This window comes from Aphidius gifuensis, linkage group LG2, assembly GCF_014905175.1.
Source record: "Aphidius gifuensis isolate YNYX2018 linkage group LG2, ASM1490517v1, whole genome shotgun sequence".
Taxonomy (NCBI): Eukaryota; Metazoa; Arthropoda; class Insecta; order Hymenoptera; family Braconidae; genus Aphidius; species Aphidius gifuensis.
The window spans coordinates 23,105,011-23,166,482 of record NC_057789.1 but is presented as its reverse complement, the minus strand read 5'-3'; the positions used below and the strand labels follow the sequence as shown (position 1 = coordinate 23,166,482).

Sequence of the window (61,472 nt, the reverse complement as noted above, 5' to 3'; positions counted from 1 at the left end):
CATTAAAGAGTATAATTTTACTATCAGAGCTGAACGAGTTGATCGTGCATCATATGGCATTCATTATAAATTTTGAGATCCAAGTATTTGTATTATAGTCTATATCAGCAGAAATATTTTGATAATTTTGTCAAATGATCTATTTCTAATATAACTTTGATTAATAAATTAAACATCAAATGTCCGGAAGCCCGAGTGGAAATCTGTTCAAGCTAGCTTGACTTGGCTCCCAATCTTGATCAATGTTGCCTTAACTCAGGAAACCTGATCAAGTTTTGATCAAGATGCTTGACTAAGGCCGTCTTGATCAAGATAGGATCAAGAAAACTTTAACTTGTCCGTGATACAGCCGTCTTGACCCAAACTTGATCAAGAAAATTTTAACTCTTCTTGACTAAGGCCGTCTTGATCAAGATAGGATCAAGAAAACTTTAACTTGTCCGTGATACGGCTGTCTTGATCCAAACTTATCAAACGTGCCCGTTACTACGTCAATATATACTTCGTCGGTTCAATTCCCGGTTACCGTGTTTTAGAAACAAAAAAAAACTTCCGCGCCCGAAAATTATCTAACTCTTCCCCATGACATCACACTTAATAACACAATAATAAAAGAAATAATAATTTGTAAATAATTTTTTTTTTTTCAATTTTTCGATCAAGTTTTGATGAAATATCTTGATCAAGGCTTGATCAAGTATCTTGATCAAGAACGTAACGCTAAACGTGATCAAGATTTGATCAAGATACTTGATCAAGTTTTGATCAAAATATTTCATCAAGTATTGATCACGTTTAGCGTTACGTTCTTGATCAAGATTTGATCAAGCATCTTGATCAAGAATGGATTTGAAATCAATGTTGCCTGATCAAGTCTTGATCAAGACTTGATCTCAATTTCCACTCGGGAGACCGATGATGTTTGTCCTTTTTATATAAGGAAATTATCGAGTCAAAATAACAAAATTTAATAAAATAACTAGATAAATGAAAATATGAATTAATGAATGTTTAACTGTATGTATATACATTTATATTTGAACATTGGTGAATGAGCAATTTTTTTAGGCATAAGTGGTTGAACACGTTTCGAATTTGCTTCTTGTATCTTTATTTTTTTCAAACCAATAATTATTATGTTAATTAAAAAGATTAATAAATACATTAAATGGTTATTCAAAGCTGATGTAAATAAAAAAAAACATATAATTACATGGAAAAATAAAAATACATATTAATAGTCGTAGATCTTCCCACTCTGAGGTTTTTATGTCGATGAAATGTAAAAAATATATATTTTATTAGATTGCAACCGGTGACGAAACAATATTTTTAAACTACGCATGAGTTATACAAATGTGCGCCTAATGATATAGAAATATTAGTGTTTCTAGTCTTCTTGAATGTCGCACCACTCACTCACGAATTATTCTTTGATGCATACGCACTAGCTCTGTCATCACTAAAAATAATTAATTAATGACGTACACTTGGTTTTAAAAAAAAGTTTCATCACCTGTTGTAATCCAAGAAAATTATTTTCATAGTTTCAAAGAGTGCCTCTTACTAACCAGGTTTTGACTGGACTCACTCATCACTTTTACGATAAAGAAATCTATTGTCGTCACGTAAATAAATAGCGAAATTTTTTTAGCTATATTTTTATTACTGGGGTAAGTGAAAAATTATTCGATACTTTTAATTTCAAGTTTGTATAAATTTTAAACAACATCAATAGTATATTCGTAAATTGAAATATAAAATTAAAACTGTGTGTAGTCAATATCACTGTCACTATTAAAAAAAGGTGGCACTCCAAACGTTATCATTATGTTTCCGTTTATCATTATGACCACGTATCAATAATATATTCGTCAATTAAATAAAAATGAATGTGTTCTTCAATATCAATCTCATTTTAATGATCATGTGACGATCACAGCTTGATTGATATATGTAATTTTTTTTCTCGTGATATTGATGACTCAACCGATCACCTTTTAAATATGTCGATACTTCCAAACCTTGGTTTCTTATCGATAAATATAAAAGGTAAAAACTTAAAATATGTGTCACTAAAATTAAATTAGTAATTTTAGTAATTAAATAAATATTTTATATTATCGTGGATCTATAAAAAATGTTTTTATTTCATGTTCACAATATTTTAATATAAAAAAAATTGTTATGACCTTTTATATCAAGAAAAAAAAAAATAATGTTATTTTTGTCATTAATATAGCTGACACGGTTGATTTGTCCAACAAGTGAAACAATTTTTTTAATTTTAATCACTATTTAAATACTAATTTTTGAAAATTTCTATCGTTTAAAATAATAGGTGAATTTATTTTATAAACTTTAAGTTTTCTCTTTTTTCTTAATAACGAATATTGATTGCTAAAAATAAAATTTTCAAATATTTTATTATGTTTTAGTTATGGATACAAATATTTCAACTTCAAGTATTAAAAGCCATAATAAATACTTTTGTAACGAAGAGACACCTTATTATGATCCAGATATTTGTGAAGCACTGTGTAATAAAGCTGAAAAACATGAATTGAGTATTGGTGGTAGAGCATTGACTATTCTTCCAAGAAATTTATTCCATGGTCTTGAGAATCTCGAACTTGATGAATTAAAAATTAAATTTAAATTAAAATACCAGCTGTAACAATCTGACGACATTGTCCAAAGATATCTTCAATGGCCTTGATGATCTTCGTAGGTTACGGATAAGTTCTAACCAGCTAAAATATTTAGAGTCAAGTATTTTCTATGATTTGTTACAGCTTCAGGAACTTGATATCAGCAACAACAAACTGATGACTTTATCGAAAGATATATTTAATGGTCTACAAGATCTATGTGTCCTAAATTTAAATTCAAACCAACTGATTTATCTTGAGCCAGGTATTTTCGATGATTTATTGAACTTGAATGATCTTTATATCAAAGAAAACAATCTCACAACTTTATCGAAAGATATATTTAGTAGTTTAAAAGATCTTAGTTATCTCATTTTATACTCAAACAAACTGAAAAATCTTGAGTCAGGTTGTTTCAATGGTTTAACAGGGCTATATGAGCTTAACATCAGCAACAACAGTCTAACAACACTGTCCAATGGTGTATTCAACGATCTTAAATATCTTTGGAAACTACATTTGAATTTAAACCGACTACAGAATCTTGAGTCAGGTTGTTTCAACGGTTTAACAGAACTCTACGAGCTTGATATCAGACACAACAGTCTCATAACATTGTTTGAAGGTGTATTCAATGGTCTTGATAATCTGCGAATAATATATTTAGGCTCAAACCAACTTAAAAACCTTGATTCAGGTTGTTTCAATGGTTTATCACGACTTGAGGATCTTGATATGAGCAAGAACAGTCTGTTAACAATCTCCGAAGGTATTTTCAATGGTCCCGAAAATCTCAGGAATTTAGATTTAGATTCAAACCAAGTCACCAATCTTGAGGCTGGTTGTTTCAATGGTTTATTACAACTGAACAAGCTCGATATGAGTAACAATAGTCTGATAATATTGTCCAAAGACATTTTCAATGGTCTTAAAAATCTTCGGACAATATCTTTGTCTTCAAACAAACTAAAAAATCTTGAGTCAGGTTGTTTCAATGGTTTATCACAACTCGACGAGCTCGATATAAGCAACAATAGTCTGATAATGTTGTCGAAAGCCATTTTCAATGGTCTTAAAAATCTTCAGACACTATATTTGTATTCAAACCAACTACAAAATCTTGAGTCAGGTTTATTCAATGGTTTATCACAACTAAACCATCTTAATATTAGCAACAACAGTCTGGCAACATTGTCTAAAGATGTATTCAATGGTCTTGAAAATCTTCAAAACTTAGACTTAAATTCAAACACATTAAGCAAACTTGAGTCAGGTGTTTTCGATAATTTGTCGAAACTTGATATGCTTAATATGAGCAGAAATAATTTGACAACATTATCAACCAATATATTTAATGGTCTCGAAAATCTTTGTCACCTAGATATACAATCGAACAAACTGAATAATCTGGAGCCAGGTTGTTTCAATAATTTATCACGACTGGAGAAAATTGATATTAATGAAAACAATCTGACAATTTTATCGAAAAATATCTTTAGTTGTCTCAATCATCTTATAGAGTTGAACATACAATCTAATCAACTAAGAACTCTTAAGTTAGGTTGTTTCAATGGTTTATCACAACTCAAAAAAATGAATGTCAGTGAAAACAATTTGACAACTTTACAAAAAAAGATCTTTCGTGGCCTTAATAATCTTATTAATCTAAATCTAGAATCTAATCAACTGGCAAATCTTAAGTTAGGTTGCTTCAATGGTTTATTACGCCTTGAGGAAATGGATATCAGTTGCAACAATCTGACAACTTTACGAAAAAATATCTTCAGCGGTCTTAATAATCTTATAGCTAGACCTATATTGTATTCAACTAAAAAATCTTGAGTTAGGTTGTTTCAATGGTTTATCACGACTTCAAAAAATCAATATCAGTCAAAACATTCTGAAAACATTAAGAAAAAATATCTTTAGTAATCTTAATAATCTTGTAGAGCTGTACCTGGATATGAATGAACTGACAAATCTTGAGTTAGGTTGTTTTAATGGTTTATCCCGACTTGAGACAATGGATATGAGTAGAAATAATGTGACAAATTTATCAGAAAGTATTTTCAGTGGTCTCAATAATCTTATCGAGCTGTACTTATATTCTAATAAACTGACAAAACTTGAGTTTGGAATTTTCAATGGTTTATTACAACGTCCCGTATTATATATCGACAATAACAATGAGACAATTCCATTGAAAAAAATATTCAAAGGTCTTAAAAATCTTAGAAGACTGGAAATAAATTCAAACCAACTCGAAAATCTTGAGCCAGGTATATTTTACGGTCTGTCAAAACTAGAGATACTTAATATAGCGGATAACAAACTGACAACTTTATCAAAAGATATATTTATTGGTTTACAAAAGCTCTGGGCCCTTAATTTAACTTCCAATGGACTACAAAATCTTGAGCCAGGTATTTTCAATAATTTACCAAAACTCAAAGAACTTTATATCAATGAAAACAAATTGACAACTTTACCAAAAGATATATTTAATGATCTACAAGAACTCAGTTGGCTATATTTAAATTCGAATGTACTACAAAAGATTGAGTCAGGTGTTTTCAATGATTTATCACAACTTCATACACTTGACCTTAGCGAAAACAAATTGACAACTTTATCAAAAGATATATTCAATGGCGTACAAAATCTCTTTATTCTAAATTTGAAATCGAATGAGCTACAAAATTTTGAGTCAGGTATTTTTAATGATTTATCAGAACTTCATACACTTAATATTAGTGGAAACAAACTGAGAACTCTATCGAAAGATATATTCACTGGTCTACCAAATCTGGACACGCTAGATTTAAATTTGATTAGACTACATAACCTTGGGTTGGGTATTTTCAATGATTTATCAAAACTTGGGGAACTTGATATCAGCAAAAACAAATTGACCCGTTTATCGAAAGATCTATTTAACGGTCTACAAAATCTCCGTATCTTAAATTTAAATTCGAATGAACTACAGAACCTTGAGTCTGATATTTTTAATGATTTATCACAACTTGACGAACTTGATATCAGCAAAAACAAATTGACCAATTTATCAAAAGATATATTTAACGGTCTCTCAGAATCTTTATCATCTCGATTAAGATCTGAATTAACTTAACAATTTTGAGTTACACGTATTTATTATAGTCTACCAAATATTGAGAGACTTTTTATCAGCACAAATAATTCGACAATTTTATCAAATAATTTATTTATAATATAACTTTAGTTAATAAAATATTTAATATGTTTATTAATATTTATTCTTGAATAGAACTATTGGTGTTGAATTATTACCTCAATCCAACTTAATTTTTATATTATTTATTTATTGATATTTAATTTGTAAAAGCTATATATTCAATGAAACATATAAATTTTAACCAACTAAACGATCTCTAGTGAGTTTGTTTCAAACGTTTATCGAAACTTTTCAAGCATAATATCAGCAACAACAGTCTAACAACACTATTCGAAGGCGTATTTAATGGTCTTGAAAATCTTCAAATTTAATTTAATAATATAATTCAACCAATATAATATAATAGGTTACCCTAGCGAAAATGCCGATAGTCGGATTGTGAGATATCGTAAGATATAATAAATAAATTTTACATAAAAGAAATTGTTTTGTTTATTCTAATTGATATTTTATAAGTTTGGATTTATGCATTAACTGAATGTCATCATCTAGCTTTCTTCACACTTTTGTACAATTCCTAAAAAAAAAAAAGTATAATAAAGTTTTTTAATTCATAAGGTTAAATTTTAATATCTAAATTGAATAAATTTCGTCAACTTACTGGCAACAATATTTTTAATTGCTACAACTGATGGAGAATCAGGCATTTCAATTAAAGGACTTTTTCCATCATCACAACATCTTGCAAGTAATGGATCAAGTGGAATTGATCCAAAATATTCAATGTCCATGTCATTAGCCATTTTTTTTGCTCCACCAGTTAAAGCCGGAAAAATTTCAGCAGAAGCCTAAAAAATAAAATAATGATTGATTATTTAAATTCAATTATTTATCACTAATAACAAAATAATTTATTAAAATAATACAGCAACTTACTTTGCACTTTGGACAAACAAAAATGCTCATATTTTCAATTGCTCCTAAAATTGGAATGCCGGCTTTTTTACAAAAATCAATTCCTTTCCTTACATCAAGCAAGGCAACTTCTTGAGGTGTTGTTATGATAACTGCTCCTGTTATTCCTGCGTCTCTTAAATATGACGTAGCTGATAAATGTTCATCGGATGTACCTGGTGGTGTGTCCAGTACCATATAATCTAGATTTTCCCAGTCGACTTCAGTAAGAAAATTTTTTATCATACCTAGAGTTGAATAATAATTGTATATTTATTATTTGAAATGTTCGTTTTTTTTTTAAATAATTACCATTTTTCTTTGGGCCTCTCCAAATGACTGCATCACTTGGGCTTTTTAACAAGAAGCCAATTGACATGAGTGACAAATTGTCCTCTACATACTGAAGAAAAAAAATTTCAAATTAAAATTTCAATATTTATTTTAAGCGATTATTAGTAGTAGCAATTTAAGTAGCTAATTTAAATACTTACAACTGGAGACCATCCTGATCCACTTGGATGAACTTGTTCACCAAGAACACCTAGCACTCTTGGCTGTGATGGTCCACAAATATCAATATCTAATACTGCAACCTGTTTATTAAAATATAAAAAAAATATAATACAAAATTAATCAATAATATAATAATAATAATATTAAGAATATAAACAAATTTATAAAAAAAAACAGGTCATATTTTTTATAAATGTCTTTATGACAGTAAATATATTTAGGTTTACGTGATACAAATCAAGTCGTGTATCAAAGAGGCAATGTAACTTTAATGCGAAAAAATTGAATCAATGAAAAGAGCCTGGTACAAGCAGACACAATGAAAATACCTATAGAGTTTTTAAGATAATATGTTAGCACAGTATCGATAGACAAGAGGTATACATCTCATGTATATTGAGAATCACATTAGCAAAAGGGTAAGAAATTATTTGTTCTTAATTGTTATTGTTAATAAATTTAAATTAATTATAATCTATCATTTGATTGTTTATCAATAAATTATTTATCCTGATAATAAATAATAAAATTAAACTTACATTTCTATCTGGATTATCAGCTGCAAGTGTCCTCGATATAAGTGAAGTCATTGTACTTTTTCCAACTCCTCCCTTACCAGATAATATCAATATTTTGTATTTAACACATGAAAATTTTTCTTTAATAAGAGCTATTCCTGGATCTGGTTGGTTTGTTGCTCCTGATGAGCATATATTTTGATTTGGACATCCAGCACATGCTGATGCTTTTCCTGCTTTTTCACTCTGGGTACCAGGACAATCTATATAATTTGAAAATTTTGTTTTTCATTACGACAATCTAACATAACCTAGCTTTTTAATAATCACATTATTTAAATTATTTATAATATATTAAAACATATTGTCAACTGTTAAAAATTGATCCAACAAATAAAAACAATTGTAGTCTTTTTAAAAGTTATATTGTTGTATAAACATTAATATTACTTACGTTCTGGAGCTTGTTCAGGTACATCTGCCATGACGATTGACGATCTAATAACTAATCATAACAATGATAATATTTCCAGGGAGGAGAAAAAAAAAAGACTTGTTTAGACTTGTTCTTGACCTATGACAACAGACTTCATTTAAACTATTGATATTGAGTTCGCAAATTATCATGATAATTTATTCATCAATCTTTAGTTTATTTACATAAATTGACATTATATTGAATATTATGTTTTTTTTTTTCATTTAAATAACTAGCAAATTCGAGCTTGGAATGCAACAAGGTCGTTAATGCCATATTTAGAACCAACAATACCCCCTAGTTACTACGATTGTCATAAAAATCATCAACTAATGCCTTGGCGACCAAATATTGGCTATGAAAATGTTCAATTGGTTCCTATGTTAGTATTATTAAAGCTATAAAAGAAAATAAAAATGTATATTAAATATAAAAATATGTATTTTTAGATCGAAAAAATGTATTTTGAATTATTCAAAGGATCCAACAATTGGAATGTCAACAGAGCCCTTGAAATTTCCAATTCTTCTAACTGGTTATCAAAAAAATTTAAATCATGCATAAAAGTACTATGCATGAATTAATAATTAGTTTCTAAAGACGCGTTGTTTGAGCCTAATACGAAGTCTTTACTACAATTTTATCGAAAGTTATTGCTTTCCTAGTTTTCGAGTAGCTTTTGAAAAACGCTCTAACTTTCGAGAAAATCGTCCTAGATACTTTGTATAAGAATAAAAAGCATGTGTGGTAAAATCCTACAACTTTTAGTCGAAACTTTTTTCAAAAAAAATTATAGTTTTCATAAAATAGTAAAAAATAGAATTTTTGAAATATTTTTGTCTCTTTTGTTTCAAAAATAGAAAAAAATTGACTATTGGAATCAGGATAAACTCCTTGAGGGAGGGTTGGGTTTTAAAAACCACTTTTTATGAGCCTAATATGAAGTCATTCCGTTGATTCTAACAGAAGTTATAGCTTGCCTTAAAGATAAAAACCTAGACTGATAAAACTTGACTAGAGTCTACTTTCTAGTTTATAATTTAGATTCTAGTCAAGTTTAATAATGAGATAGACTCTGATGATTTAGAAGTGACTGTTTGTCAATGGATTAAGTGTCATCATGTTTAATTGGCTTGGTTTATATCTTTGTTTAAAAAATGAATATTATTGTACAATAAATGAAAAGTCACCAATAAATAAATGAAATAAATCAATTATATACAATGTTAAACATATATAATAAAATCTATACAGGACTATTCTATAGAGTTTATATAATAATATTTCTATAAAAACTATTCTATAGGAAAAATTTTATAAAACATTTCGTTTCGGATATTTTATAAAAATCATTCAAAATTCTATAGAAGAATATTTTTATAGAACAGCGTATTATTATGATTATGATATATACAAATCATTTTTTTTATAAAAATAATCTTATAAACCAATAAATCCTATAAAAAATTAATAAATTCTTTCTATAAAAATCAACCACAAATTTTATAGAATTTATTCTATAAAAAAAGCGCCAAATCTATATAAGAATTTGTATAAAAATTTTTATAAAAACGTTTTATAGAAATGTTTATAAAACTTTTTGCTACGTGATAAGTATGAATTCACACGTAAAAAAAAATATATTAAAAAATGTTGTTAAGGCTGAATGTCAAAATATTGAAAAAAAATTCCCTCTCACAGATTTTGATCAAAGTAGGCTTATTTTTTAAGTGAAATAAAGATCTATTTTATAAAATTTTTTTTGTAATTTTCTACCACGATTTAAGCGAGATAATTGGGGTCAAAGTTGACGCTTTTTACACACGCATAGGAAGCATCGGCACGTTTTCACTTCTATTGAAAAAACGCTCTCACAAAAAACCTTTATTTTACTACAGCTAATACTTCTTCAAATTACGAAAATAATAAAAAAAAAATCATCGATTTCTACCACGGATTTTGAAAGTTATTAATTATTTAAGATATTAAAACAGTCAAAAATACCGGGTAAAGCATTAAAATCTGCTGAAGTAGATTAATGTGTGTAAATACACTTATACTTTTAAAAGACGCGGCAGTAAAGTATAAAATTTTAGACATTAGGGGCGCTTATTATTTTTTAACTATGGTTATAAGGGTGCCCTTTTGCACGTGAAAGAGAATTCACACTTAAAAATTTACATTCAGCCTTAAGGCAGTATGTAAATCCCAAGGTAGGATAATTCTTTGGGTTCAAAGAGGCACCCTTGTAACTATAGCTTAAAAAAATAATAAGTGCCCTCTAATGTCTAAAATTTGTATACTTTACTGACGCGTCTTTAGAAGTATGAGTGAGGGCGCCTCATATTCACACATACTAATACTACTTCAGCAGATTTTCAATGCTTCGCCTGGTACTTTTTGACTGTTTTTGACCCTAAATTTTCGTCTTAACTAATTAATAACTTTTAAAATTCGTGGTAGAAATCGATGATTTTCTTAAAATTATTTTTGTTATTAAAAGAAGTATAAGCTGTAGTAAAATAAAGGTTTTCTGTGAGAGCGTTTTTCAATAGCGTGCCGATGCTTCCTATGCTTGTGTGTTAAAGTGTTAAATTGTTGTCAACTTTGAACCTAATTATCTCGGTCAAATCGTGGTAGAAAATTACAAAAAAAATTTGATAAAATAGATCTTTATTTCACTTAAAAAATAAGCCTTTTTTGATCAAAATCTGTGAGAGGGAATTTTTTTTCAATATTTTGACAAACTGCCTTAACGAAATCGTTTCCCGTTGAAAATTGAAAACTTTCAAAACTCTGGCAAATGCGCGTTTTTTAATTACGGAACCATATTTATCATTATTATTATTATACATAATATATTTTTTTTTAATATTTATTTGAATATAAATATTGTACACAATAATAACAATGATAACATTTGAACCTAACCTTAATATAACATGTATATATATTTTTAACTATACACATATACAGAGTGTCCCATTTTAATTTATCAATGGATTTTTTTCGAAAAATAAAACTTAAATTGTAAAATGTTGCAAGTAAACGTTGTAGGGTTTGGAGGGGGACGAAGAAAAAAAAAAAAAAAAAATTCGAAAAATCCAAAATGGCGGAGTTTCCGGTTCAAACATAGTTTTTTTAAATGGATACTGCATTTTTTTTTTGCACCAAAATGCTTTCTACATCGAAACTAACACTTTTTATTTGAAAAATTTTTCCGATAAAATCATTTTTTTTCGGGCCAATTTTATCTGTTTATGGATTTTCCTGAAAAAATATGGCTTTAATTAAAAAATGATATTTAGAAAAGTTGTAGCGCCCAGAAAGACGAAAACGAAAAAAAAAAAAAACTTCCGAAAATAATCAAAATGGCGGAGCATAAACAAAGTTTTAAAAAAAAAATCGATTTTTCCGGAAAATTTTATTTAGAAAAAGCGTTAGCCTTGATGTGAACAATTTTTTAAGAAAAAAAAATTACACCTAACCTCGAAAAAAAAAATGTTCATACCGGAAACTCTGCCATTTTTTAATTAAAATTTTTTTTTTTTTTTTTGTTTTTGTATTTTTGAGCGCTACAACTTTTCTAAATAACATTTTTTAATTAAAGCCATATTTTTTCAGGAAAATCCATGAACAGAGAAAATCGGGCCAAAAAAAAAAGTGATTTTATCGAAAAATTTTTCAAATAAAAAGTGTTAGTTTTGATGTAAAAAACATTTTGGTGCAAAAAAAAAATGCAGTATCCATTTTAAAAAACTATGTTTGAACCGGAAACTCTGCCATTTTGGATTTTTCGAATTTTTTTTTTTTTTTTTTCTTCGTCCCCCTCCAAACCCTACATCTTTTACTAGAAACATTTTACAATTTAAGCTTTATTTTTCGAAAAAAATCAATTGATAAATTAAAATAGGACACTCTGTATATATATTTGTTGTTTCTTTTCTAGTTGTAATTTAATTTCTAAAAATAATCTTAACAGTTATCTTATTTTTCTACTTAGATCAAAAACTTTTACTATTTTTATTTTTTTTAATTTTAATCTATTACTATTTTAAATGAAAGTTCGATAAAAAGAAATACCGACTTACCGATCGAAATACATTTTTTGATTAGCGCATGCGTACAAACTTTTTATTTAAAAGAAATCGTTGTAAATAATAAATCGGTAATTGCTTGGACACCCGATAACTTTTGAATAAATAAACACAAAAAAATTATGTTGCATTCGAAAAATTCTTTATAAAAATTGCTAAAGTTTTTAAAAACCCTTCATTCATTACAAAGTTCGCAATGACACCTATTATTATAAACAATCGTCTTACAATTGAAAATGGGTGTTTTTAATTCCCGTGTAGGAGACTACAACACGGCCATGTAACGGCCGATGCATGGCGAAATTTTGCCATTAATGGGCTGCCATTAATGGGCCACTCATACGCCGGGCCTGGCGCGTTACACCATTCTAATATTGGCTGCCATTATTGGCCCATTAACATTTGCCAAGATTGGCCCATTAACATTTGCCAAGATTGGCCCATTAAAATTTGCCAAGATTGTCCCATTAACATTTGCCAAGATTGGCCCACTACTTGCGAAATCAATTTTTTTATAAATAAAAATAAAAAAAATATTTTTTTTTTCAATTGCATATATAGATTATCGAGTCCAACTCTGTTTTTTTTTATAATAAATGTTTTTTTTTTCCTGCCTCTCGCGGGGCGCGAACTCTCGACCGAAAACCTAAACCTACACTAAACTTATGCTTTAACTAACTGAGCCACGAGCGCGATATATATATTTCGAAAGTTTTTTGTTCTCTTGTAGTAATTAAGTTCACTCGTAGACTTTGTAGACTTTTTTGAAGATGATTATTCAAATACAAATATATTTATTTATTCATTTAATTTTAATGCTCCATTGTTGAATTTTTTTTTTCTATTGTCTTCTTTTTTTTTTTGTCAAAAATTAGCTGATGGTTGGTAGCCATTAATGGCCAGCCATGAATTTGCCATGAATTGGCCGATGAACGGCAGCCATTAATGGCCAGCCATGAATTTGCCATGAATTGGCCGATGAACGGCAGCCATTAAATGGCCAGCCATGAATTTGCCATTAATTGGCCGATGAACGGTGGCCATTAATGGCCAGCCATGAATTTGCCATGAATTGGCCGATGAACGTCAGCCATTAAATGGCCAGCCATGAATTTGCCATGAATTGGCCGATGAACGGTAGCCATTGAATGGCCAGCCATGAATTTGCCATGAATTGGCCGATGAACAGTAGCCATTAAATGGCCAGCCATGAATTTGCCATGAATTGGCCGATGAACGGTAGCCATTGAATGGCCAGCCATGAATTTGCCATGAATTGGCCGATGAACAGTAGCCATTAAATGGCCAGCCATGAATTTGCCATGAATTGGCCGATGAACGGCAGCCATTGAATGGCCAGCCATGAATTTGCCATGAATTGGCCGATGAATGGTACCCATTAAATGGCCAGCCATTAATTTGCCAAGGATCGGCCAATGAACGGCAGCCATTAAATGGCCAGCCAATTAATGGCCAGACGTTGGCCAAGACAAGACTGCCAATCTTGGCAACACAATAATGGACCGATCGTTTGCCAAGTATATCCCATTAATGGCCCTTGCTTGGCTACCAATCATGGGCTGCCGTTTATCGGCCAGTGTATGGCCATGTTTCCATGCTTGGCGATTCCTACACGGGTTATTTCAAATATAGTCTTGGCTGTAGAGATTTTGCTGAGGAAAATTTTAAGACCAAATAGAACTCTGTAAGATAATTTTTAAAAAAGTTATGAAGTGTCTAAAAAAACACAAATTCTGATTTTCTGTTAATTAACAAATTTCTAGCAACAATAAAAAAAAAAAAAAAATCGTAATCTTGTAGAGTTTTAAAAAAAACCATCCTGGCAAAAAATTGCATCCATGATTTGTACTTAGTTTTCTTAATATTTCGAGTTTAAAATTTTTTCATTATCTATTTTTATCAACAATTATTTAACTAATAATCCAAATTTTTACTTTCATATATTTGGTTGTAGATCTTTTGAATACCTTTAATTTAAGCCTATTTCAAACTCTCTATCTTAAATAGTTTATAAGATATGAACATTATTTATTTTTTGCGAGTGATTTCAATACGTATGGCTTTGCCTCCGTAAAAAATGTATAGTGGAACCTAAAAGGATAATGAAAAGACAAAACTATATGGTTTGTTGTAGCATAACTTTTATTTGAATGTTATTTGGATGTTGAAATTGAACATAATCTTATTCAAAGTACAAAAGTATGTAAATAGAAAGTATTATATATATATATATTAATGCTATAAAGGGCAGGGTTTATTCTCTATAATATCATACGAAGTAGATTCATCGTAAGTTTGCTGTTTCATACTTTTTAAAATTGATTTTTTATGGTTTCCCGTTAGACTAAATTTATTATGTTCAAGATTGAGCAATGATAGCTGATTTAAATTGGTGAAAATGTTAGGCTCGGATTCAATGAGCTCGTTTGATTGTAAACACAAGAACACAAGGTTTTGATTTTTATTAAAAATGTCATATGGAAGGTCAGTTAAACTGTTATTACTGATGTCTAAGTGTTTGAGCTTGGACAAATTATTAAAAGTATTACTCTCAAGACGAGTCAGTTTGTTTGAATCTAATTTCAAATAAGTTAGAGATTTTAATTCATTAAATGCTTTTTGTGGAAGAGATGTTAAGCTATTATTACTGATATATAAAAATATGAGATTTGACATGATATCAAACGTGTTGGGCTCAAGACTTGTGAGTTTATTTGATGACAAACTCAACCAAGTTAGAGAATCCAATCCATAAAATACTTCTTGTCGAAGAGATGTTAATTTATTATTACTGATATATAACGTTTTTAGATTGAATAAATCATTGAAAGCATTATTCTCGAGACTTGTCAGTCTATTTGATTCTAAATTCAAATAAGTTAGAGATTCTAAGCCAGTAAATACTTTTTGTCGAAGAGATGTTAAACGATTATTTCTGATATCTAAAGTTTTTAGATTGAATAAATCATTGAAAGTATTATTCTCGAGACTTGACAGTCTATTTGATTCTAAATTCAAATAAGTAAGAGATTTCAATCCATTAAAAACTCCATGTGGAAGAAATGTTATACTATTATTACCGATATCTAAAAATATAAGACTAGACAAGGTTATGAACGTATCGGGTTCGAGACTTGTCAGTTTGTTCGATTTCAAATCCAAATAATGTAGAAATTTCAATCCATCAAATACTTCGTGTGGAAGAGTTGTTAAACCTCTGTTGGCCATATGAATACCCCAGGTTGAAGACTCATTACAAATACTCAATATGTAAAAGACTGAACTTGAATTACAAAAGTATGCTTTGTAATTTTGTGCTGAAACATAAATTCGCATTTATAAAAATTATAAAATAAAATTTAAAAAAGAATTTTACGGAGGCGAAGCCTTACGTATTGAAATCACTCGCAAAAAATAAATAATGTTCATATCTTCTAAACTATTTAAGATAGAGAGCTTGAAATAGGCTTAAATTAAAGGTATTGAAAAGATCTACAGCCAAGGATATGAAAAGAAAAATTTGAATTATTAGTTAAATAATTGTTGATAAAAATAGATAATGAAAAAATTTTAAACTCGAAATATTAAGAAAACTAAGTACAAATCATGGATGCAATTTTTTGCCAGGATGGTTTTTTTTTAAAACTCTACAAGATTACGATTTTTTTTTTTTTTTTTATTGTTGCTAGAAATTTGTTAATTAACAGAATATCAGAATTTTTTATATTTAAATAAATAAAGTTATTATTGACATTTGTTATTTGTAGGTAAAAAACTTGAAGTGAAAATAATGCCTGTTTGTTCTGGAACACATATCCAGATATGATATAAAAAAATTTGAAATCAAAAAAAAAATATTTAGCTAAAAGTGTAGAAATCGAAGTGATAATAATTTCTGTTTGTCCACAAACGAATTCAATCATAGCAATTACAACATAGGGTTTAAAAAAAAACATTAATTATCAATCAAAATTGAAAATAAATTAATAACTTACTTTGTGTTGTTGATTGGTCTTTGGTCATGTTATTTTTCGGTCCAATGCTGTTACCATTTTTTAAACCATCATCATTTGGCTGATCTGCAGACCATGTGTGCGGCCGTTGCAGTTTTCGTTGACCCTGAATCTATCACGAATTATCGTTTAAAAAGAAATGTATTTAAAATTTAGTTTGACTGAACTTTTATTAATTATTATACAGCGTTTACAATTTTCTCTAATTATCTATCACACACACGCACACACACATATATACGTGTATTTTTATTTCCAAATGTTACATTGAAATAAAAAAATATATATCGAAAGATTTAATAAATAAAAGTTATATAATGGCCATCAATGACCTAATGCATTACTACTCGACGTATATTTTTACTATTACTCGTATCGATTTAATAATCAAATAAAAATGTAATATTATTTTCTATAAAATAAATTTATTCCAAAATCATATATTATTCCATTCTTTTAATAAGATTATTTTTATTTTGATTGGAAAAAAAAAGAGATTCGACCGAAAAACAAAGGCCCCGAGGGGTAGCGTTGATGTGACATCGGATTGACTATCGGTATACAGTTAGCTTACGTTATCAGTGCCACGTTGTCATTGAAAATACAATATTGAAAGCATTATGTTGGTTTTTTTTTCATAAGTTTCTATTTGTCAAATGAATTGAATCATATATGATGAATAATTTATTTTAATACCCATTTATATTGAATTTTTATTGAGCTCGTGAAAATGTATACATATATGACTATTTGTCATTTTGTTATACTATGTAGTCCACAATTTTTATTTTCAAAATATACATGACTTATAAATTGATATATCAATTGACACTCAATTTTTTATGATCACATCCCTGAATAATTTTTACTCACCCCAATGGAACAAACAATTAGGATTGTACTAATTATGCCAATAATGGCTATGCAGCTAGATCTTTTCATTCTTGTAGTGATTAATTAATAATAGTCTACCCAGTACACTGGCCACGTCGTACATAAAATATCCAATAATGGAAATAATTTTCTTAGATTACAACATATGATGAAACTTTTTTCAAAGCCACGCATGCGTTATATTGTTATAATCACGTTTGTGGTATACAATTAAACACGTGTAATGGCACGAGCCACAATAATTTTCATTTCTTCAAAAATTTACGTTTTGATAAGGTAGAAATATTTTACTGACAAGAAATATTAGCTGTCGATAATATTTCAAGTTTTTGGAGGAAGATAATTAATTTTTCGACACCCATACGCATTAGCTCTGCCATCACTAAGAATGATATTCGTTATCATTATTTTTATTCATAGTTTCGAAGAGTGACTATCATTAACGAGGTCTTGATTAAACTCACTCGGGTGGCCATCACTTTTATGATAAAGATATTTATTGTCGTCACGTAAATATAGCCAGCTCAATATTTTTGGATATTATCATTACTGTGGTAAGTGAAAATTTATTGAATACGTTTAATTTTAATCTTTATAAATTTTAAAATAGACCAATAGTATATTTGTAAATTAAAATATGGATATTAAGTCCATTGCTTGATCATTCTGTAATTTTTTTTTCTCGTGGCATCAATGACTCAAGTGATCACTTTTTTAATAAATCGATACTTCCAACTTTGATTTTATATCAAATATAAAAGATCAAATTTAAAAATATATAGGTTATCATTATAAATAAATATTAATTGATATTAAATATAAAAAAGATATTCATCACGTTCAGAATATTTTCATGAAATAATATTATTTTATTGTCGGTTTTTTTTTCTTTTATCAACAAAAACATCATAATGTTTTTTTAATATACAAAATTTTTTAGGCAGTAATAGCTGACACAATAGTTTTGTAAACCGATGAGTCGACTAATGAGTCGACTTTGATCAAAAAAGATTTTATTAAAGATAAGCGTGTAACTATAAAAAACCATTTAATTTTTTTTTTAAAAAACAAAACAATATAATATTATTAGAAAAAAATAATCTCATAGATAAATTTCAATATGAATCAATTTTTTAAACTTATATTTTGTATACGTTCCAATAAATGAAATGATTTTTTTTTTTTTATTACTATTTTAATACGAATGTTTATGAAATTCTGATAAGTTGAAATAATAACTTTTACACGCGTATATACGCACTAGCTCTGGTATTACTAAGAATGATGACGAATATTAACTATTATTAATTTTTTATCTATTTTCTTTACTGGGGTAAAGAAAAATCATTTAATAATTTTATTTTTAATGACCTCACTGCATAGAGCAGCATAGAACGATAGCGAATGCCTCGAAATTGATTTAATTACCTTTGACTTTATTTTATTTTTCAGTTTTCAGCGGCCCTCTTAAACTTTGTACAGAAAGGTATTAAGCATATTTCAGCCACGGAATTCCGTTAACAGACGCCTAAATAACACAATTTCACAATACTGTCCAAGTGTCCGTACACACGAACGCAACATCAAATCAAAGCGTCGAATATAGAATTTTTTTGCAAAATATAAAAAACAGGTAAGCCGATACATTGTTATAAATATTATTCATCATATTAACTTGATTTTTTTATTTTTTGACAAAAAAAGACATGTCGACCATAATCAGAGAAAAAACTGAAACTCGCAAAACTGAGGTATTTTTATGGACAATTGAACATTTTTCTGAACTCCATTTCACCCAAGTAAAGAAAATTGTATCACCGCTATTTGAGTCAGAAACACGATTTGCTCCTGCCTGCATGGACAGCAGTGCGGGGCTTCAAACCTTTAGTTGGAATCTTGAATTTATTCCGAATTTTTTTGGTAATTCAGCATTTGGGTTTTATCCAATCAGGAAAGAAAAAATTGTAAGCGACACTAAGCCTTTTACACATACACCTACAGAAATTGCAGTAGTCAATGAAGATTTGGAAAATATTTTTACAATCAAACAAGATCAATTGAATGACTGTCGTGTTTCTCCACCTTTAAAGGGCGGTGGTTGGAGTTATTTTATCAACGTGGGACAGAACTTATTGAAGACTGCTCAACAACATCCTTCAAGATGGTTGCCAAATGATGCATTAACGATAAGAATTAAAATTGAAACGGTACAGAAAAATTTAGCACCACATACAATTGATGATGCACCCAAAGAAGAGCCTAAAAGCCAATTAATATCTGGTTTATTATCTTGTCTTGAAAATGAAAAGTTTAGTGATGTTATTCTTGAAGTAGATGGAAAAGAGATAAAAGCTCACAAGATGATGTTGTCTATCAAAAGTCCAGTTTTTTCAGCAATGTTTAATCATGAATCAATGAAAGAATCAAAAGATAATCGTGTCATAATTGAGGATACTGATGCTGATGTTATCAAACAAATGTTGGAGTATATTTACACTGAAAAAACACCATCAAATATTGATAACTGTGTTCATGATCTCGTTGGTGTTGCTCACAAGTATCAAATTGATGAATTATTAATAATGTGTGAAATTCATTTAATGGAAAAAATGACAGCTGAAAATGTTGTTGATACATTAATTATTGCCAATCTTTATGATGCTCAAAGATTAAAAAACAAAGCTGTTGAATTTGTTGAACAAAATGTATCAATTATTGAGTCAGCTGCTTTTAAAAATTTAGAAATTCAAAATGCTAATTTGGCATTTGAAATTCTTCGACAGTTAATATTAAACAAATGAATTTATTATCGAGACAATATATTTGTTGGTAAAAAAAAAAAAAAAAAACGAATTCATATAAGTAGTTTGTATAATTTTATTTCATTATATTATATCAATTATAATACATATAGTGTAACTTGGAATTGAAGGTTGTTTCTTTGTATTTTTATTATTATTCATAAATTTTCATAAACTTTTTTTATAATAAATTACAAAATACGCATGAAAAGTAATGTAGTAATGTAATTGTTGATAATTATTACAATAAACTTTATTATTACTTTATATTATCAGAGAATAACCATGTGGCTTATTCAACTGATTCATGATTGCAAGTTCCACTATTCATTATGTAACACAATAATATGTCTATAATAACAACAAAATCATGAATTTGAAAATAATATTTATTTTTCAAAAATAACTTACCAGCTAAACAAAGGATAATGAAAATAGTAAAATAATGAATCTATTGATGAAAATTTGCGTTTCAACATTTTTTTTTTTTATTATAATAGGCTTAGAAAAATATAAAGTAAGTTATCTCAAATAATGTTAATAAAATATATCAAACTGAAGGTTTTTTTGTTAAACAAAACACCAATGAATATTCTACATTTTATGACATAAGCAAGTGCTCAAGATTCAAGAACACCTACAAAAACTTCAGGATATTTTTTCTTGTAATCTTGAAATTTTTTATTTAACATAACAGCTTTCAAATTGTTTTTCGTAAATTCTAAACATTTTTCATTCAATTTTTTGAGATTATATCTATCAGAGCAAACAAGTATACTTGCAATACTATCAAAATTTATCGATTCGCAAATTACTTCTTCACAAATATTTTTAGGACAATCAACCTGATATTTTTCAGCAACAGCAAGTAGTTCCATATCATTTTGTTAACTTTTGGTGATTCACCAGTATAAATAAAATGTAAAAATTCTTCAAAAACATCTTCTTCAACATCTTCTATGACAACTTCATTTTTTTCATTTTCTTTGAATTTTTCATGACTGAACATTGCAGCAAAAACAGGACTGCGTACTGCAAGAATTCCTTTGATTGCACGAAATGATTTTTGACCCACTTTAATGGTAACATCAGCTGATTTTTCACTTAAAAAAAGTTTTTTCCAGTCGACACTCAGTTGTTTTCTTGCATCAATTGATGAAATTACATTAGATTTATTTGTTAGTTTTTTAGACATTGTTATTGTACAACAAATTTTAAGTTCATTATTCTGTACATATCCATTTTCGGGTTCAACAAAGTCTGAAGTTGAAATATATCCATCCCATTTAATCTTTTCTAGACGTTCACGGAAAATATATTCTTTAGTTATTTCATTTTTATTATTAATTGATATTTTACATTTTGTTTGTAATTGTGAAGTTTTATTGAACGATTGAAGTTGGAGCTTCACGGAAAAATGTGAATAATAACCGGATTGATCATCAGTTGGACAAAATGTCAAAATCCATTCATCGTCGAAACCAGAATAATGAGATGAAAAACTTGGTGATTTAATTTTGTCGCCATAAACTTCATTGCAGTTTTTAATTGTCCATTCATATGTAAATTCACAATTTTCCATACCAGTAACGGTGTCTTGGTTTGACTTTATAGTTGTTAGTTTAATGCTATCTGAATCAGCAACTATTGACATGATTGTGTTAATTAATATTCGTTTTTACTTTTCAGACTAACAAATTTTTTTTTTTTTTTTTTGGCACAATCGTATTTACGTATTTGTACAACTTAACTCAGACTTATTCACGATAAAAAAATGTGAGATTCTCATTATTTATAGGCAGTATAGTAGGCACTGATATGGGGCACAAATGCACAATGAGTTTTAGGTTTTAGGTATTATTTATGGGAAATTGGCGCGACGCTTCAGGGTGTTTTTTTTGTAAATTTTAAATGTTTCATTTGACAAGACAGCTCGTAACTTTTTTTTTATAAATTCTAAACACGTTTCATACATTTTTTTAAGATTATATCTATCAGAGCAAACAAGTATAATTGCAACATTTTCAATATTTATCGTTGAGCATATTATTCTCTCACAAATATTTTTAAGACAAACAACCTGATATTTTTCAGTAACAGCAAGTAATTCACTAATTCCATCGGCATTCGGTCAGCATTTGGTGATTCATCAGTATAAATATAATTAAGATAATTAATATGAAACCTCATGGCCCTCATGGTCGATGCAAGCAGATGGTTCAACATCGATAAACCTTTTGATAAATTAATCAATTAATCGAAATATTTATACAATCGATCGATATATTATATACGTCGATAATTAATAATAATAAAACTATTAACGTTTTTTTACTATATATAATAAGATTTTTTAATATGAACAAACACTGCATTTTAGAATTTAAAAATTATTAATATTTTTTATATAAATTTTATTCAATTTCTATATTTATTCTTGGCTTTACTCAGTTGTGGTTTTCCATTGAATGTTGAATTTTATAAGAATTATTTGGTTGGTTGCTTTTTAGGAATCGTAATTGTACAATAAACTTGAACTTCATCATTTTATATACATTCAATAAATGATTTAAACAAGGTTGGTTGTGAAATATAATTATCGTTTTTAATTTTATTTGGATATTTACCAAAATCATGTTCTAATTGTTCTTTAGTTTCATATCCATGATTAATTGATATTTTTGTGGGTATGTAAGTCTCACATTGGCATGTCTAACAACAAAAGATACTGAGCCAAAAATACAAGTATATTTACTACCACGAGGATGAGACGTTCTTTTAGCTCACACTCAATAAAATCTGCCAACTTTGAAGACTACACAGCAAATAAAATGATATACTGTAATGATAAATATACCAATGAAGTATTAGACTATAAAAGTAATGTAAATAATATGAAATAGTTTAATTTACCATTTACATTTTCAATAAATTGGTTCTTGTTGTTTTATACCAAAATAACGAAATATTAATCCAAAAAACGGTGTGAAACTATATCTTTATTGATAAGTGTGTAACGAACTGAGTGAAACATAATAAACATCAAAAACATGATCAAACCAGATCATGTCAAAAAGACAAAATGGGCAGTGAACTTCCACTAGAGTAAGAAAATTGACCGGGGTTCTAACGGCCGGAAAACCAAGATGATCACAAATAAAATTTGAAAAACTTAAATTCACGAATAAAACATAAAAATAAAAAAAGTTGTTACTAGTATTGAGCTCATGTTTTCATGATTTCTCAAATATTTTATATGTCGTCGTAGACGTTCATTATTATGGAAAAAAAAAAAAAAAATGTACACAATTTTTTTTTTCTCATTCAAGTAAATGGCATGATAAAATAATGTATACATATTTCTAAAAATAAAATCTGGAATAGCTACTTACTTCTTGCTACAAATTGCTTGTTGTATACATATTGCTTTCAAAACAGCATGATCTTTGTGAAAAAAAGGAGGAAAAATTTATTAGAAAGTGTTGTTTCATGTCCGTGGGCCACTAGGTGTATTTATATATTGATGCAGCAAGTATTGCACCACGAAATTTAAAACAAGTTCAAGATGAAATTCTATATACTTAATAAAATTATTTTAAGATAATCACAAGTTTTTTTTTTTAAATTTGTATATATAATAATTATTATAAATTTTGAATATTATCATAAATACCTGACAGTTGAATTTTATATCAAAATAATTAATTTAAAAATAGTATTTAATTTTCAAAATAAACTGAACTGAAGAAATTTATTTTTCAATATTTTTTTTCTATTACAATAGTGGTTTTGAAAAAATTAAGTAAGTTATTTGATAAAGTTAATAAAATAAATTAAACTTTAAAAAAATGGATATTTTTTATTTTATGACAACAGCAACTGCTGAAGAACACTTAAGAAAACTTCAGGATGTTTTTTTTGATCAACTTGAAATGTCTCATTTAACAAAACAGCTCGTAAATTTTTTTTCATAAATTTTAAACATTTGTCATTCAGTTTTTTAAGATTATATTTATCAGAACAAACAAGTATACTTGCAATATTATCAAAATTTATCGTTTCGTAAATTACTTCTTCACAAATATTTTTAAGACAATTAACCTGATATTTTTCAGCAACAGCAACTAGTTCCATTGGCATTTTGTTAGTTTTTGGTGATTCATCAGTATAAATAAAATGTAAAAATTCTTCAAAAACATCTTCTTCAACATCTTCTATGACAACTTCATCTTTTTCATTTTCTTTGAATTGTTCATGATCAAACATTGCAGCAAAAACAGGACTGCGTACTGCAAGAATTCCTTTAATTGCACGAAATGATTTTTGACCCACTTGAATAGTAACATCAGCTGATTTTTTATTTAACAAAAGTTTCTTCAAGTCTATACTCAACTGTTGTGTTCTATTAAATGTTGAAATAACATCAGACTTATTTGTTAGTTTTTTAGACATTATTATTGTACAACAAATTTTAAGTTCATCATTTTGTAAATATCCGTTCATTTGATTTAACAAGTCTGAACATAAAATATAATTGTTCCATGTAATTTGTTGTGGAAATTTACTAAAATTATATTCTTTAGTTATTTCGTTTCTATTATTAATTGATATTTTACATTTTGTTTGTAATTGTGAAGTATTATTGAATGATTGAAGCTGTAGATCAACAAATACATATGATGAAATTTCCCAATCAGTATAACTTGGATATATTTTCAAAATCCATTTATCGTTAAAATTAGAATAATGAGATGAAATACTTGGTGATATAATAATTACTTTTTCAGTCCGCTGACGAAAATTTTCAATTGTCCATTCATATGTAAATTCACAAGTTTCCATACGGTTTGACATTATAAGTTTAATGGAATCCTGGTTAGGTCCAGCAAGTACTGACATGATTGTGTTAATTAATATCCGTTTTTAGACTAATAAATTTCTTTTTGGGATAATCAAATTCGCGTATTTGTACAATTTAACTCAGGCTGATCCGTGATGAAAATGAGAGTATGAGACCGAGGCACAAGGCATTATAGCAGCGATAGCAGCCCTAGGCACAATGGGTTTTGACTTTTGACTGCTTTTGACTGGTTTTGACTTTTGAGTTTTGACTTTTGAGTATTATGGGAATCCCCTCATGGGACGCTTCATCATCATCGATAAACCTTTTAATAAAACAATCGATTAATCGAAAAATCTATACAACCGATCGATATATTATGTGCGTCGATAATTATTAATGATTATAATAAATAATAATAATGTAATAGGTACATTTATTATTATAAAATAAATTTTCTTGTTTTAAAAATAAACACAGCATTTTTACAAATGTTTCATGTTTTTAAAGCTTGGTTTTTTCTTTTGGTTCGACATTTTCGTACAAACATTCATACCAACTTTAAATCATAAAAATAATTTTGTAAGGCATGTCAAATTGTCAATTGACATTTGACAATATGACATAAATAATAAATTGACGTAAATGACAGTTATAGTATTAATATACATACGATTACGATATACAACTATGTTAAATATACGTATTACGATTAAAAAATACGATTAAATACAACTCTGGCAGTACGCACACAAACGCAGTTTACAACTTTTACAAGTCACAACAAAACACAACCAAACACTGCCAAACAGTCAAACAAAACGTCAAAACTCAAAGCAGAGCATCAAATAAAATTCTATTGCAAAATAAAAAAAAACAAGTGAGTTAATACATTGTTTTAATAACATTAATCATCATATTAATTTTTTTTGTTTTTTCGACAGGAAAGCATGTCAACGATAATCAAGCGAAAAACTGAAATTTATCCAACATTAGCTGACAGAATTGATATATTTTCATGGACAATTGAGAATTTTTCTTCAACTTGTCCAAAAAATGTAGGTGAAAAAATTGCATCACCACTATTTATGTCAGGAAATGACCCTGGTTGCAGTGAACTTGAGAAGTATTCGTGGTGTCTTAATTTTTATCCAAACTTCAATAATTCTTCAGCAGCATTTCAGCTTAGTTCGAGCAGATTGGACGGTAATTCAAGCTTTACTGAGCCTTCAACACATCCTACAGGAATTGCAATAGTCGATAAAGATTTTAAAGATATTTTTGAAATAAAACAACATCAATTAAGTGATAGTGCTTCTCCAGGTTCAATGGGCGGTGGTTGGAATTATTTTATAATCACTGAAACAGACTTATTGGAGCTTATTGAAAATAATCCTTCAAGATGGTTGTCAAATGATGCATTAACAATAATAATAAAAATTAAAACAGTACAGAAAAATTTAGCATCATATACTATTGATGATGCACCCAAAGAAGAGCCTAAAAGTCAATTAATATCTGGTTTATTATCTTGTCTTGAAAATGAAAAGTTTAGTGATGTTATTCTTGAAGTAGATGACGAAGAAATAAAAGCTCACAAGATGATGTTGTCTATCAAAAGTCCAGTATTTTCAGCAATGTTTGACCATGAATCAATGAAAGAATCAGAAGATAATCGTGTTATAATTGAAGATTTTGATGCTGATATTGTAAATCAAATGTTGGAGTATATTTATACTGAAAAACCACCATCAAATATTGATAACTGTGCCCATGATCTCCTTGGTGCTGCTCACAAGTATCAAATTGATGAATTATTTTTAATGTGTGAAATTAATATAATGGCAAAAATGACAGCTGAATCTGTTATTGATACATTATTTGTTGCCAATCTTTATGATGCTGAAAAATTAAAAAACAAAGCTATTGAATTCATTAAACAAAATCTATCAATTATTGATTCAGCTGATTTCAAAAATTTAGAACTTCTGAATGCTAAATTGGCATTTGAAGTCCTTCGACAGTTAATACCAAGATAAATAAATTATCAAGACAATATATATTTGTTGGTAAAAGAAGAAATTTTTTTCGATTATTACTATTATGAAAAATATTTTTATGTTCTTTTATAATAAATCTTTAGTGTTAATACTTCCAAATCAATTATTCCAATTTTGGAAAAGTATTACGCTTAATTTATAAAAAATAACTATCATAAAATTCAGAATATAAGTAAATACAGCTATCAACGTTTTTTTCTTTTTTTTTCTCCCTGGAACCAGTGAAGTTGTTTCCGCCAAAAAACAATTCTCGTCAGCAATAGGTGCTTTCTTTTGTGTACATGAGGGGCTGGATCAGCCATGTTTCAATTTTTATTTTTTAAGAATTATTTGTTCGATGCCACTGTTCTCTTATCATGTTTGCATAATATGATCATGCACATGCGCCTGTCATGCAAACTTGATGAGAGAACAGTGGCGTCGAACAAATAATTCTTAAAAAATAAAAATTGAAACTTGATAGCTATGTTGTTGCAAACTTTTTGCTGACTGCGCATTCAACTACGCATGCGTGAAAATAAACAGGAAAAAAAATAAATACACAAAAGAAAGCACCTAGTGTATTAAGACGCACTGAGCGTGCGCAATAAGTTGAGTTCAGCGGTGTCTCCACGCTATAGAAATGCTTGCAAGATCTTTCATCACTAGATAATTACTAGAATTTTGGTGGAAATCAGCCTTTAAAAGCCTTGCAAGACTATCGCAGCCAATGGGACATGTTCCATTTTTTCGTGCAAGAACTTGCATGAGATTTCTATAGCGTGGAGACACCGCTATATATCGAACTTGTAAACATGTCCGACCTAATTCTCATAAAATTAGTGATATATCCCCTTTTAACGTGATTTCTCTAGTAATTTTACGTTTTGCGCATGCTCAGATCGCTCAGAATTATGTCGGCTATGTTTATAAGCGAAAGTTAGCCATTAGAATTCAGAATATAATAAAACTGCACCCGTATTCAGAGGATGTTCTCATTAGGGCGTTTTTTTTCCGATGGTGGCGTTTGTGAAGCTTATCTATATGATATCTATATAAAAAAAATTTTGTCAAGCACCATCAGCGGAAAAAAAAGCCCTAATGAGAACAATTTTGCCCCGTGAATACGGGTGTTGGAAGCTGAATTGAGAAACGAATTTGGTGTATTCTTGAGACTACTGAAATATAATGTAACTTTTATATCGTTTATAGTAGTGCAGTACTGGTTTGTATTTACTATTTACTAGTTACTAGTTTATGAAATAAGCGTTTTTTTGTGGAAATGAATGACTCGTTCTAAATAGGAAGTTAAACAAATTTATTCAAAATATTGACCATCGCTTTCTACACATTTTAACCACCTTTCGGGCAATTTGTGGATACCGCGCCAGTAGAAACGTTTTTCTTTCGAAGCAAACCAATCAGATACCCAATTTTCGACTTCTTCGTAGGAATCGAAGTGCTCCTCTGCCAATGCGTGCCCCATAGATGAAAACAAATAGTATTCGGATGGGGACAAGTCTGGTGAATACGGCGGGTGGGGTAACAACTCCCAGCCAAGCGTTTTAATTGTTTCTTGAACCGGTTTTGCTTTGTGTGCAGGTGCATTGTCGTGTAACAAAATTACTTTGCCGTGTCTTCTGGCCGCGGCCCATTCTGGTCGTTTCTCGATCAATGCATCGTTCAAATCGATCATTTGTTGTTTGTAGCGAATGGTATTAACAGTTTCACCAGGTCTGAGAAGCTCATGATACACCACACTTTTCTGATCCCACCAAACACAAAGCATTGCCTTTTTGCCGAAACGATCCGGTGTTGCGGTCGAATTTGATGGTTGTCCCAGATTAATCCATGATTTTCTTCGTTTGTGATTCTTAAAATAAATCCATTTTTCATCGCCAGTGACGATCCGATGCAAGACTGATTTTCTTTCGTGTCTTTGTAACAAAATTTCACAAGTGCTTTTCCGGTTTTCCATTTGTCTTGCATTCAATTTATGTGGCACCCATTTTCCACACTTTTGGATCTGTCCCATAGCTTTCAAACGGTCACAAATTGTTTGTTGTGCAACATTTAACATTTCTGCCATTCGTTTTTGACTTAAAGTATCATCTTCATCGAATATTGCTTGCAGTTCAGCATCTTCAAACTTTTTTGGTGGTCTACCACGTTTTTCATTTATCACATTAAAATCATTATCCCGAAACCGTTGAAACCATCGTTTACAAGTTGCTTCTGATAGAGCATGATCACCATATGCCTCGACAAGCATTCGATGCGACTCTGCAGCACTTTTGTTCAAATGAAAACAGAAAATCAATGCTTTCCGCAAATCCCAGGGAAAAATCGTCAGATCAAATCAGATCAAATCAGATCTGACCAGATCAAGTCAGATAAGGATTATTGGACAATTTCAGATCTGACTTGATCTAACTTGATCTGGATAAAAATTTATTAATTTAATAAAAATAATTTCAAATTAGTAAATGCTCGATTGAAGAATTTGGCTTTTCTTCTTATACTTCCAATGAAATACAATTGAGAATTCTATATTTTTACGATAAATAATTGACATCACTCGGACTTGAACTCAATGCTTCTGGTGCGAAAATCCAGAGCCTTACCTACTTAACCACGGCAGTGATTATAAAACGTAAGAAAAATTTGTCTTCTTAAACATTCATTCGCCCGTGATCTAGTTTGATCTAAGAGCAGATCAAGTTTGATCTAGTCAAATCTGATTTGATCAAAATTGATCTGGTCAGATAAGATTTGATCAGGGCGCAGATCAAGTTTGATCTGGGTTCAGATCAAGTTTGATCTAGTTTGATCTAGTCAGATCTGAAACCAGATCAAATTTGATCTGACTAGATCAAATCTTATCTGAGCCAGATCAAAATCGCTCAAATTAGATCTGATTTGATCTGACGATTTTTTCCTGGGATCATCACTTTCTGGTACAAAATTTGACATTTTCAACACAATAAATAAATATAATGTTTTTTATTTAATGACTGGAAAGTCATCGGTTATGTTTGACAGTATGTCATACTAACCAAACGATAAAAAAAAAAAAGCCCGTTTGCAACAAATAATCGTTCTCGACACAATTTCATCCTAACGCTCATTTCATACCGGTATACGGACTTGATTCAAAAACTTCAATCAATAATTTCGAAAACGATTATTATCCTTCAATATCTATTAATTGATGAAGTATGAAAATCGAGTCGTTATTACTGTTCGTGCGCGTATGTTTATTTTTATGGGTGCTTTCTTTTGTGTATTTATTTTTTTTTTACTTTAATGCGCATGATCATGTATGTATATGCGCACGTATGTCATGCAAACTTGAAGAGAAAATAGGCGCTTTCTTATGGGTGTTTATTTTTTTTCCTGTTTATTTTTACGCATGCGCAGTTGAATGCGCAGTCAGCGGAAAGTCAGTTTGCAACAGCATAGGACATGAGGGGCTGGATCAGCCATGTTTCAATTTTTATTTTTTAAGAATTATTTGTTCGATGCCACTGTTTTCTTCTCATGTTTGTATAATATGCGCATGTGCATGATCATGCGTATGTCATGCAAAATTGAGGAGAGAGCAGTGGCATCGAAACAAATAATTCTTAAAAAATAAGAATTAAAACATGGCTGATCAACTCGCTGTCATTTCCGACTGCGCATTTAACTGCGCATGCGCGAAAATAAACAGGAAAAACAATAAACACCCAAAAGAAAGCACCTAGTGGCGTTGAATAAATAATTTATAAAAAATAAGAATTAAAACATGGCTGATCCAGCCCCTCTTGTCTTACGCTGTTGCAAACTGACTTTTTGCTGACTGCGCATTTAACTGCCCATGCGCGAAAATAAACAGGAAAAAAAAAATAAATACACAAAAGAAAACACCTTATGTCTCTTTTTCGTTTCAAGCATTTAAAGATATAAATGATGTTTCAGTAGTTTGACGATTCCACACTTTGTCATTCTTATGTTAGGAGTTCTTATTTATTTTCGATTAAAATCAAGATCTTCAAAGATCAAAATCTTAAATATGATTGCTTTCAAAGCTATTGAAATAGATTCACTTTGGCTGTGTTCTTTGGCCAGTTTTTTTTCACGCATTCTGACCGCGCAGTTGCGCAGAAGTAGAGGAATCAAGTAAAATTTTTAAAGTATATATGTGTGCGTTACACACACTTACAAACACTTGGGGGACGTTCCAAAAATCACTCGGAAACCCGGAAGCGGCGCAGTAGACAAAAAAATATATTGATAAAATAAACTTCAAAGTAACTAGAGGTTACTGTAGACATTGTAAACAACAAAAACAGCCATATTGCAAATGCCATTTACTTTTGTTACTTATTAAAGTTGTGAAAAGTATTTTTATAATTATTATTAATAATTAAACAATAATAATTTATTGTTTTGTGCCTATAAAAATACATGAACAAAAAATCATGTCTACCACAACAAAATATCAAAACTTTTCTATGATCACAATCTTGAACTTCCGGGTTTCCGAGTGATTTTTGGAACGTCCCCTTGAAAACTCACGTGCTTTTTCAACTTTGCGCAAATGCGTGGTCATGATGCGCTAAAAAAAATTGTCGAAAGAACGCTGCCTTTATATATTGAAGAAAATGAAGAGGGCACTAGAAGGCACTTTTAACTTTTTATATTTGATACTTTTGATACATTATTATACGTATCATTCATGTATGAAACCTCAGAAGTCTTCGAATTACCCATAGCTGTGCATCGCTGCACAAACCAAACATCACCAAAAATAACTTGTAAATAAAAAGAACTTGTTTGGTAAATTGGTAAAAAAAGTTTGTATTCATCTATCAGGTGAATATAATTAATTATTAATTAACTATACTGAATATTATAACATCATTTATAATTCAATTTTTGTTTTGTCAAACAAATCTTTAATTCTTGTGTATAATAATGAAATATTATTGACATTCTAACCTTTCAAAGTGTTTACTTTGAAGTTTCGTCTAATTATTTCAATTGACATTTTTGTAGAATGAGACACACACCATTTATTTCAAGAACTGTTTTGGTTAAAAATGGGAATGTTGATGCTGCATTTCGTGTTTTGAATCGTATTATGGGAAGAGAAGGTTTCCTTGAGCAATGGCGTCGTTGCAGATTTTACGAAAAACCACCACAAGTACGTCGTCGTGTTAATTACGAAAAATGTAAATCATATTACAACGAGGATATGCATCGATATATTCAATTTACAATGAGAACAAATCGAGTCGATGCATTTCCTGGCAATCGCTAAATTAATCAACACCAAATCCGATCAACGTAGATATGCTGAATTCACCTCTTTCAATGCACCTCTATTCTTGGTTGTTGATCGATCACGGTAATGAAGACCAAGGTTTTCTAATTTATTTTACCATATTCTTCAACATCAACATTAAAATCGAACACACCAAATGTTCAGAGTATCCGTTGTACCAACAAATTTTTAATAAAAAGATTAATTGAATGCAATTTTACAGGGTCTCAATGTTTTTAATGCTAGAAAAGAAAAAACAAGTTGTTGCAAATACACATAGCAGCATAACCAGTGCAACAGTATTTAATTGACTAAAAATTACAAGTTAAAATACTTGCCTGCAGTTTTGTAATAGTAACTCAGCTGCTGTTTTATTTTTGGTAATATATAAAAATGATAAATCGCTATTTATTTTTTACTATTTCGAATTTATCAAGCTCTTCTAACGCTATTTTCTATCAAACATTTATTAATCTAACAAATACTCCAAAATAATGTAATGATTAGAGATTTGTAGTCTTCAGAGTGTTTCAGTATTTTCATGTAACATGATCAATTTTACTCAATAATTCAATAATATTTATAACTATTTTAAACTAAATTTATAAGGATTCTAAAAATACCAACATCAAGTAAATTCAGATACAATTAAGCTCTGCTTTGTGGGGGAAGATTCATAATCAAAGACAGAAAAATTATGTCGAGTAATTTTAGTTTGAGAATTGGTATTTGTGTTAATAATTTATTGTTGGGATTACTCGTTATTCGTTGAATGAAAAATTTAAATATTTGACGATTATTAAAAATTATCTATTTCTATTGAGAAACATTTTTTATTTGTTATATTTTACAAGCTATAAAAATAACGGTATTTAAATCCTCTTGCAATATTCAAAAAAAAATAGAAACATTTTTTTTTTAAGATTTCAATTTATCAACTTTTTGTTGTCAATTCAAGTTCATTTTTTAAAGTTATTTACAATAAATAAATTCATTAATTTGTCTATCGTTTTTGTGAATTTTTTTAGTCACTAAAACACCTATCAATTTTTCTCTGTTAAAAAAGAAAATAATCATACTAATTTATGGAAAAAACAAATTTACTGTTACTTCTTGGTATCAATATTATTAATAAATAAATAAATAAAATATTTAGTGTATAATTTAAGTGATAATAAAAATGATGATGTGTAATAATGAGTCTGATGATGACAAAGATTTTATTGATGATAATTTTAATGAAGATTTTGAGTTGAAGAATAAAGAAACTAGATGTTTAAGTAACCAAGAATATAGTATTTTAAGTAACAATGAAATAAATGACGAAGTAACTGTCAAAAATAATAAAAATATATGCGTACACGCGAATAAAATCGAGAAAAATGTTAATAATGATTACGTTGATAAAAAAAAGTTCTAATAATAATAAAAATAATTTTGAAGTTAATGATAAAGAAATAAATTGCAAAGATGTTAATATCAATATTGAACTTGTAATAAATATAATTAAAGTTCAATTAACGAAAAAATTGAAAAATAAAAAAAAAATTACTAATTGTCGGGACAAATATTCCTAACAAAATTAAAATTTAATTTTTATATTTATATATATATGAATTAATATATTTTTTTTTACACAAAAACAAATACACAAATAATACATGAAAATAAATACATTGAACATGAACAAAATATTTTGGGAAATGCTAAAATCAAAAACAAAAGATAAATTAAATTTTTTTTGAAATAATAAAATTTTTTTAATAACGATAAAGGTAAAATAAATAGAAGTCGAATGCTAATTTCATGAATTTAAATTTTATATTGAATTTTTTATATAGAAAAAGAGAGAGCAGTGAAAGAAGAAAGCAACATCAGTCAACATGCATCAGAAAAGAAATTGAGGGGAGTTCATCAAGCTAGCCGCGACAATGAAAGCCGGAGAGGAGAGACAATACAAGCAGGTTACAGGGGTAACAAATTACAATTCAAGGACATCGTGGAGTACATTGAAGAAGAATAAAATAAGTTGTATTTTATAATTCTTTTTGAAATCTTTTACATTTTTTAATTTTTTATTTTAAATAATATAAATTTTTCTATGGGGAAAATTAATTAACTTTTGAACTTAATTTATGGGAAAATTAAATGAAACCTTTTTTGTACTTTTGGGGGAAAAATGATAATTTTTAAATTAAATTAGATTTCATCATTACATTTTACTATAAAAAAACATAAATTTACTGCAAAAAAATATGAAAATTTACTAAAAAAAAACTAGTAGAATATTACAAAAAAATTATGAAATTTTATAAAATACAAAATTTTTCAAGAAAAAAATACAAAAAATAATATAAAGATTCGTAAAAATAAAAAATTTGAATCTTACTTTGAATTTTTAATTACACTTTTAATATTTTAAAAAAAGGGGAATATTCAATAATTAAGTAAAATACAATATTTTAATCAATAATATTAATTAAATATTCAAATAAAATAAAATAAAAAAAAATATTTAAAAAAAAATAAATAATTAATATGAAATTTTACAAAAAAATTTTTAAAAAATTAAAAAAAAAAAAAAAACAACAAACAAAAATAGAATAATAATAAAAATTTTAGCTTAGAAAATTGTAAGGTATTTCTTACTGCGCGCGTCGGTGGTTAATTAATTCCGTGTGGGCGGCTGATTTACCAATAAATAATTCAATTTGAAATCAAAATAATATATAATAATAACAATAATCAAAATATAAACAAAAAATAATATCTAAAAAAATATAATAAAAATTTTTATTCTACATCGCTGAAAAACCTTAGAAATAAAAAAATATAAACAATCAATAAATTCTCAATAATTAAAAATAAAAACAATACTTTTTTTTTAACAATAAAAAAAAAAAAAAAAACAATAAATTTAATATTAAATAATTTTCAAGGTAAGATAAAAGAATGAAAGCTCAACAATATCACACCGAAATGAAACTTGAATCAAATAAAAAGTAGGTCACGCTCGACTCGCACGGAGTAATTCTAGCCGTTGATCGTCCGTAAGGGGTCTCGAATAGGACATAGAAATTTTTTTTTTGGGTTTAATATTTATAATTTTAAGTAAACAAAATGTACCAATAATAGATAAATTTTTCTTTTTTTTATTCGCTGCTGTCGTTTTTCAGACAGACAACGACCTTTTTTGGGGGGGAATTGTTACGTCTTGGTATCAATATTATCAATAAATAAATAAATAAATAAATAAAATATTTAGTGAATTCAAGGGCATATAAAATACCGAGTAAGCAGTTAAAATTTTTCCTTTTTATTTTTCGATTATTTTAGCAAAATCAACATTTTACCTTTTTTCTCACAATATTATGTTTTTTATTTTAAATTATTTTTGCAAACCGCAGTTCAAAGTCACCTTAGCTACTCGATATTTTACATCCGTTGACGTTACAAATAATTCTCTAAGTAAAATATTAAACGCTGACTATCGTGGGACAGGTAAAATATAATTGGTCAAGATGTTCCCACTTTAAATCATCCCTTCTTTTTAATTTGATTTTTATGAGAATTATTATTTTGATAAATTAACGAGCTTCACTCTTGCGACAACTTTTGTTTGGACAATATCTAAATTAAATTTAAATCAATTTTATGAAATCAAATATAATTAAATAAATAATAAAATCAATTGAAGTTTTTCGTTTCTAATAAATAAAATGTTAAAGTGAATTTAAATTAAATAATCTTTGTGTTTAAATTATTATTTTTCCGTTTATAAATTGACTGTTCCTAATACTATAAAATTATTGACTGTGACATTTCTCCGGGGTGTTGTTTTCTGTGCTTCGAGTTTATTTTACCGTTTGGATTATTCGAGACTACCAACATCAACAGGCGATCATCCAGATTGACACGCTCTCAACAATTGTTTCGGATTATTCTTACATCAAGGTACATCTACAATCATACACATTTCCTCCTAACCCGTTACCCTGTAGGGAATAACAAAATAAGAGGATTTTTTAATATTAACGTGAAATACCAAGTTGATTTATTTTAATTATTCTATGATTATTTGCTTATTTAATTTTGGTTTTACATATTCTTTCTTTTTTTTTGTTATTTTATAGTTTAATTTTAATTTTTCAACTTGGTACGTAACAACAAATAAAAAAATTTTAGCGCAATGTCGAGTAACCAGAAAACTTTTCACAAAAATATTATAATAATATTTTCAATCGCATTTTTTGTGGATTCCAAGACCCCTTTTAAATATTTTTGTTGCTTACCAAATAATTTTTTGGCCACCTTAATTTCTTGGTATTTTGATTAAAATTACTGTAGTGTAGTAGGAAATTCTAGTCGATCCTGGTGGCCTCCCCACGCAACTTCTCAATTTCCAGTAGACTACAGTAAAATTTGTTTGATACTCTACAGCATTATTTGCTGCGGATTTCTCTCCGTGTAGCTACCGCTTTTTCTTAGTATTTATTTTATTCATTTGACAACTGAAATACATGTAATTTCTTTTAAAAAATTCCTTTAGTTCCATCTTTTTCTTAGCTACATCTTTTCCCTACTCATGTAATTACGGCTGTAATAAATAAACCAAAAATCTTTTCGTATTTCTAAACTTATTCTTTGCCTAACTCGTTTTAGCCTCGTTTTGACGTCGGATCAAGGCTAAAACGAGATATATTCGATTCGAATAATAAAATCACTAAAAAAAAAGGAACTTAATTTGTTGTCAAATTATTTATGATTAATGGTATTGTTATTATTTATAATAAAACTCTAATATATAAACAAATAAACAATAATTTTTTTGTATTTCTAAACTTTTTTTTTTTCGAACTCGTTTTAGCCTCGGATTTACCTCGTTTTGCCGTCGAATAGCTAGCGTTACATTTTGACGTAGATTCGGGCTCGGTTTTCGGCGTCGATCGGAGCATCACACTCGGAAATTAGCCTTGATCGACGTCGATCCGGGGCTGAATTTTTACCTGATAGCTATCAGGTGTTGTTTGTTGGCAAAAGCTTCGCAAATTTTGGTCTTGAAGCTTGATTTTAGTCAGTTGTCGAATAGTTTCTTTTAAAACCAGTTTGAGCTGGTGATGACATGAGTTATAATCATGAACTACAGCAGCGATACACTTAAAATTTAAAAGAATATATGACCTAGATGACCCTTATAAGTATGATAAGCTCTTTGGGTATTTCCTGAATCTCGTAATAACAAGATTTGTACATAATAAGAGTTGTACATAAGCAGTCGGAAAAACTGATTTGATGCAAACTCAATCAGCAGTCAGCTCATATAAATTATTATAATTTTGAGTACAAGTTCATTCGCGCAGGTATTTTTGATAATTTATTTATCAAATCTTCAAAGGCTTATTTGAAGAAGAACAATCCAACAACATTATTACAACAGAATGACATTCAAAGGTCTTGAAAAACACGACGTTTTGCACTTACCTGAAAATCAACTGTATTCTTTTGATCCAGGCAACGTTCTATCACATTGTGATTGGATTTTTTTTTCATGTTTTTTTATATGTTTAATAAATTACATCATGCATTTAATGTTATTAAAACGCAATACGTCGAGGTCTTTCATAATTTTTTTTCTTCATATCTATCTCTCTTATGGAAATATAAGATATTTTTTTTTTTTTTACAATTTTTTTTTGTACTACTTATTAATAATTTGTTCATCAATCCATTAAAGCTTAAGCTAAAATAAATAAATAGCTAAATAAATTTATGCTTTATGAACTATTATATAATTTTTTTATATTTTACGGAGGCGAAGCCTAACGTATTGAAATCACTCGCAAAAAATAAATAATGTTCATATCTTATAAACTATTTAAGATAGAGAGTTTGAAAGAGGCTTAAATTAAAGGTATTGAAAAGATCTACAGCCGAGGATATGAAAGAAAAAATTTTGATTATTAGTTAATTAATTGTTGATAAAAATAGTTTTTGGCCAATTTCTGGAGAAATTACTCCGGCGCGAGGTTGGTGGTGGAGAAATTACTCTGGCATGAAATTGATGGCGGAGAAATTATTCCGGTATGGAATTGATGGCGGACAAATTATTCTGGCATAAGATCGGTGAAGGAGAAGAAACTTTGGCATAAAAGTGGTGCCGGAGGAACTATTCCGGCATGTGAGTAGTGCCGGAAAAATTATTCCGGCATGGGATCGATTGCGGAGAAATTATTCCGGCATAGGATTAGTGCCAGAGAAATTATTTTGGCATGAGATCATTAAAGGAGAAATTATTCTGGCATGAAAGGAGTGCCGGAGAAATTATTCCCTGCCATCAATCCCATTGAATTCAGGGACTGTCCTCAAAATACTGATTTTGTATATATTTACATATACACTTAGTACTAATTCGCGATTTTAATTATTTTGATGTAATAAAATTATTTTCACAATAAAAATCCAAGCAGCAAGTTATTATAAATTTTATTTTACATCCCTTACTTGTATCATAGCTAGATTGTTGGTGGATGCATATTGTGACAAGAAAAAACTTAATGTTCAACTTGTTTATGGTGTAAAATACAATCTATAATAACTTGCTGCTTGGATTTCCATTGTAAAAGTCATTTTATTATATTAAATTAATTCAATAGCGAATTAGTACTGAGTGTATATCTAAAAATATACAAAATCCGAGCTTGTAGTAGTTAACTCAGTTCCCCGACACTCTCAAACTTTTTATATTTAAAAATTATTTATTTATAAAAAGCATAATAATATGAACAAAATATAAAAATATTGTCTTGTCCAGGCCCATAATCTTATATAGTAAACGTAAACTTTTGAATAAAAAAAAAAAAAAATATTCGTAAAAACATAATGTTAAAAATTGAATAATAAGCAAACGTTGAATAAATTTGATGGCCCTGAAAAGGGCCGGTTTTTTTATTGCTGATGTGGAGCTTAACCTCCGAAACCGTAGAGAGTACGTCCTTGACGTTTCAATGCATAGACAACATCCATGGCAGTGACTGTTTTTCTCTTGGCGTGTTCGGTGTATGTGACTGCATCACGAATGACGTTTTCTAGGAAAACCTTGAGTACACCACGAGTCTCTTCGTAGATCAATCCAGAGATACGTTTTACACCACCACGACGAGCCAAACGACGAATTGCTGGTTTAGTAATACCTTGGATATTATCACGCAATACTTTACGATGACGTTTTGCTCCTCCTTTTCCCAATCCTTTGCCTCCTTTACCACGGCCAGTCATGTTGAATGAATATAGAGTTGGTGTTACTTAACTGAGAAGGAGAACTAACAGCTGAATGTGATTTTCGGAGCAAACGACGCTGTTTATAAAGCCTTTTCGAAGCATGTTGTATCCCCATATTTTGACTGAGAGCCAATGAACAAGGTGTATTAACTCTTTATAGGCCATCGGCCAATCAGCATAGAGTAAACCACTGCTCCAAAATGCTTAAAAACACGCGTTTTACCTTTCGGAGCACATTTTACGTCTTCTCTTTAACCGAGTAACACGTTACGGTCTCTCTATTCTGTAATCGCCATGGCACGTACAAAGCAAACTGCCCGTAAATCAACTGGAGGTAAGGCTCCACGTAAACAACTTGCCACCAAAGCTGCTCGTAAGAGTGCACCAGCAACCGGTGGTGTCAAGAAGCCACATCGTTATCGTCCAGGAACAGTAGCTCTTCGTGAAATTCGTCGTTATCAAAAAAGTACTGAGCTTTTGATCCGCAAGTTGCCATTCCAGCGTCTTGTTCGTGAAATTGCTCAGGACTTTAAGACCGACTTGAGATTCCAGTCATCAGCTGTTATGGCACTCCAGGAAGCAAGTGAAGCCTATCTTGTTGGTCTCTTTGAAGACACCAACTTGTGTGCAACCGCCAAGCGTGTTACTATCATGCCAAAGGACATTCAATTAGCACGTCGTATCCGAGGAGAACGTGCTTAGAGTATCATATCAACATCAACAAAAATAATCGGCCCTTTTCAGGGCCATCAAATTGATCTAACTAGAAAATATTTATTCAATTTCAACCGATATATATATTAGACCTGATATTTTTATCTGCGACTCCGATCGTTCTTATTGTTGGTGTTAACAAGTTGAAACAAATTTTTTTTTTTGATTTATTTTCAAGCTTAAAACATTCTAAATAACATAGCAATTACAATTTCTTTTTTTATCAATTAAATTTCATTTGCTCATAAATCAAATTATTTACATTTATTATTTTTTTTACAATAAATTAAATACAAAATTATTTTGATTGAAATAAATCTTATATATATACCTATAATAAATTTTGTTTGCTCCGATTTGTTGTCGAAAAATACTATCTATTAAAGGAACCCATTTCTATAAATTCTAGGCATTGGTATGTCGGACACATACACATAGAGATCGACAGGTGTTCAACGCTGTGTGAGTCTTGAGAAAAATCAATAATTGAGCGTTGCGCAGACGACCAATATAAGTACATATGCATACGAGTGCATTAAGTTTACTCCAAAATTTCGGAGCAAAATCATAAACATGTGTGCATGAAAATATAAACAAATAAATTACTCCAAAATTTATGGAGTAAAAATGTATTGGTTTTTTTAATTAAAATTTGGTAACGAGTATCTATTTTTTTTATTGTTCTAAAAGCCACAGAAAAATTATTTTAAATTTCTAGAGTAATCCAGAATTTGTTTTTTTTTTAAAAAAAAGAAGGAAAATTTATGAATCGTATTGAACGAAAATTCAAAGATTATAACATATCGTTTTGAATTAATTGATGGCCCTGAAAAGGGCCGATTGGTTTGATATTAATGGCTTGTTGAATTTAAGCACTGCTTTTTTCAGTCTTTTTTGGTAAAAGAACAGCTTGGATGTTTGGCAAGACACCACCTTGGGCAATGGTTACACCAGAGAGAAGTTTGTTTAACTCTTCGTCGTTACGGATGGCCAATTGAAGATGACGTGGAATAATTCTGGTCTTTTTGTTGTCACGAGCAGCATTACCTGCCAACTCGAGAACTTCAGCAGCCAAATATTCCATAACGGCAGCCAAGTAGACAGGTGCACCAGCACCAACACGTTCAGCGTAGTTACCTTTACGGAGTAAACGATGAATACGACCAACTGGGAATTGGAGTCCAGCACGGTTGGAACGAGTCTTTGACTTTCCCTTTGCTTTACCACCTTTGCCACGGCCAGACATGATGACTTGGAGTTTTTGGAGTAAACTTGATGCTTAATGAATACACGACCTGTAAGGCGTGTGAGAGACGACTAATACTGTTGAGGCCCTGAAACACGGCTTTTATGGACTTTTTTGCCGCAACTGCGCACCAATCGCGTGGCGTTTTCACCCTTTTAGTCACTCTTTTAGTAAAAGATAGCAACAAAATTGTAAACAGCGCAACAATCACAACTCTCCCTTGCTCACAACTGCTCGTTCTCTAACGTTATTGGTGCGCTGTTCACAACAAAAAACAGTTAAAAGCGGCCGAAAAACGCCGACCCTCACAATTTCCAAGTTGATCCTTAAACTATCAACATGCCTCCAAAAGCAAGTGGTAAAGCTGTTAAAAAAGCCGGCAAGGCTCAAAAAAACATCACCAAGACTGACAAGTCCAAGAGGAGAAAGAAGAGGAAGGAATCTTACGCAATCTACATCTACAAAGTATTGAAACAAGTTCATCCAGACACTGGTGTCTCATCCAAGGCCATGAGCATTATGAACAGTTTCGTCAACGATATCTTTGAGCGTATTGCTGCTGAGGCTTCCCGTTTGGCTCACTACAACAAAAGATCAACCATCACCTCCCGGGAAATCCAGACAGCTGTTCGTCTTCTTCTTCCTGGTGAACTTGCTAAGCATGCCGTCAGTGAAGGCACCAAGGCTGTCACCAAGTACACTAGCTCCAAGTAAACAACTGGTCAACCGACACAACATAAACCAATCGGCCCTTTTCAGGGCCATCAAATTTTTATAGCTACGATAAACTTACTCAATTTTGTGTTACTTACATTTGTGATGGGATATATAAAAATATATTTACGACGAAAATAAAATTAAAAAAAAAAAAAAGCAATAAAGATTGTCTATCCACCATGACGGTAGTATAGTCAAATAGTTTTGTGCAACGAGAAACATGGTAATACTAGTGAGCATTAACCTTAAGTCTTAACAGAAACGTGTTGAATAAAAAAATAAAATTAAGTGTCAGGATGTACGAGTTTTATTTTTGGCAAGTGCAACTAAACAATACTGTGAAAACAATAATTTAAAACTCATCATCATTCAATAGACGTTAATCAAGTAGTTATAAAAAAAAAAGAAAAAACGTGTGCTTGTGATAAATATGATCCTGACATATTTGTGATGCTGATATTGACTGGAGTGAAATGAAAAATCCAGCTGAAGCCTCAAATATTAGCAAGAATGTACCTTCAACTTAGTCAACTAATCAAGCTGCTGTATGAATAATTGAAATTTATACTCATTTATATTTTTGAAATTTGGAGTAAAAATTTTGGAGTACAAAGTAACAACAATAATTCAAAACAGTAAGTTTTAATGAGTCATCAATGGTTAACCTTTCAACTTGTAATTTTGTTGATATCATATTCGTTCTACCAAAAATATCAATAAACAATTATATTTTTTAACCAGTATAATGTATAAATAATATTATTAATTTTTATTATTTCAGTTGCTTTCATTAGCTCTGTACAAGTATCTACTTTCAACACCAAGGTAATAATGCTTTTAAGTCTGATGCACCATGGCTATTTATTTAGACAAAACTAGCTTCCTGATGCTTTCAACAAGAAGTGCAATGACTCAAGTAAGTAAACAACCCTACTATTATCTTACCAAGTTTGATTCAACATCTGTTTCAATGTTAATTTTTAATAAACTCTTTTTTAGATATCAAACTGTACCAAGGTGTACTGTTAAAAATGGTGTAACAAGATACTTTGTATAGATTATACAGATGTCAATCCACTTGTTATAGGAGCAATGATTCCAGAAAAATTTAAATCACAATCAACAAGTAACATTTTTTTAATATTAATTAATCTTTATTACAAATAAAATTATAACAAAGTTAATTAAATATTGTTAAAACTTTTTCTAGGATCTTGATTAGAAACTTGTTCTGGAATTGGAATCACCAAATCATAATATTGAATATGTTGCTCCTGCACCCTAACTCGTGGTCTCCCTCATTATATTAATTATCATTTTACCCAAAGTTCAACAATACAAAGACATGTCACAGCAATGATTAATTATAGTTAATGATTTTTACAAAAAATCCTCATCTAGTCAAATCAAACATGTTAATATAACGAAGATGGTAATTGTTTTTTATTTGCTAAACTCACAAGTGATCTCATTGACAGTGGTTATCTTGTTGATATATCTGCTTTTTTTAATATCATCACTGACATTTATTCATTAGATAATAACAGCATTCAAAACATTAGTTTTTTCAAATTCCTTTTTTAAAATAACTTTTGTGATCATTGCACATGTACATAATATGATTTATAAAAATAAATCATTATTTTTTACAATAATAAAATCGTGAATAAATTGCAAGAAACTGAAAACCATAATCATCTCTAGAACTGAAGCCAAAAAAAAAACCGTTTATTTCAGAAATTCAATAAATAATAATTAAAAACGAAGATAAATATAGGGCAACCAACAAATGATAAGAACACTTTCATGATTGAAAAACAAATAAAGTCATCAAATAGATATAAACTAGGCATCATGAATATAGACAATTTTAATATGCTAACACGCGTTGGTATTATCTACAAAGACGATAAATCTATTTGAGATTTCGAATAAATATTCAGTCTTAGTATTGTTCCCATATTATTGTTTCTCAACTAATATAATTATTTATTGTTCTTTTTTTTTAAATAAAATGACACGTGTTTTTCCAGTCTATGTACATTAGGGTGTTTTTTTTTTTTTCGATATTTTTTTTTCTCTTCACCCATCTTCATACAAGTTTATACAGCTCTAAATCATGCCCAGAAAAAATTTGAACGCAATTGAAAAATATTTAGAGGTGGTTCAGGGGTCATTTGTTTTTTCCATTTGATTAACATGGGTTTAATACACTTCATTCACCATTTTGATCATGGAGGCTTTAATTTTCGACCGTTCAAGTTCGCGTTGGTCTTATTTCATAGAGTATTGAATTTTATAGCATATAATATTCATAGTTTTGATCATTTACAATTTTGTTTTTCAAAAAAATTTTAAATACTACCTTTTTGAAGCATTATTTCACTATTTTTTTTAATTATAAATGATCAAAACTATGAATATTATATGCTATAGAATTTAATACTCTATCAAATGAGACCAACGTGAACTTGAACGGTCGAAAATTAAAGCCTCCATGATCAAAATAGTGAATGAAGTGTATTAACCCCATGTTAATCAAATGGAAAAAACAAATGACTCCTGAACCACCTCTAAATATTTTTCAATTGAGTTCAAATTTTTTCTGGGCATGATTCAGAGTTGTATGAACTTGTATAAAGATGGGTGAAGAGAAAAAAAAATATCGAAAAAAAAAAAAACACCCTAATGTACATACTCCAACAGTGTTGAAAAAAATACAGTCGTCTTTTTTTTTTTTTTTTCTTATTATTCACTGTCTGAATAGAATTTTTTAAATAAAAAAATTTCAAAAAATATACTGAGATAGATGTATAAGCTATTAATTTCTTCTTCTTCCTGGTGAACTTGCCAAGCATGCCGTCAGTAAAGGCACCAAGGCAGTTACCAGATACACTAACTCCAAGTAATCGATCCACGATTATTAACAACAACAACAAGCAAAAATTGGCTGTTTTCAGGGACATCAATTTTTTATAACTAAGATTTACTTACTCAATTTCTTAATTTTTTGTCATTTATATTTATCATAGAAAAAAAATAATTTTGCTCCTATTTGTTATTAAAAATAGTGTTATCACATTCTTACGAGCTGAATTTTATAATCATATTAATAAATTGTTGTAAGTTATATACAAGATTGAGAAAGATCAAATAATTTGTTTATTTACAACCACTTGTTGAATGATCTGACTCAATTATTTTGGAGTGATTATATTTATTGTCAATTTACATTTTTTTAGCATAAAAAAATACATAATAATGAAATAATATTGATGATAAGACAACAAATCAGAAAGAAATAAATTTTATACGTATTGGCGATGAAGGTTTACAGAGGGTCGAGACGTGTTAGACCTCCAGAGCGTTGCCAAAATGCCAACCCGTTATGGGATCCCCAGCGACAAATCATGGAGGTGTATACACCTCCATGCGACAAATAAACAAATTATGGGATATCGGACGCCATTATGGATTTACGTCGGTAACTGAAATTTTTTCCTTTCCTTCCTCTTTTTTATTATTGTTTTTTTGTTGTTGAAATGTCAGTAGCTTCATCAGTTAATATGCTAAGTCATTTTTTATTCATTATCTGTGTTAGTTCGTTTTTTTCTGTCTCTCCAATCACATTTTTTATTATTTCTGTTCCTTTAGTTCTTTCAATAGAAAGCTGTTTAGCTATTTCTGAGTCAGGAAACATTTTCTTGAGTACAGGAACTAAGTGATCAAATCCACGAAATGGTATTGTATGCTCAGCAAAAAAAGCAGCCAACATTATCTCTGCACTTTTAACTGATTCATTTAATTTTTTTACTTTTACATCTTCATCTGTACTCTTTATAAATTGAGTAATTTTTGATGTTGATTTATCAACTATCGTGTTTTTTTTATGTTGAGTTGATTCAATATGTTTTTTCAATACTGAAATATCAGCAGTCATATTTTGTTTGCATTTGTTACACCTTACTTTATGGATATCATGATTAACTTTTTCTATCCAGTTCTTAAATAAAGGATTTTTAAACCATCCCTCGACAAATTTTTTCTTGGATTCATTTGTTGAAGAACTTGATATCTTGCGTTTTTTACTTGGTGGCAAGTCTTTTATCTAATAATTTAAAAATATAGCAGGTTAAAATATACTATTCATGAGCTGTCAAATGACTTATAAAAATCAACAATAATAAAATTTTCATTCAATATTTTTTTGCTTACCTCTTCATCCATAATAAATAGTGTAATATAATAAGTTATAATAAAATAATATCAGAATTTATATACAGTAAATATTTAAATCATAGAAAAAAAAGAAAATAATTCACAACAAAACAATTCACGTCAACATGACTCCATCAATGTCACCAATACCTTGTTTGTCGGTAGCTGGTTATCATTGACGTCTTCTACAAGGCTATAAAATAATTTCTGTATAATACAAGTTCTATCCAGTTCTATCATTGGTCAGAATATTTGTGTCGAAGCTTTGGATAGGCCAGCTACAAGCAGCTACAAGTTGCAACTCTTATGGACTGCTGTGAACTACTACAAATAGGATTTTACAGTATCGACAATCGGTTCAATTAAAAACGTTAAAAGAAAAAGTTAAGAAAAAAAAAATTTTCACAAAAATAAAAAAAAAAATTCTTATTGTGGGTCATATGTCCAATTATGGATTATGCGATAGTCATTATGGATTATGGGTTCAAAGTTGAAATTATGGGAAAAATCCCATAAATATGGGGTCGTTGGCAACGCTGGACCTGATCCATGGCATTAGCAATATTAGCATGTTTTAGACACACACACACACACACACGTGGACGTAAATATCAACAGGTGTTTTAAAAATCAACAATGTAGCGTTGCACAGACAAATTTTATAAGTTATGTGTGTAAATGTGAGACTTTACTCCGGAATCTTAGAGTGGCACTGGCACATGTACTTTGCTATTGAATTCTCTGATGTACATAATAGAAATATACAGGTAGATCCATCATACGTTTTTTTAAGCCAATAAGAAATGCGGCCCCCAGGTCGCCATATTGGCTAAACTTTTGTGACTATATACCCATTCCAGATGAAAAAATGGCGACGAAAAAAATAAAAAGTATAATAATGTTAAAAGTTACTATGATATATCATTATAATTATAATATTATAGCCAGAAATGTATAAAAATTTAAAATATGAAGTATTACCATTTTTTTCAGGTGAAAATCAACAGAGTTTCTATTTAGTTATTTCAAATCTATCAAATAAATTGACTATTGTTCATTTTTATCAGATTGTTTGTCACCAAAAACAATGAGGTCTACCACAACAGAACAGTGCCGTAACAAGGAATTTTTGCGCCCTGGGCAAAATTATATTTTGCGCCGTATTTTTATCGATATAATATATAAAAAAAAAATCATTTGTTAGGTGTATTTAACAATAATATATATATAACAAGCAAAACCGCCAGAATATATTGAAATTATTTTTTTTTTTAAATAAAAATTGTTGTGGATAATAATATAAAAGACAAAATATTTTAAAAGTGATATAGATGAAGAATGAATCATTACAAAATCAAAACAGTTTCTGTCTTCTGGCGTTGTCGCTGAAAAATTGTGTCATCGAAGTCTATTGAAGATACAATTAATTTGGCACAATGATTCTATTGTATTATAGAAAATATTGCAGAGAAATTGATCTAGATAATGAAATAATTTATTTGGTTACATTCAATCTTTAGCAACAGTCACCAACAGCTTTTTGATTAATAAATTATCTAGGGATGTATCTAGGGAAAGAATGTAACCAAATACCGAGAGTCCCATTTTAATTTATCAATGAATTTTCTTAAAAAAATATGGCTCAAATTGTAAAATGTTTCAGGTAAAAGTTGTAGGGTTTGGAGGGGGACGGAGAAAAAAAAAAAAAAAAAAATTCGAAAAATCCAAAATGGCGGAGTTTCCAGTATAAACATAGTTTTTTTAAATGGATACTGCATTTTTTTTTTTCACCAAAACGTTTTCTACATCAAAACTAACACTTTTTATTCGAAAAATTTTTAGATAAAATGACTTTTTTTTCGGCCCGATTTTCTCTGTTTATGAATTTTCCTGAAAAAATATGGCTTTAATTAAAAAATGTTATCTAAAAAAGTTGTAGCGCTAAAAAAGACAAAAACAAAAAAAAAAAAAAAAATTGGCAATAGCTTATTATTAATTAATTATGGCAAATGTTTCTAAGAAAAGGATGTTACCAAATAAATAAATTCGTAATCTGAATTAATTTCTCAGCCATTTGCCATAATCATCTGAATTTTCGTCAATTAAAAAAAGGATAGGCAAACCTTTGGCATATAGTCAATACAAGCAGAATAAAAATCGGTCCATGTTAACCGGCGTTAGTGGTTAAGTCGGTTATAGTCACTGAAATATATTAAAACTGGAAGCCGAACTTAGTGTCGCCAAGAGAGAGATTCAATGGATGGGCTTTTGTCCTTTTCGGTACAGTCACGTCAACTAAAGTTGGTTGAGACTGTACTGAAATATAATGTAACTTTTATAGTTTTATATCGTGTAGTACTAGTTTTTTTTGACGTTGACTGTACAAGATTTAATGTGCGCATGCGTGAGTAAGAGGGAAAGCCATCCAATATATTGCTATCTCTAGCAACACTCCGTGCATTGGCTAAGCATAGGACAAGAAGACTAGAAATACAGGAGGACTTACTCCCTATCTCGCCTGTATATAAAAACCGTTCCGCTATATGGTCGCCGCATAATTGAGGGGCGCTAGTAGTACCCGGGTAACGTGCGCGACTTGTATCGCTTTTTTTTTACAATGCGCACAATACAAACATACTCTGACAAACACTAATAGAGCATATACACATGATGTTTGTCAGAGTATGTTTGCATTATTTTAAGCGCATCGCACCCGTACTAGCGCCCCTCAATTATGCGGCGACCACATAGCGGAACGGTTTTTTGAGGCAAGTTCGTCCTCCTGTATTTCTAGTCTTCTTGGCATAGGAGTTCACGTTCCAGTTTGATTATATTTCAGTGGTTATAGTACGATGTTAGTGATAGGTAGCATGGTAGAAGTACTACAGGTATGGCAGTAGCAGGCAGTAGTCCATGCTTTTTTCGTCGCGTTCTGCGCAGCCTTATTTTTTTCAACCAATCAACAACGCGCCATCGAGCTGTTTTGCTTTTCTTTCTAACACGCAATCTCTATTATAAGATCCTCTCTCTCTAACATACTGTTTTGACAACTATTTTTCATATTGTTGTAAATACTAATAAATATATGTGGAGCATGTTTATAAAAAATCAAAAAAATAGAAAAACCAAGACAGTTTAACAAATAAATTATAATATTTTCATTGTTGTTGTTTTTTTTGATGCCACAAACAATAGAGGTTGTGTTGTATTTATTATACTTGGATTCATTTATTTAATATAAATATTTAATTTTTATTATTGATGTATGTGAATCATTATAAAATATACCAAATCTAGTTGAATAAATATGATAACTTTTGAAAAATTTAAAAAAAACTTGAAAATTTTCTTAACAAATTTGTATCGCGCGCGTATAAAGTCTTCCATTTTTGTGGCGAGAAGGCGACCTTTTGATTGGTCGATTCACAGCGGCCAAACCAGGCTGCGCACTGCCATACCTGTAGTATTTCTATCATGATAGGTAGAATTAGGTAGAATTTTAGAGTATAGAGGATCGTGTCTTGGCCGTTGTCAGAAGAAACAAAAAAAAATTTCAATTCAAATTATTAAGTATATTTTTTATTTTACGTCTTATTTTGCATTTTTAATATTGTTCTAGGACGATTGTCTCTAAACGACAAATGACAATAATGAGGACAATTAACTTCAAAATTCAGAAAGACAATCATGTTTATGTAATATCTGAATGATCATAAATGACAGTAGTCAATTTTTTTCCTGAAAATATAATTTTTTTTTTAATTGTTTAAAAAAGAATATTTTTGAAGTAAAACTTCTTTAGAATGGGCAGTAAAAAAAAAAAACAAGAGATGAATGCAACGAAAGTAACGGTATGAAGGTAAGTAATTTTAAATTATTTTTTATGTTGTTTTATTTATTTATTCCCTTGACAACTATACGAAAAAATTTGTTTAAAATTTGTTTCAAAATTTTAGTTTCATAAAAGATTCAAGAGACAAAGGTGAATATTAAAGTTAAAACTTTTATTATATACAATATATAATTTATTATATTATTTTTTATCAAATAATGAGTATTTAAAATTAATCTGTTAAATAAACAAATAATACACAAGATAATAGTTATTCAAGTGCTTGACATAATACGACAGCAACATCATAATCACAATACCAAACAACAATAAATAATATGTGGATGAAATGTGGTACCACGTGAACGTAAAGATAGTAAAGATGGTATTTTAGATTGTATAGGATTTCAAGAGACAATTAATGACATTGAAATATTATTAGAAACATGTGACAAATGTACTGGTAATCCTTAATCAGTAAAAATTAAAATACGACCAGGTGCTATACCAATGTCTGATAATTTTGATGAGACTTGTACTGGTGGTTATAATAATATTTTTAAACAAATAATGAGTATCTAAAATAAATCTGTTAGATAAACATTTAATACACAAGATAGTGGTTATTTAAGTGCTTGACATAATACGACAGCAACATCATAATCACAATACCAAACAACAATAAATAATATGTGGATAAAATGTGGTACTACGCGAACGTAATGATAGCAAAGATGGTAATTTAGATTGTATAGGATTTCAAGAGACAATTAATGACATTAAAATATTATTAGAAACATGTGATAAATGTACTGGTAATCCTAAATCAGTAAAATTTAAAATACGACTAGATCCTATACCAATGTCTGGTAATTTTCATGAGACTTGTACTGGTAGTTGTAATAATATTTTGAATCAAATAATGACTATTTGAAATGAATCTGTCCAATAATCAAATAATACACAAGATAGTGGTTATTCAAGTGCTTGTGCTTGTTATGATCGAGCTTGTCATGATCGAAATAAATTCAAGATCTTGAATGAATTTGTAAAGGACAAAAAAATAGAACAGATGCTTAAATATTGAATCATTCAATGAAACAACAACAACAGGAGTAACTAATAATTTAATAAATGATGTACCAAGTGGAAATCGAAATAACAACAACAAGATTGATCATTCATAAACAACAGCAATCATAATAGAACAAATACAGGGTGGTGGTGGTGGCGGCGATGATGCACTATCATGTGTTTGTCGTTAATTCGCTCATAAAAAAGATGTTGAAAAAATCGATCAATATTTGACATTAAATTTTTTTAACATCAAATAGTTCTTTTTGTTTTTTTTTTTTTTTTTTTTATTCAAATATTGAGGAGATAGCTATTAAATTAAAATCAAATTTATTTCCATTATAATTTGAATTAATTTTATTTATATTTTTCAGGCTGTAACATGTCAGATTACGAGGCTGAAATTGACTCAATATTCAATAATATTCGAAGCTTAAGTCATCTAAAGTTGATATATCGGGAAAATATTAAAAGATATCATCCCGACAAAAATCCTGAAGATAAAAGAGCAACTGAAAAAACTCAGTATTTCATGAATATATATACATAAAATAAAAAGTATACATGAAATAGTAATAGAAGTGTTCGGCTGACTAGTTGTTCAATAAATAAATATTTATATAAAACTAGCTGATTAACCCGGCTTTGCTCGGGATTATTTTGACAATTTTTGAATGTTATCATTTGTTTGAAAAAAATTGGAGCTAGCTAGCTTGAAATAATATTCCCAACTTACGGTTGAGAGTTGAATATATTCCCGTTATTCAATTTTCGATTTTTTGGTTGCAAATGAAAGCCGGAAAAATCATCTATTCCGATGAATTTTCCAGAATTTTCGTGCTCATTTTTTTTTAGATAATTGATATCAAAACTGGAAACTTCAACACCTAGGAATAGGTACAGAACACATATTAACGCTCGTAGTTGAAAGAATTTCTATCAATTATTGCTGAGTCAACTATCATTTTGTTCTATTTAACAATACGGATTATTAAAGCAGTTATAGATCCCTTTTCTCCTAGGGATTCAGTGGACATATAATTTTAAATGGTGCTGTTCCTTGTTTCTCTGCTGTAGTAGTATGTGTGTGTCTATCCAGATAGATTACAGACACATATACTCCTAAGTACCTGCTAGTATAGTGGTTATACTTTGGACAGGGGGACATTGAGAATATTTTCTATAACCATATGTAGAATACCCCTTTCGGACCCAAACTTTGTTAGACAATGGAATTTATTTTCAACCTTAATTATTTGAATAAAATTAACTTTTTTTGAATAAAATAATACGGTATAATGATAATTATTAAATAATTTCGCACTGCCATTTTTATTATCATTAAAGACAGAATTAATGGAAAATCTAAATCAAGGTTATCCATTCAATAAATTAGTACGTACTCACTGACTGAATTTTATTATTCTTAACGTTAAAAATATTTTTATTTTAATACACAGTTGATTTTATATTAACATAACACATTTCCTTTGAACCGAATATTTACCAAAGTTTTTAAGCTTGCCCTGGTAGAAATATTTTTCCAACTTTCTCTACCTTTTTACGAAAATGACCCATGGTTCGAAAAAAGTTGGAAAAAAGTTGGAAAAAAATTGGAGTAAATTTTTGGTTGGAAAAAAAGTTGGAGTAAATTTTAGGTTGGAGAAATGGCGGAAAAAAGTTGGAAAAAAGTTGAAGTAAATTTTTGGTTGGAGAAAGGTTGGAGAAATTTGTCCACCATTTCTCCAACCATGGGTCATTTCCGTAAAGAGGTGGAGAAATGGCGGAGAAAAGTTGGAAAAAAGTTGGAAGAAAGTTGGAGAAATATTTCTACCAGGGTGCATCTTTATTTTGACCTACACTTCTATTAATCTATCGGCTTGATGATTTCTAAAGTAGTTAGTTCAAAAATATTATTGTTAATTTTTTTTCAATTTTTTGATTATGTTAAAACGCAAATAGATAAATCATTTGGGACTATAGGGCGTTATCTCTCTTTTTTCAACTCTGTGATTGTATCTATAAGTGCATAGCAGCCACTACCGAAGCGCCGCTTGTTGACTTGGGTGCGTAACGGGCTATAATTAGTAACTCGGTTGTTTATTAAGATAGGAAATTGAATAAACGCCTATAACGATCTGCGAGATAGGCTCTTTTATTTAAAAAAAAAATCACGATGATCGGTTGGGTAGTTGCTGAGATTATTTTTAATTTGGCTTTGCTTAGGATTATTTTTACAATATCAGAGATGTTATCATTTGTTTAAAAGAATTAAAGACTTGCTACACTGTTAAAAATAAACAGAAATTTCGGTTACATGACCGAGATCCCAAAGACACCCCTCCCACAGACATCTACTCCGAAAAGACACTTGTCCTGTAGACACCCCTTCCACTCAATACAGAGTCAAATACTGAAAAAAAAATGAATACAATAAAAAAATTACAATAAATATATTTTTTTAATTTAACATATTTATTTATTAATTTATTTATTTACTTTTAACAAAACAGAGTTATATATTTGAAAATTTATTTTTAAAGTCTTACAAATAATTATAAAATATCAATGAACGAAATTATTAATTACATTTTTTTAATTCAAAGCTTACAGCTCTTAAATAACAAATAATATTATCTTTTTTATATTTTTCGACAATTTTTTTTAAACAATTATCATTTTATCATATCGACGTCGTTTATGCAGTACAACCACCAGATCATTGAACATAAATTATTAGTTATATTTTTAAATTCAAAGCTTACAGCTCTTAAATAACAAATAATATTATCTTTTTTATATTATTAAACAATTTTTTTCAAACAATTATCATTTTATCATATCGACGTCGTTTATGCAGTACGATCACCAGATCAATGAACATAAATTATTAATTACATTTTTAAATTCAAAGCTACAGCTCTTAAGTAAGAAATAATATTATCTTTTTTATAACTTTCAACAATTTTCTTTAAACGATTATCATTTTCAACATATCTACGTCGTTTATGTGGTACGACCACGCGTTGAACATTCATTTGAGCCAACGTCAACTCAGTATTTGCTTGTTCATCTTTCATACAATTGATAAATTCACCAATTGTAGGATGAGCACGTGACACTAATTTATTAAAAGAATTGTGCCAACCCTCAACAGCATTTGTAGTACGAGCAGTGCCGTAACAAGGGGTGGGCAAGAGGGGCAACTGCCCAGGGCGCAGTGTAAAGGGGGGCGCACTTAGAAGCGCGTCACAAGAAAAAAAATATTCTTTTTTAAACAATTTTAAAAAAAATTATATTTTCAGGAAAGAAATTGACTACTGTCATTTATGATCATTCAGATATTACATAAACATGATTGTCTTTCTAAATTTTGAAGTTAATTGTCCTCATTATTGTCATTTGTCGTTTAGAGACAATCATGCTAAAACAATATTAAAAATGCAAAATAAGACGTAAAATAAAAAATATACTTAATAATTTGAATTGAAATTTTTTTTTGTTTCTTCTGACAACGGCCAAGACACGATCCTCTATACTCTAAAATTCTACCTAATTCTACCTATCACTAACATGGTACTATAACCGACTTAAGGAATATCCAGCACAAATCAAAAATACGGCTAGAGCCTTGGAATTTTTTAAGTAGCTTAATGAAATAGTAATACACACGCTCAAATTTTATGATAATTTTCTTGTAGCTAATTACTTAGTAATTAATTAATTAAGTAGGCTACTTTTTTGGAGGTTATACATAGGTTCTTATGGAGAGTCCGGTTGAGTTTTTAGAAACCTGGTTAGCCATTTCATGAAAAATACGGCTAGCTTTGTCAAAAACTAAGTATAGATAGAAGAAACAATAAGGAAACTTTTGATATAAAAATTATTAGGGCTTTGAGACCTTTTTATTTTACAACAAATAAAAATAAATTTTTGTCTTCGTCTAAATACTTAAGGGGAAGTGAGAAACGAGATTTTCTCCTTTTTTTTATCTCGTTCGCACTCATAGAAATATTATGTTTCTAAATGCCATCCGCAAGAGGTCTCTAGATATACGCGGGTAACACCTTAACCACTAACGCAGGTTAACATGGACCGATTTTTATTCTGCTTGTATTGACTATATATGCCAAAGGTTATTCTTTTTTTAATTGACATAAATTGAGATGATTATGGCAAATGGCTGAGAAATTAATTCAGATTACGAATTTATTTATCTGGTCACATCCTTTTCTTAGCAACATTTGCCATAATTAATTAATAAAAAAGCTATTGCCAAATATTGCTGAGGAAAGAATGTATCACCAAATATATTATTTCCCAGTCTAAATGAATTCTTTAGCTATTTTAGACATTAATTTCAATTTATGATAGGAGATATTGCCATGGTAGAAATACTACAGGTATGGCAGTGCGCAGCCTGGTTTGGCCGCTGTGAATCGACCAATCAAAAGGTCGCCTTCTCGCCACAAAAATGGAAGACTTTATGCGCGCGCGATACAAATTTGTTAAGAAAATTTTCAAGTTTTTTTTAAATTTTTCAAAAGTTATCATATTTATTCAACTAGATTTGGTATATTTTATAATGATTCACATACATCAATGATAAAAATTAATTATTTATATTAAATAAATGAATCCAAGTATAATAAATACAACACAACCTCTATTGTTTGTGGCATCAAAAAAAACAACAACAATGAAAATATTATAATTTATTTGTTAAACTGTCTTGGTTTTTTTATTTTTTTTATTTTTTTTATTTTTTATAAACATGCTCCACATATATTTATTAGTATTTACAACAATATAAAAAATAGTTGTCAAAACAGTATGTTAGAGAGGATCTTATAATAGAGATTGCGTGTTAGAAAGAAAAGCAAAACAGCTCGATGGCGCGTTCTTGATTGGTTGAAAAAATAAGGCTGCGCAGAACGCGACGAAAAAAGCATGGACTACTGCCATACCTGTAGTACTTCTACCATGGATATTGCTAAGGAATTAATTTAGACTAGGAATTAATATATTTGGTTACATACTTTCCCTAGATACATTTGCCATAATTAATTAATCAAAAAGCTATTGGTGACTGTTGCTAAAGATTGGATGTAACCAAATAAATTATTTCATTATCTAGATCAATTTCTCTGCAATGGTTTCTATAATACAATAGAATCATTGTGCCAAATTGATTGTATCTTCAATAGACTTCGATGACATCATAGATGAATTTTCCAGCGACAACGCCAGAAGACAAAAACTGTTTTGATTTTCTAATGATCTATTCTTCATCTATAGGTATCACTTTTAAAATATTTTGTCTTCTATATTAATATCCACAACAATTTTTATTTAAAAAATAAAATAATTTCAGTATATTCTGGCGGTTTTGCTTGTTATATATATTATTGTTAAATACACCTAACAAATGAATTCTTTTTTATATATTATATCGATAAAAATAGGGCGCAAAATATAATTTTGCCCAGGGCGCAAAAATTCCTTGTTACGGCACTGAGTACGAGGCTGATCACAAATAACGCGATCATAACAATTCCACATTATATGTTCAAATAAAGGCTTACGATAACCACGAGTACTTTTAATACCCAACCAGGTTGACTTAAAATATTCTAACAACGGTTCTAATTCATCAGCATTATCAACAAAAAATTGCGATTGACAGAGTGAATTAAAAGCAAAATCTAAATCACAAATAGGCACGAAAGCTAATGCTGCCAACATTCTAATTCCAGTAGAATAATTTATATCATTGTTATAAAGAATAGATAGACCATTACATTGAACATTACGCCAAACACACTGATTAAAATGAAAATTACAACCACACACAATTGAATCTGGAAAAACTTCATGTACTGCTTTAACAAAAGCATTCTCAAAATCAATTAAAATTTTAACTGGCTTAATTTCAGGTTTTAATTGTAATAAAACATTCAAAACCTTTACATATGATGCAAGACGTCTATTAGACATTAATACATATACAACAGGCAATGTTTTACCAGATTCATTCAAACCATGAAACGTATACAATTGCGCAAAAATACTTGGAACAGAATAAAAAGTTCCATCACACAAAATCACTGGACATGAAGCTAAATAATTTAAATTTTTATCAGTCGTAAAAATTAAAATCCGATTTTTACCACCACTATCATACAACAAAAATTTATCACCTTTCCACGTACGTGTAAATTCATCAGGTAGAATTAACTCATATACAGATTTTGGCGTTGCTAAATATGGACGAACGTCGTGACGTACACGTTGTACTTGACGACGCATTGACTCAACTCGAGGCAATGCAGCAGCAACTGGTGAAGGCACGTTAGATATGCACCGAGCCACAATCGATTTAGTATTGTCTGACGATTTTTGTGCACGTGAACGTAACTTGGACAACACTTTTTGTTTTGCAATACCGACAGGATCGCCAGGATGAACGTGTGTCCCACACAATCTCAAACTACCTAAAATATAACCACAAAAAAAAAAAAAAAAAAAATTATAAAATAAAATAATTGATTGGAAGAATGAATATATTAAAAAAATATGTCTGTACCTGTACGAGAATCATTTGTTGTATAAGCTTTAGCAGAACAACCATGAGATTCATATGATTTACAACGCCAAGTAATTTCTTTTTTTCCATTATATTGACGTGTATACAAAAACCCATCCACCAACAGCTCTTTGTTGCCATACTTGTTTAAAATGAATTTCAATGTCATTTTTATTCATCAAATATAATCAACTAACATGAAAAAAAAAAAATTATTATAAAACAATATAAACTTAATATAAAATGTACCAACATAAAAAAAAAAAACTTACCAAAGCACAAATTATCAATTAATAATACACAATTATGTAAGACTTAATTATACCAGCCAGGCACTGGCCATGTTACGGCGGAGTAATACATTTCCAATGCTCATTGAGCGTGACAAACAATAAAATTGAGCCACACTACACACATAGATATACATACACATTTAGAAAATAGAGCCAGATACAATGTAAGACAATGCGTGACGAAATAATACCTGACCGCACAACACACAATTTTCACAAAGAAAAAAAAATAAAATAAAATAGATCTCGAACAAAAATTAAGGAAAAAGTCACGTGGGAGGGAAGTCACATAGGGGGGAAATCGTCGGACGGGAAATCGTGGAGGGGAAGGCCGTGGGAGGGGTGTCTTTGGGATTTCGAACATGTCACCGTCACCCCGATGGTGCAGCGGTAGAGCGTTAGGTTTTAGAATCAGGTAGATAGTTAGGCACGTAGGTTCGAGTCCCCTTAGAGTCATTTCCATTAATTTACTATGTCACAAAAATTGTTATGTAAACGCTCTAAAAATTTTTTTGGAAAATGCAGTCCTATTCATCAAATTTTTAGCATTTTACTCGAAAATTACAGTACAATAGTAGAAATGGTTTTCCGGTACTGTGCAGTAAAATCCTAGCGTCATACTGGAAAATTACACTACAGTAGTGGAAATTTTTTTTAACTGTGCATTAAAATCTCAGCATCTTACTCGAAAATTACACTACAGTAGTGGAAATGATTTTCTTGTACCATGTACAAGAAAACGAGTTAGTGTACATGTGCTTGTACAAGTGCTCCCTGTACATGTACAGTAAATTTCGGACTGACATTTTTAACAGTGTAGCTCTAAATAATATTCCATCCCAAACTTGAGGTTGAAAGTTAAATAAATTTCCCGTTATTTAATTTTCGATTTTTTGGTGGCAAATAAAAGTGTATTTTTTTTAATTTTCCTGCTAGTTTTTTTTTTAGATAATGAATGTCAAAGTTGACAACTTCAACACATAAGAATAGGGGCAGAATACATATTTACGCTTGTCATTAAAAAAATTTTTACTACTACTATTTTTTAATTATCAGTTTGTTTTTCTTTACATCGCGGATTACATACTATTGGATCCAAACTTTGTTTGACGATGGGGTTTACTTTCAACCTTAATTATTTGAATGGAATTTTGTTTTTCAATTTTTTGAATGAATTAATAATGTATGATGATATCTATTAAATAATATCGCGTTGTCATTTTCATTATCATTCAGAACAGAATAGGAAATCTAAACCAAGGTTATCCAACAAAGAAATTATTATATACTGACGGACAAAATTTCATTATTTTGAACGTTAACATTTTCATTTTATTACACATTTTCTATTGATAACACATTTCATTTAAACCGAATATTTACCCAAATTTTTAAGCTTGTTTTGACCTACACTTCTTTTTATCTATCGGCCTGATAATTCCTAAGCTAATATTATTGTTAATTTTTTTTCAATTTTTCGATTATGTTTAAATGCAAATAGATAAATCATTTGGGACTATAGCGCGTTCTATCTCTTTTTCCACCTCTGTGATTGTATGAGTGTAAAGCACCCACTACCAAAGCGCCGCCTGTTGCCTCTGCCGCGTAACAAGCTATTATTCATAATAAATAATAACTCGGTTGTTGATTAAGATATGAAATCGAATAAACGCCTATCACGATCTCCGTGATAAGCTCTTTGATTTAAAGAAAAAATCACAATGATCGGTTCAGTAGTTGCTGAGAATATTAGCAACAAAGTTTTTCATTTTTACATTTATATATATAGATTATAATATTCTGTGTTAAGTTTTTGAATTAGAATTTCATTTACATAGAACCTTAATATTATAACTAATCAATAAATTTAAAAATTTCTATCATAATTGTTAATGACTGAATGAACATGATAGTTCACTCGAAAGGAGAGCGAAAAAGACAACTAGTCAAAAATATATTAATGCAACGAGAGATCTTTCAATTACTATTTATTAGAATTACTAAAGAAGTTTCACTTCCCTGTGCGTACAATAACACACATCTTTTTTTTTTCTTGTGACGCGCTTCTAAGTGCGCCCCCCTTTCCACTGCGCCCTGGGCAGTTGCCCCTCTTGCCCACCCCTTGTTATAAATAATAATAAAAAACATGTAAATTTATTTTTCAAAAATGAAGAGGTCCAAGGAAAAGCAGTAGCTAAGGAAAAGATGTGGCTAAGGAATTAATGTTGCCAAGAAATTATATCCTTGGAACATAATTTTTTACCTACATTAATTCCTTAGCTACTGCTTTTCTTTGGCCATTTTTATTTATTTAATAAATAAAATACATGTCATTTTATTTTTCAAAAATGAAGAGGTCCAAGGAAAAGCAGTAGCTAAGGAAAAGATGTAGCTACTGCTTTTCCTTGGACCTTTGTAATTTTTTTTATAAATAAAAAACATGTAAATTTATTTTTAAAAAATGAAGAGGTCCAAGAAAAAGCAGTAGCTAAGGAAAAGATGTGGCTAAGGAATTAATGTTGTCAAGAAATTATATCCTTGGAACATAATTTTTTCAAAGAAAATTTAAATGTCTGAGGACAAACATGACAGGGTAACCACGTGAAAATAAATCAAATTACAAAACAAAAATGTTTCGATTCATTTCCACGGGATAACCACGTAGTTTTCGAGTTCCTTCTTTTTTTGTTTTTTTTTTTTATTTTCATGATTTAATTTCACGGGATAACCACGTGGTTTTTGAGTTTCTCCTTCCCTTTGTTTATTTTTTTTATCTTCGCGTGGTATTCACGTGAAAATTAGTCGGTCATGTTTATGAGAACTAAATTTTAAACGCGTACAGCTTGTAAAAATGGTCTCGCGCGTTAGGTCTTAGGTTTAGTAGTTAGGTAGTTGTAGGTTCGAACCCGGTTAGGAAAATATTCTTGTCAAATAATAAGTCATCCTGGAATATACACAGATGTAGACATCGATATGAGTTACCATGTTTTTGAATTTTTTTTTTCTCGTTTTTTAATTTAACGTGACACGTAGAAATTTTTACGGGATACCCCGTGAAAGTTACTTAAATTTTAAGAAAAAACAACAGAATAAAATAGAATAATCAACGGTGCATCCCGTGAAAGTCACTTTGTTTATAGAGTAAAAACAAAATTTGTTTTTTAATTTAACTTAAGTTAATTAATTGACACGTAGAAATTTTCACGGGATACCCCCTGAAAACGACGACA

The 61,472-nt window shown here is 29.4% G+C and overlaps 12 protein-coding genes across 15 annotated transcripts; 6 read left to right on the top strand and 6 right to left on the bottom strand.

Moving 5' to 3' along the window:
• Positions 1-2,828: 2,828 nt before the first annotated feature.
• On the top strand, positions 2,829-4,493 carry LOC122850554 (insulin-like growth factor-binding protein complex acid labile subunit). The gene has a single exon (XM_044149685.1). It carries the CDS (start codon positions 2,829-2,831, stop codon positions 4,491-4,493), a length of 1,665 nt encoding a protein of 554 aa, XP_044005620.1.
• A 1,860-nt stretch (positions 4,494-6,353) lies between these two features.
• On the bottom strand, positions 6,354-8,296 carry LOC122849646 (cytosolic Fe-S cluster assembly factor NUBP1 homolog). Its single transcript, XM_044148418.1, has 7 exons — positions 8,248-8,296; positions 7,815-8,056; positions 7,254-7,355; positions 7,072-7,162; positions 6,742-7,007; positions 6,467-6,653; positions 6,354-6,382 (listed from the first exon to the last, which is right to left on the bottom strand). Exons 1-7 carry the CDS (start codon positions 8,276-8,278, stop codon positions 6,354-6,356), a joined length of 948 nt encoding a protein of 315 aa, XP_044004353.1. The 5' UTR covers positions 8,279-8,296.
• A 10,706-nt stretch (positions 8,297-19,002) lies between these two features.
• LOC122850553 (TD and POZ domain-containing protein 3-like) lies at positions 19,003-20,097 on the top strand. The gene is made up of 2 exons (XM_044149684.1): positions 19,003-19,853; positions 19,965-20,097. Exons 1-2 carry the CDS (start codon positions 19,003-19,005, stop codon positions 20,095-20,097), a joined length of 984 nt encoding a protein of 327 aa, XP_044005619.1.
• Positions 20,098-20,427: 330 nt separating this feature from the next.
• Positions 20,428-21,751, bottom strand: LOC122850552 (speckle-type POZ protein-like A). Its single transcript, XM_044149683.1, has 4 exons — positions 21,529-21,751; positions 20,990-21,417; positions 20,509-20,511; positions 20,428-20,448 (listed from the first exon to the last, which is right to left on the bottom strand). Exons 1-4 carry the CDS (start codon positions 21,749-21,751, stop codon positions 20,428-20,430), a joined length of 675 nt encoding a protein of 224 aa, XP_044005618.1.
• A 2,210-nt stretch (positions 21,752-23,961) lies between these two features.
• Positions 23,962-24,996, bottom strand: LOC122850551 (speckle-type POZ protein B-like). The gene has a single exon (XM_044149682.1). The coding sequence runs from the start codon at positions 24,994-24,996 to the stop codon at positions 23,962-23,964; it is 1,035 nt and encodes a 344-aa protein (XP_044005617.1).
• A 540-nt stretch (positions 24,997-25,536) lies between these two features.
• Positions 25,537-26,984, top strand: LOC122849584 (speckle-type POZ protein-like). Its single transcript, XM_044148348.1, has 2 exons — positions 25,537-25,817; positions 25,882-26,984. The coding sequence occupies exon 2, from the start codon at positions 25,888-25,890 to the stop codon at positions 26,974-26,976; it is 1,089 nt and encodes a 362-aa protein (XP_044004283.1). The 5' UTR covers positions 25,537-25,817; positions 25,882-25,887; the 3' UTR covers positions 26,977-26,984.
• Positions 26,985-31,722: 4,738 nt separating this feature from the next.
• LOC122849657 (28S ribosomal protein S21, mitochondrial-like) lies at positions 31,723-35,931 on the top strand. 4 transcript variants are annotated; one of them, XR_006373583.1, is made up of 4 exons: positions 31,736-31,833; positions 32,017-32,368; positions 32,508-32,664; positions 34,126-35,931. XR_006373583.1 is itself a non-coding variant. In XM_044148429.1 (2 exons), the coding sequence occupies exon 2, from the start codon at positions 32,018-32,020 to the stop codon at positions 32,279-32,281; it is 264 nt and encodes an 87-aa protein (XP_044004364.1). In that variant the 5' UTR covers positions 31,723-31,833; position 32,017; the 3' UTR covers positions 32,282-32,664. The 4 variants fall into 4 exon arrangements, 2 of the variants coding, with proteins under 2 accessions (XP_044004364.1, XP_044004366.1); XR_006373584.1 differs by lacking the exon at positions 32,508-32,664 and having other exon boundaries at positions 34,126-35,683; XM_044148429.1 differs by lacking the exon at positions 34,126-35,931 and having other exon boundaries at positions 31,723-31,833; positions 32,017-32,664.
• Positions 35,932-39,189: 3,258 nt separating this feature from the next.
• Positions 39,190-39,595, bottom strand: LOC122849650 (histone H4). Its single transcript, XM_044148421.1, has one exon. The coding sequence runs from the start codon at positions 39,557-39,559 to the stop codon at positions 39,248-39,250; it is 312 nt and encodes a 103-aa protein (XP_044004356.1). The 5' UTR covers positions 39,560-39,595; the 3' UTR covers positions 39,190-39,247.
• A 255-nt stretch (positions 39,596-39,850) lies between these two features.
• Positions 39,851-40,264, top strand: LOC122849665 (histone H3-like). Its single transcript, XM_044148440.1, has one exon. The coding sequence runs from the start codon at positions 39,857-39,859 to the stop codon at positions 40,262-40,264; it is 408 nt and encodes a 135-aa protein (XP_044004375.1). The 5' UTR covers positions 39,851-39,856.
• An 802-nt stretch (positions 40,265-41,066) lies between these two features.
• On the bottom strand, positions 41,067-41,581 carry LOC122849628 (histone H2A). The gene has a single exon (XM_044148398.1). It carries the CDS (start codon positions 41,520-41,522, stop codon positions 41,145-41,147), a length of 378 nt encoding a protein of 125 aa, XP_044004333.1. The 5' UTR covers positions 41,523-41,581; the 3' UTR covers positions 41,067-41,144.
• Positions 41,582-41,846: 265 nt separating this feature from the next.
• Positions 41,847-42,424, top strand: LOC122849635 (histone H2B). Its single transcript, XM_044148405.1, has one exon. It carries the CDS (start codon positions 41,862-41,864, stop codon positions 42,234-42,236), a length of 375 nt encoding a protein of 124 aa, XP_044004340.1. The 5' UTR covers positions 41,847-41,861; the 3' UTR covers positions 42,237-42,424.
• A 2,549-nt stretch (positions 42,425-44,973) lies between these two features.
• On the bottom strand, positions 44,974-46,652 carry LOC122849609. Its single transcript, XM_044148376.1, has 2 exons — positions 46,455-46,652; positions 44,974-46,347 (listed from the first exon to the last, which is right to left on the bottom strand). Exons 1-2 carry the CDS (start codon positions 46,464-46,466, stop codon positions 45,814-45,816), a joined length of 546 nt encoding a protein of 181 aa, XP_044004311.1. The 5' UTR covers positions 46,467-46,652; the 3' UTR covers positions 44,974-45,813.
• Between the last annotated feature and the right edge of the window lie 14,820 nt (positions 46,653-61,472).

Bases quoted from the DNA above. Each gene is read 5' to 3' on its own strand.
- LOC122850554 (XM_044149685.1), top strand. From the start codon at position 2,829: ATGACTTTATCGAAAGATATATTTAATGGTCTACAAGATCTATGTGTC.
- LOC122849646 (XM_044148418.1), bottom strand. From the start codon at position 8,278: ATGGCAGATGTACCTGAACAAGCTCCAGAAC. The intron at 8,057-8,247 runs GTAAGTAATATT...CAAATTATATAG, and splicing joins ACCTGAACAAGCTCCAGAAC to ATTGTCCTGGTACCCAGAGT. The intron at 7,356-7,814 runs GTAAGTTTAATT...TTTAATAAACAG, and splicing joins CTGATAATCCAGATAGAAAT to GTTGCAGTATTAGATATTGA.
- LOC122850553 (XM_044149684.1), top strand. From the start codon at position 19,003: ATGTCGACCATAATCAGAGAAAAAACTGAAACTCGCAAAACTGAGGTA. The intron at 19,854-19,964 runs GTATCAAATTGA...TGATGCTCAAAG, and splicing joins CTCGTTGGTGTTGCTCACAA to ATTAAAAAACAAAGCTGTTG.
- LOC122850552 (XM_044149683.1), bottom strand. From the start codon at position 21,751: ATGTCAATAGTTGCTGATTCAGATAGCATTAAACTAACAACTATAAAG. The intron at 21,418-21,528 runs GTTATTATTCAC...AAATAACTAAAG, and splicing joins TCCAACTGATGATCAATCCG to AATATATTTTCCGTGAACGT.
- LOC122850551 (XM_044149682.1), bottom strand. From the start codon at position 24,996: ATGTCAGTACTTGCTGGACCTAACCAGGATTCCATTAAACTTATAATG.
- LOC122849584 (XM_044148348.1), top strand. From the start codon at position 25,888: ATGTCAACGATAATCAAGCGAAAAACTGAAATTTATCCAACATTAGCT.
- LOC122849657 (XM_044148429.1), top strand. From the start codon at position 32,018: ATGAGACACACACCATTTATTTCAAGAACTGTTTTGGTTAAAAATGGG.
- LOC122849650 (XM_044148421.1), bottom strand. From the start codon at position 39,559: ATGACTGGCCGTGGTAAAGGAGGCAAAGGATTGGGAAAAGGAGGAGCA.
- LOC122849665 (XM_044148440.1), top strand. From the start codon at position 39,857: ATGGCACGTACAAAGCAAACTGCCCGTAAATCAACTGGAGGTAAGGCT.
- LOC122849628 (XM_044148398.1), bottom strand. From the start codon at position 41,522: ATGTCTGGCCGTGGCAAAGGTGGTAAAGCAAAGGGAAAGTCAAAGACT.
- LOC122849635 (XM_044148405.1), top strand. From the start codon at position 41,862: ATGCCTCCAAAAGCAAGTGGTAAAGCTGTTAAAAAAGCCGGCAAGGCT.